The following is a 72,089-nucleotide window of genomic DNA, read 5'->3' as shown; positions in this document are numbered from 1 at the left end:
TGGTCTTCAGTACAGGGTGTTAGGTACTCATACACAGAAAAGAAGCTCTTCTGCTCAAACAGCAGACTTCAGTGTGGTAGAGAGTAAATAAAATCAACTGTTTGGATTACTACAAGGTTGAAGAAAACGTTGTTGCTTGCGTGTAATGATGTAATTGGAGCCCTAGTGCTCTTCAGTACAGGGTGTTAGGTACTCATACACAGTGGATGGTTATCTGCCATCTATTGTCTTCTATACACACAACAAGCTGCCAGTGAGGGGGAGAGAGAGCGGCCAGAGAGCAGCATCAGAGTGGTTGCTGTATAGATTATCATTAATTATTTTGCCCCCAAAACATACATTGAACCCCTTTGGTGGCTGTGCCGATTAACAATTAATTTAGGGTTAAATATTTGTATGTATTTATCATTATACTTATATCAACGAATCAACGGAAAAACATTCTAATTGATTTATTTTATAGTTGACAAAATGTATTAATTTGATTAAGCACTAAAGCCCTACTTCATACTTTGTCATATAAATGGTATATGGTAAATGGTGCATTTATATAGCGCTTTTATCCAAAGCGCTTTACATTGATTGTGCCATTAACCCATTTCACACCAACCTGCTCATCGGGAGCAATTAGGGGTTCAGTGTCTTGCTCAAGGACACTTCGACACTAACTCTAGGGGAGCACCCCAGCCCGGGATCGAACTGGGAACCATGCGGTTTTCCAGTTCACTCTACCCGGCCACTCTACCCCTGAGCCACTGCCGCCCCATGGTATAATGGTGTCGTGCAAAAATAACAAACATAGCAAATCTACAAGCTCACAACATGTCATGATGTGAGCTTGTAGATCTGCTCTTTTGGTTATATTTTTGTAAGAGAATACAGGGATGCCAGGTTCTCAGTTGTTAACTGTTGCAGCCCTGTTGGGCTTAATGATCCATTTATGCTACTGTAATTTAAAAATGAATGAAAAATAAAGAAATTTCAAAATGTCCTCCCAAGATCAATGATTTAGTTTAAACAATACATGTAATTGATTAGTTTGATAACTGTTAAACCCCTACAGTTATGTTAATTTAATTGGGAGCACAGCTGATTGGTTTAGAGGATTGACACAGTGCAGTGGCACTGGTACAGCTGGCACTAAACAGCAGGTCTGATATTTGTACAGCCTGCCGTGGTAAAAATCCTCACCTGTCCAATTAAAATGTTTCTCAAGTAGGATAAAAGTGTTGTAAAATGCATGGCGAAGACATTTTGGCAGTTTCTGGTTTCATGTGGTTGTGGAGGCGGAAAGCTCTATCAAGGAAGGTTGTGGGGATGTTTGCTTTTTACAGTGGAGATTAGTGATATAACTAAAATACCACTTCTACTTTCACAATACATCATTTTAAAGAGAAATGCACTTCACCTCCTCTATAAGTAATGAAACCCATTCACTGCTAACTAGAATGGCGTCCCTATTTAAAGTAAACCAACCCTGTATAATAAACACCTTAACCAAATGAACCTTAACGTCCCTATTCTGGACATCTCATAATAGGCAAACATTCAGTGGAAAGATCTACAAGCGATTTTGTGTAGAGGGAAAAACGTATTAAAGAAATGAATGACCCTGGGGGACCCCGGTCAATGAAGAATGTATATAGGGTATTAAGTGTTTAAAACAACACTGTATTGAGTATGTGACAAACACCTTGAAACTTGAACTTGACCTTGTTTCTGAACACACACCCATCTAGGGGCTTTTAGACTTAGTCATGCTAGAGTAGAATTGATAGAGTGATATTTTATTTTTTTTTACCTGAGAGAGTGTCACAGCTTGTCTTTCTGTGTAGTAATGTCAATGTTGACATATCAGCCTCCTCTTCCTGTTCCTCTTTAATCTGTGGAGGTTGTGGTTCCTCCTGGACCAGACTGGGGCTCATCTCCTCATGTTCAGGGGAAACCACTTTACACACAGACAGAAGGAGGAGGAGAGAAGAGGTAGCATCAAATTCAGCAGAACAACTCAAAGTGTTTTTCTCATTGGATGAGATTTATTCAAGATTTATTCGTACTTGTTCATTTGAAGTATTGAAAATACTGAAATGACCTGCAGATTCAAATAGTGATTTGTAGTTACCAGGATTTCCCAAACACAATCTATTATGGCAGCCTGCCCAAATAGATTATTCTACATCAAAATGGTAAATGGTGCATTTATAGTGCTTTTATCCAAAGCGCTTTACATAGATTGTGCATTACATTCACCCATTCATACACCGATGGCAGAGGAAACCATGCAAGGCACCAACCTGCTCATAGGGAGCAATTGTGCAGCGTCTTGCTCAAGGACACTTCGACACTAACTCTGGCCAATAACTCAAGACAATAATACTGCTTCAAAGAAACTAGGATACCAGGTAATCATCAACCTAGCAAGTTGTCTAAAGAACATGCTATTTACATTACATTTTTACCATTTATGGACAAAACGAATAAGAACACACACCAAAAGCGTCTTCCAAAGGGGATGGGAAGTAACTATCTACACTACAGATTACTTAGTAAAAGTATCTAGTTCAGGGGTCTTCAACCTTTTCAGGCCAGGGACCCCCAAACTGATGGGGAGATGGAGCAGGGACCCCCTACCTCGTAGGGTAGGGGGGGCTACCACATATATTGTATATTTATGTATACAATTGTGTTTTATATTGCCTGCTCCTATACGCACCTGCCCCAGTAGGTGTGCAAAATAAAAATTCTCTACAAAATATGTATAAACATACCATGGTATTGTGCATTGTGCCTCCATTTATCTGTTTGCTATGGATTCATGTTATGTTTAAAGACAATTTGACATTTTGGGGGGGATTTTTTATTTATTTTTTTCAAACAAAAATATTGTTTAATCAAACAACAATTTCGCGGACCCCCTGCAGTACCTCTGCGGACCCCCTAGGGGTCGTGGACCCCCTGTTGAAGACCTCTGATCTAGTTACTTTGAAGCTACTTACCTAATGTGGTTGGTATACTGTAGCTGAGGGCATGTTATGACATTGAGCGATTGAATAAAACACGACTACAAAAGAAACAAATGGATGGATGAATTATTCTCTCTTTGATGTGATGGACAAACTGCAAACAAAACTCATCTGTTAACTTAGCTATAAGTATCTTAGCTATGAGTATCAGTCCAACAGTGGTAAACATGTTAACTTAGCTATAAGTAGCTTAGCAATGAGTATAGTAAACATGTGGTATAAATGCAGCATCAACAAACCTGCTCTGTGTAGTTTGATGTGTGGCTGTAGCATCACGTGCAGCAGTTTGTTTTCTCTCTTCAGCAGAGTTTCTAGTGTCTCTATCTCTCTCTGGAAGAGGTTGCACATGAACTCTGCAGCCGCACTGAGGCGCTCCAACACAACCACTCTGACAAGCTTCACACAACAAACATCACCACGCTGTTTTTCCAAAACACACAATATCTCCTCTCCCACCGACGTCAGCTGTTCATTTATCGACAGCCGTACAGACTCTATTTGAGACATTTTACCTCGTTTATCACAATTGTTTCACTACCACGACAATGCGCCTACTTCTGGGTAATCTGAGTTCCCAGAAGTTTTCGCCTGCTAACTTCTGGGCGGATCAACGTGTTTCGCACATGCACTTTAAATGGTCGATGCAATAGAGCGTCGCAGTTCCCGCCCACTTCCTGTTTTTTTTGGTGCCGGAAGAAAAAACTCAATGCATTTTTCCATTGACATTTCCAAAAATATTTATATCTATTAATTTAAGCCTCGAATCAAGCCATCATGACATGACATGAATCATGACCATAAACGTTTGATTCTGTGATTTTTTTTTTGTTGAAAACGGCAAAACAAAGGGTATTTATTAAATATAGTATATCATATAATTAAATATAAAATTAAAAAAAATCACAGAAAAAAACGTTTTATGGTCATGATTCATGTCATCTCGTGATGGCTTGATTCGAGGCTTAAATTAATAGATATAAATATTTTTGGAAATGTCAATGGAAAAATGCATTGAGTTTTTTCTTCCGGCACCATAAAAACAGGAAGTGGGCGGGAACTGCGACGCTCTATGTTGCTTTCGCCCCCTGGTGGAGGAGGGGTATAACTGTCACTGAAGAAAAAAGAAAGAAAGAAAGAAATGCCTTTGCAGATGGATGGATGGATCATGGATATTGATCCCCTTGGGATCCCCTTGGGAAAGAGGGGGTTGTATCAGCAAATGCTGAAACTGTGAAGCACAGGATATGTACAGGTATTAGAAAATATACTTAATATACTTAAAGTCTGACACTAAACCTCACACAGTCTGAATGATTTAATATGTACTACATGAACATGTACTACATGAAAAAAGGAGAAAGATTAAAAAAGCAAGACTTGCATTGTAAAAAGAAAAAAACAACACTTTAGATTTTTCATTAATCTATGAACAATTTAGTATTCAGATGGATATTTATATAATGTGTTATTCACATTCTATAGGCTTCCCTTTAACTAAATGAAGAAAATATTGATGTACGTTTTTATGTCACAGTGCATTTTTGGTACAATTGCAAGGCAGACGAAACAAACGAACAGTAGCTGTACCAACACACCAGCTAACTAATGCATCGTGAGCACAGAACTCTTTCACAGATCCACTGGTAATTGCGAGTACAATATGCGTCGTTCCATCCTTTAGGACAGGAAACATGAGTCCCATTGTGACAGGGGGGAAAACGGGGTATTCTTATTATTTTTCTGTCATTTATTTATGCATGTTTTTCATCTCTTAACCCCTTTTAAAGCTTGTATTTTGATGTCTTAATGTATTCGTTTATTGTTGGACAATGTTTTCCCCGGTCCCCAAGCCACTTAGCAGCAATGACAGCTAACAGCTGAGACGCTGACAGACACTCGGGCGTGGTCCCCACTGCCCAATCCCCTAGTAGGCGACGTCACCGGCGGCCAATCGAGAGTGAGGAGGGCGCGGTGAGCAGGACATGAACTAGAGCCGCGCTCATTCAAAAAGGAGACAGCAAAGAGGAAGGTTGTGTGTAGGAGCTGGTGAGGAAGCCGAGTGTGAACCGAGAAAAAGACCAGTGCATTGGGGCGGTAAGAGGGACCAAGGGCGAGTACTCACACCGCTGAGACAGTGTGAGACGCCGTGTGGACGAGGAACTCTGCGAGAGACCAGAGCATGCAGAGGAGGAGAAAAAGCAGTGCACTGGAAAAGCAGTGAATTCAACAGTGACCAAGTGATCGAACGGGGAGAGGGACCTGGAGCGAGCCAAGGACGCCGGGGTGGCTACATGTGTTGCACGCGCAACCAACGCAGCGGCAGGTTAATACCTGCCGTCGTTGTAACTGTCTTATGCAACACTAGCTCCCACTGAGTTAGAGCCTCGCAGTATATTATCTGGGAACGGATGAACTGGCCCCTGCTTTTGTGATTTCAGATTGAAGATGAAGATGATGTGGAACTAGAAGATTACAGAAGATTACCTGCTTGGTCCTCTCCCCACCGAAAACCCCCCATTTGCACTCATGAGTTTGGTCTTGAAGTTATTATAGCACACAGCGCACTTTAACAGCATTTGGCACTTTACTTAAATTAAGTTATTGTTGCGCCCTGTTATTTTGCACTCTGCTATCATTTGCCATGTCCAGCCCCATTATCTTTTTGTATTGCATTTTAGTTAGTTAGTTGGCGCCATAGGAGTTTAGGATTATTTTAGGATTATATTGTGTTTCTTTCTTATTTGTATTTTAAAGGCACAGAGGCCTCTTGTATTAGGGAAATTCTTAATAAATGTATATTCACCTTTTTTAGCCATTTGTCAGTCTCCGTTTTCTCCTGGGTTTTAAAAAGTGTTGTTCTCAATTAAGTTTAAGTACTTACCTGGTTTAACTCGAACCTGTGTAGAGCCTGAAAAGAAAGGTGTTAGAGGAGGAGTTCTTAGGCTCCTATAACAAACCTGAGCGGCGTAGTCTGCAAGTGATTTGTTCCATTGGTATTCACGATATGTGCAACCTATATTTTATTATTGTGAATCCATTGTGAATTTAATTGAAAGGATTAAAAAGGGTGCCATTAAATTGGCAAGTCAAATGTGACACAGTTGGCCACCGTCACACCATTATCAAACATAACACAGTCTTGTGTATTAGGAGGTTGCTTTGCTTTGTTATTAGGCTGACCAGTGCACCAGAACCTGGAGAAGTGAACATTTAATTAATTACAATACCTTTACAAGGAAAGCATTTTCATCCTAAATATTTTGTTCCTTAATCATGACCTCAAATTATATTCTGGTTAAATTAGCTGGATAGTGAAGTAGACAATGGACACTGTCTTTGTGACAGTGTAGAAGGGTTGTATTTTAACATTTAATTCAATTTAGAAGAATGAAAGTAAAATGAAGATGATCAGTCTTACGTTGGTGTGGTCAATGGTGTTTCATCTACCCACTGGAAAGACCCTTCTCTGTCTTTGTCACTCAAACCCAGCCACACTCTCTTGTTGAAACTGACTTGTTGAAACTGACCTACTTGTTGTTAACTAGTTGTACGAACGCTTGTTTTCTATTGCTGTATTGTTTATTGGATTATTGGATTGTTTATTGGATCTTGTTTAGTCGATACACTTATTTGTTTTAGCTCATGCTCATTTGATTTAGCTATTTTGTCTCATCTGTTTAAGGAAATAGGTAGCTGATATATTGCACTTTTACCTTAGCGCTAGGTATACTCTTGGTTGCTTGTTTTTGCAGAAAATGCACTAAAGACTTCTGGTGATTAGTAGTTTTCGTTCCCTACCTATGTTGAATACACTTATTGTAAGTCGCTTTGGATAAAAGTGTCTGCTAAATGACTGTAATGTAATGTAATGAAACTGGCAACAACGTCCTGGACAGAAAAACTGCTGGTTACTGATGCACGCCGCACGCACGCACGCACGCACACACGCACACACACACACACACACACACACACACACACACACACACACACACACACACACACACACACACACACCTGTTTGTCTTTGCTCTTCATGACCATCAGGTCTGATTGTCTGTCTCTACACCACTGTCTGCTCTCCTCCCAGGTTTTCCTCTCAGTAGAGATGTAATAACAACCTCTGTCAAATTTCTGCCATCCAGGTGATTCTAACAACAGCAAATATAGTTAGCCACTTTTCTTTTTTCTCTCAAATAATGAATAGGAATAATATTCATTATTTGTCTCAAATAATGAATATTGTGAACAACATATAACAATGAAGAAACAGTGATGTCTCACTCACCACAGAGCATCATCTTCATGTCATCTCGCTCTTTAGTCAGTTGGCTGTGTCTGGTCTGTAGCTGGTCAAAACTAGTCTGTACCTGATCTCTCTGTTTAGTCAGTTGGCTATTTCTGGTCTGTAGCTGGTCATAACTATCTGTAGCTGATCTTTCTCTTTAGTCAGTTGGCTAGGTTTGGTCTGTAGCTGGTCAAAACTAGTCTGTAGCTGATTTTTCTCTTTAGTCAGTTGGCTATGTCTGGTCTGTATAGCTGGTCAAAACTAGTCTGTAGCTGATCTTTCTGTTTTGTCAGTTGGTCTCTCTCCACCATATTAGACTGATCTGTACGGAAAAAAACATTGTTTACAAAATGTGAGATCCACTATTTAAAAATAGTCAATTGATATCATTAAAGTATATATCATGATAGCATATGTATCAGTCATAAGAAGTAAATAATATCTATCTTGAAAAAGGTATTTCCAAAACACTTTGTGCCACGGTGGTCAGTGTTTAGCACTGTTGCCGCACACAGAAAGAAGGTCCTGGATTCAAACCAGACTGGAGTCTTTCTGTGTGGAGTTTGAATGTTCTCCCAGTGTTCACTTGGGTTTCCTCCCACACCAAATCACATGCATGTACAGTATTAGGGACAACCTCCTGTCAGTGCCCTTGAGCAAGGCACTGACATTAGAGCTGGAGCTGGTCCCTGGGTTCTGCTCAGTGGATGCTCACTGCTCCCAATAGTTACAATGGGTCAGATGCAGAGGATGCATTTTCATACAGGTATAGAATAAAGTATAACTTTATTGTAATAATTTGTATCCTACATATTAATCAGTGGATATCAATATCCTTGAAAATGCACTTTGTCTCTGGCCACACCCAAACTGTCAACCCTCCTCTCACCAACACCATGAGAGTGACCATGAGAGTTGAATACACTCTGGGCCCTATCTTGCCCTATCTTTTCCCTTATGCCTAATCTTATTGTATTATTTTGAAAAACATTTTAAAATAATGAAAATAGCCGATGTACAAGTGTCGAAGTAGATTAACATTTTAACATGTTTTTCAAAATAATAAAAACTGCCTAATAGGCTACGATTAGGCAGTGCAAGGCACCGTGCAAGATAGGGTCCTCTGTCTAATGCAGTTCACCAGTGGTAAAAGATCCTTTTCAAGTGGTGAAGTGAAGCTCTAAGGAATGAGTTTACATTAAGGACCACCGTATTCAAAATCTCATCAGGGTTGCTTTGAGTAATGCATGTGTCATTGTTTACAATGGTTCCTCTGGAGACCAGCTAGCTGAGGTCAGTGAGGTCACAACATGAGTTTAATACCACTTGAACTGAGTTGCAATAACATTTATATTTACTAATTGTCCAACTAGAAAGGTGTGCTCAGTAGAGTGCAAATCTCCACCAGGAGGTACTGTATGTCCTAATGATAATGGTGTATGTATGCAGTGGCATTTCTACCAACAACCATGACAGTGCACCATGTGATTACATCATTTCTACTCTCTCAAATTTATTACGATTACGATTAAGAATTACGATTGATCACCTATGAATCAACGCTTGTGGTTTTAAATATAAGTTTTAGGTTTTTGCTGCTGCACACAAGATCTGTAATGCCATTGCCATTAGGGCTAGGATGCGATGTACACAGACACAGTGTACATCTTTATTATCTCTGCCATGATCTCCTGGCAGAGATAATAACTACCAATGCTGCTACAACTACTGTATTGCTGCTGCTACTACAGCTACAACTATATACTAATATACTGATGTATTAGGGGGGGTCATAATGTTTGATCATCACAGATTTAAAACATTGTAAAGTACATTGTTATTATACTTGACTTACAGAGATAGAGTGGGACAGCAATGTTGAGGAGAGCTAGAACGGAACAAAGCAATCCAACACTGACTCCAACCCGCCTGCACCGTCTTATGTCTGGAGGACACACACATGCACGCACGCCACACACACACACACACACACACACACACACACACACACACACACACACACACACACACACACACACACACACACACACTCTTGAGTGAGATCTTTGGTTCTCATTTGACAGTAGGCTATTATATTCTCTAAGCGTTCAATTTATTGGTGTGCCAATAAAAAAAGTGGAAATGTGAGTAATTTGTCCTCCATCTAATTGATTTTTTTTTGGATGTGCTACCTTTTTGGATTTTTTTTAATTCCTTCTTTTATATGTATACTGAATTTGGGTCTAGCACTCCACTGAGAACCCATTGTTGATGCGCAACCTCTTTTTCTTATTCTATTCTATTCTCATTTTAGTAAAATCTCTTACCAGACTGTGATGTCATCTGTGGATCTTGGATCCTAACATCTTCATTCATTACATCGTCTAGCTCAAGGTTTTCATAATGTCCAAATGCAGCCATTTCTACATGTATGACTTTAATTCTTCTTGCAGGACATGGCCCACCTCTTCACAAAACACTGAACAAAAGAGATGTGTGGTCTTTCTTTTATTAATGTGCCTCTCTTCCTCTTATTTTTTGGTTTGTTCCACAGCTGATGGTGAACTAAGAAGGAACTGAAAGTGCTGCCCATCAGTATTTTTAAAGTAATTTTTGCATCCTTGTTTGATGTGCAAACACTTCCCCCCAAAGTTTATCTTGGCTTTATTATTCATATTATATTATTGAATTGTTCTATGTTAGTGTTGTTGTTGTTGTTGTTGTTGATACTGTTTTTAAATACACTTATTGACTTATTTAACCCATTAAAATCCGTGGCCTTTTAGATTTTAGCGTTGACCATTCAAAAATAGCAGATGTACAAGCTGTGTGGCACGAAGTGACTCGCTGCAGCTTGTACATCTGCTATTTTTGAACATTTTTTTAAATCTTGAAAGTGTGAAAACCACTGATTTAGAAGGCATTTGCAGAATCGGCCTCAGGTCTTAATGGGTTATTTAGCAGTCTATAATAATCAGTTGTAATGCTTTTCACTTTCTGGTGGTACTTTATAGAATAGAATACTTAGGCAACAATCAAAAGCACAGTATCAGCAACCAAAAGTGCCAAAATGAATAAAATACCAAAAAGCCGAAGCTTGTTTCCATTGTGGTCCATTATAAAACATACAACACCCAACAGGCTACAGTATTCAAACAACCAAACGGCTGGTGCTACTGTAGATCTCACCAGCCTTGGAAAACGGTTAAAGGAGCATTTCACCCCTGGAAGAACTTACAGTCACTCAATGTTAATGATATTTGTAGTAGATAACAGTAGCAAAATTTGAAATTTGCACCCTATGGCCAGAAAAATATAGAAGTGTGTGTGTTTGACTGGGGTTTGACTGGACTGTTGCATTACTACAATGACCATAATGCTTTGGGGCACTGCCCTTCCTTGTGGGGAGGAGAGGCTGCGTGGGGGCGTGGTCTACATTGTAACTTTCCCCTCCCAATTCTCACTACAACAACATCAACACATGTTCTCCTCAACATCTCTTCCCACCATGAAGACAGTTCGGTGCTGGTGATGTCCATCTACTCGAGGAGTCCGGACATCCATGGGGATGCAGCATAGTCAACTATAATAAAACAAAACAAAACGTTTCATACTTCATACTCTATGTCATATGTTACTCCTTATATCTGAGAACATAATGTTTCACTGTTATTTCCAGGTATATTCTTTGGACTAAACTTACAGAAAACATGATGTGCATTACTTTAGATGACATGCTAATGTTTAAATACTCTTGTTTTTTTGTTCAACTGAGACCATTTCATGCTTTTAATTGGTGTATATGGATAATATTAGGTTTTACAGTAGCCTATTGTATCTAAGACCAGTAAAGTTTAATCCAATGTGCTGGGGTCCCCAGCAAAAAATTATTACATGTAGAAGTAAATACCAAACATGACAGTCATGGCGGAGCTTCCACCTGGTGTTTGCACTTTCTGCACAGCAGCAGCCTCCTCCTCGTCAATGCGCTGCGGCTGTTCTTCGTGTACTCAAGTTCAAATAAGTAACCCTGCTGTGTTTCAGAATCAGCAATAACTTGAAAATAGTCATCTTCCTCCATGGAATGCTCTGACTCAGATGTGCGTGCTGACACCATGATACAAATCTGAACAGGGAACGCAGCTAAAGGGGTGGGGATTATTTACAACTCTCTGGGGTGGAGTCCAAGAAGGTTCAAGGTTGGACCAAATCTTGGGAACACCCCTTGGGGCTGTCTTTGGAGCTGGTCTGACTGAGACGCGTCGAGACAACATGTAGTGCGGAAAGGACTGAGACCATACCGTCGTGACGTCAATTACGTCACAACAAAGTCGAAGATTACTAGATATCTAAAAACACAGATTATACACAAAATAAAACCCAGTTTCTTGAATCCTAAACTTCATTAAAATAAGATCTGGTTGCAAAATCGGCGAAATGTCCTTTTAAGTAGATCTTGTTTCTGAATAGGTCATCCACCCCTGACCTAGAATGGAAGGATTATCCGCACTCTCCAGAGTAGTTTCTTATGTTCTTTTATTAATAGGTTTGCACAGCAGCAGCAGTCTATCTACAGAAACGGACGTGTTTCGGCACGTCGGCCTTCCTTAGTGTTTCAAAACATCAAACCTGACCTAGAACATCCACCGCCCCTGACCTATACAACATGACTTTTAAAACATTCTGGTCTTGGGACCCTAAAGCTAAATCTGGTGTCTTCCTGGATTCCAAACTCACAAAGATGATGAATTGTCATACCATCTCAAATAGTCAACATCAATTAAAGGAGAATACCGGACAAATTAAGTGTTGTCTTTGATGTCTCGCTACTCACCTACCGACGTGAAAAGTGGCGTTCTTTTTTTTTTTTTTTTAAAGAACGCCACTTTTCACGTCGGTAGGTGAGTAACGAGACATCAAAGACAACACTTAATTTGTCCGGTATTCTCCTTTAAGTCAAATAAGCCTGTCTGAAATGTGCATATGTATCGAAATGCACACACACACACACACACACACACACACACACACACACACACACACACACACACACACACACACACACACACACACAAAACAAACATTTGGAATATTTGAATCTGACAGTTCAGCAAGATTCTCTGGAAAGGATGCAAAGGATGAAAAGAATGCAGGTATCGCCTCAGAACACTGTGTTCACCTGTGTGTACACAGGATCGAACCTTTTGACATTATTCGGTCTGTCTGTCTGTCTGTCAAACTGTGCCTGTCTGTGTAGATCAAAGATTACATATATTCATGGCATTTTATATGACCGTCCGTCCCTTTCAGTTATGACAATTTATTTAATAATGTTTAAAACATGCTGCTGTTCTTTACAATGTGTGTTAATCCTTCTGTGAATATACATACAATTAACAGAATTGTATTATTTCTGTGAAGATACAATTCAAGCCCGTTTGGTAACATGGAATACAATGAAAAATCCACCTGTTCTCTATGTTTAAGAATCAAGGTGTCTCTATCTCCTCCTATAGGTGGAGTTCACTACTTCTATTACCTCATGTTTACACATATTACAATGTCTGGTATTTGATACTTTTGATCCTTATTCCTGATGCTCACTGATTCTAGTTTTTAATTGTCTACTGATTATTCCTTTGTAACAAAATGTCCACATGAGCATATACATCACATGCTTGGTGTTACATTGTCAGGAATCCTGTGTGTGTGTGTGTGTGTGTGTGTGTGTGTGTGTGTGTGTGCGTGTGTGTGTGCGTGCGTGCGTGCGTGCGTGCGTGCGTGCGTGCGTGCGTGCGTGCGTGCGTGCGTGCGTGCGTGCGTGCGTGCGTGCGTGTGTGCGTGTGTATCTTTCAGGAGGTGTGAGCGAGTGGTTGCACATGCAGTAGAGAAGAAAGGGAGTTCTACGTAGTGAAATAAAGCCCTTTGAATTGAAATTAAAAAAAATACGTTTTTCACACTTTTAGAGCATATCTGGGGGGGGTCCCCATATTATTTTTGGGGGGTCCCCAGATGATTTGCTTAATGTGCAACATTGTTTTCTCACTCAACAGTAAACAAACCAACATACAGTATAAGTGTATACAGGGTATGCACATTTCTGAAGTTACAATTTAATTACTTTTAAAATTGGCCAAATTGGCCAAATTGTCAAATATTACATAAGAAACAGGCAAACATTGTGAAAATGTGTCTGTGGAACCGAGTCAAAGTAAACGTAATGCCTACAATTCCAAGTGCTTGTCAGGGTGGGGGATCCCCAGTTCTAATAGGATTATTTTGGGGGGTCGCGGTCTGAAAAGGTTGAGAACCGCTGGGCTTACAGTACAACGATGCAAGTGAGAAACACTGATGAATCATTTGCATTAATTTCTATCAAGGTCTTAATGCCAATACCCATTGTGGATTTAATATTTCACGCTAAATATCTTTGCTGAACATATCAGATCTAAAGCCAGAGCTTATGTCAATGTGGGGGTTCGTTGGCATGGAAACGTGTGGGAACCACTGCAATGGCAGAGCATTATGACAGATCTCAGTTCATCTGTTCAGTGCAGTGATCTAGGGCAGTGGTTCCCAAACTTTTCAGACCATGACCCCCCAAAATAATCATGTTTGAACTGGGGACCCCCAGAATAATCATGTTTGAACTGGCCGGGGACCTCAAAGTCCTTAAATTGTCCCTTTACTGTCATCTGGGGACCCTGGGCTGAACCTATTGTCCACCTTGTGAGTCTTTAATGCTGATAATATGTCCCATCATTAGAATACTGACAGATACAGTGTGATGTTGTTATGATAGTCAGGGCATATTTAAAAAATCTGGGAATAAATTCCATACCAAGAAATATCTTCACCAATGTGTTTGTAAAGGTGTCTAGTAACACATCTCATAAAGATTGGAATTCAATTTCCCTAGGAGAATTTGTGACAGCTGCTGAAAGTTGGGGTACCCTTAACCTTATGCGGGAAATAAATAAATCATTAAATTATGCCTTAAGTAGCATGTGAGGGGTCATACTATGGTTTTTTATGATTCTGAATCCATTGCAAGCATTGTTTTCCCACCAAAACCACTCCTTGGGCTTAAAACGGCCATATCCGACCTATTCCAGGTAATTTTTTGTGTAAATCTCGTAAATCAAAGATGGCGGCCATTTATTTCAAGATGGCCACCAAAATTAGACATTTTGCATTTCAACATATCTTCAACATAACTTTTGTGAGGTCAATCACCAAATCACCAAATAGCACTCCCATTGTATGTTTTTTTGTTTTACATTTTCAAACAGGAGTTACCATTTATAACCATCAAAAGCACGCCATACAACTGTGCTCACAGGCAAACTCAGGGGTTGAAGCAAACAAAAATGATCATGTATTACATTTTTTCTGTGCCTTCCTCTGTGACTCCTGCAATAATGTGTCTCTCCGTTGGGATAAAAATGTTATCCAATAAGGAGACTAGAAAACTCATATACAAAATAAACAAGTGAAATGGAAGTGATGATATTTGTGGGGTTCTCCCTAATTCTCTCTCTCTCTCATAATATAAATAATGTATATGAATATGAATAGTGAAACAGAACATTTTGTTAAAATCTTTATTTTATTTGCTTAAAGATTACAATTTTCACCCACGTTTGGCCACCATGTCCCATTAATACAAAAGTGGATAGTAAGATGCAGGTATTGTATTAAACATATAAAATCTGAGCTGTTTTTGGCATGGCACCAAAGGAGCCTGCTGTCTCTAAAAGGTGTTCTTACGAAAGCAACCAATCACATTAAACTCCACAGCCCTCAGTTAACACTGCTACGCTAATGACAGCTCAGCAACATTAAGCACACAAAGCTCTTAGCATCTTAGCTCATCATTGGTGATGTGTAGGCCTAGTGCCATGCCATTGTTCCGACAGCCTGTTATTCCGGAACCCCAATAGTCAGCAAAAAAAAATCCCATCGGACCAAAATCCCATTAGACAAATTTCCAGTGTATAATAATGTGTATATCACAGCTGACGCTACACCAATCAGAGCTGAGCTGACCTCATACTAGCCTACTAAGTTCACATTAGCACAATAGCAACTAACTTGCTAAACAGTATACTGCACAGAGACGCCACAGTGTTATCAGACCCTTTCTTGTTTTCTGTTGTTTGATTTTGTGTATGGCATTGGGGATATTGTGCAATTAGAATTATTCACAGAGACCATATGGCCTCTGTCACTGTCAGGGTTGTGTGCCTCGCTAGTTTGTCTTTTAGTGTGTGGTATACAATGTGGAATATTTTAAAATCTGGTAAGGGGCTCCCTGGCACAAAACATTTTCAGAAAAGGGTTATCCATGACATGAAGATATTTGAGAACCACTGGTTTAAATAATAATACAAAAATGTGGAAGCCACACTTCCTCTTCCACCTGGGCCTCACCAGAGCATTTTGTTCTCTGTTTTGCTTTAGTAAATCTTTAGTTGGTGGCAGTTTTCCCTGCCAGATCTTTTGTTGAAGACTGTATTTGCTGTTCTATTCAATTCATTCTTCTATTTTTTTATAAACATTTTTGCATTGTATCCCTCACTGTTTCCCTTTTATTTGTTGTGGTCTGGGAGCTGGGCCATAACAAATCTGGAAAAGTCTTGCATTGCCAGATGGTCAGAGATAATAACAAACCTACACCCTCTGCTTTGAAAACCAATCCAATCCTGATACCATCCATATATGAAGAATCACCCAAAGGCATGTTATTGACTCTAGTTATTGATTTATTTTTAACTCTGAATTGTTTCCACCCAGTTTTAGCCCATTCATTGATTATTATTAATTTATATGCCACCAGACATATCAGCAGGCAGAGATCTCTGTCTGATCTACTAGTAACACCTGTAAAGGATATTACTATCCTACTATTCTGGTCAATATGGCTGCCCTTAAAGGTTTCATGACGTTCAGTTTTACCACACATTAAAAGTCTTTGTCATGGTCCTTCAAACGTGTATAGAAAGTTTTAACAAAAAATTCCACTCCATTGATCCATGGCAGGTGTTTTTCTCTCACATTTCTAAAGCCTTTTCAACTGCAATGAAAAAATAAATCTTTGCCTGCTGCGGGTGTCGCTGGTGAGGGATTTTGCCTGTCAATCATCGCCTCTGCTCCCCCCCCCCCAAAGGAAAGGATAGGGGAGGGGAGGGGCGAGGAGGAGAGTGGGCGGGATTAATCGGCTGTGACCTCACTGCCGAAGGGCCAAGCTCAGATTACTTTTCAGCCTAATTATTCAGAAAACCCAAGACCACAGAAAATCCACTGAATGTTCAAAGTTCCGATTTTTTTTGGGTGTAATTTTGGGTGTAAAACCCCCCAAAAAAACATAAAAAATAAAAAAAGTGAAAATGAATGTCATAGAGCCTTTAAAAAGGTGTATTGAAATAGTCTTATGAATGTGTGTGTGTGTGTGTGTGTGTGTGTGTGTGTGTGTGTGTGTGTGTGTGTGTGTACTTTGTATTTCTCTCCAAGCTCAATTGATGTATAAAATTAAAGGCAACACTAGAGGTCCACCAGAAGGGGATGCTGTAGCTGTAGTTATTTCTGTTGAACGTTTATCAGCTTTAGTATGATGTCTGTTGGCAGCCCACGTTGGACCAGTTCCTCTTTAAGCTGGAAGTGAAAGAACACAATGTTATGACGTTTTTTTGCATAGTTTGAAGTAAGTCATGCTGGATAAACAGTTTTACATATGTTTGAAATGATTGCATGTCTGTGTGTTTGTTTGTACATTGCTTGATTGCTTGATTTGCTTGGCTAATAAAATATGCTATCCCTTAACCACTTAAACCCCATTTGGGTAACCGGAGTCCCTCAGGGCTCTATACTAGTTCTGTTTTCTGTTATTGTGGGGAAAGCTTTTGCTGAAAATAGCCAATTGATATTGATAGTTGATATTGACTATTTTTTGCTAAAGCTTTCCCCACAATACAGATTCTGGGGTTTAGACCATCAACACAGGAGCCCCTCAGGGATGCGTGTTGAGCCCTCTCCTGTACTACTACCTGTACACAGTATGTCCCCCCCTCTCTGAGTCCTCACTGATGCTGATGTATTGACATGGTTACTTTGGTACGATGCATCCTAAATCACTCTTTATTAGATTCATGAGCATGTTTAGAGACTCATGTGCAGTTTCAGCCGTTTATATTTTTGATACTAGATGTGTAGTTGTGATGAAGACATGTCAGTAACTTCCAAAAGGAGTCTTGGGGTCGGTCAGTTCGAGCACTGTTCAACACACCAGAATCACAGAGCAACGTACCGCTTGTCAAAGTGTTCTCAGTAGGTCGTCCGACACAGCTACTGTATAACCCCCCCCCCCCACCCCTATAGTCACAGCGCCACCAGCTAGCAACATGAAGTTATAGTCCCTATACTTTTACAAACTACTCCTGTGGTAATGGCACATGGCCACGCATCCCACGATGTGTATAAAGGTGCAAGGGCCCGCTCACCTTGCAGCTTTTATTATTATCATTATCATTATCATTATCATTATCATTATCATTATTACCTTTGGTAGCACTTTTGTCCTGATGTCTTCTTTGGTCAAAGGAGTCTTGGAGGAGATTGTCACTCTTAGGCCAATGGTGCCAGCACCTACATGAAAAATATCCCAGCTTTAAAATACTGACACTAAACAGTGTGATGTTGAGTTTTTTTTTTTAAAGGTCAGAAGGAACTTCTTTGGACGACTGTCCGCTGTACAAGCTGCTCTGGTGCCACTCCTACCACATGTTAAAGCATGTCCATTCACATGGTCAGACACACACTAAAATCACTGCAAGAGGAGTGCACAACGCATGTCTCTGGTCTTGTCGGACCCCACATTTAATTCTGTGTTTGTTTTCTTCTCAAACACAGCCAGAAATAAGTCTGGCAGTGAATGACTTTTAAGGGCCATTCTCAGTGAGCACTATAACTATAACTATAACTATATCTATAACTATAACTATAACTATAACTATAACTATAACTATAACTATACAAATATTGTTTTAACACATCGGGTGCCGAACACGGTCTGAACCGTGTTTGGTGTCTTTTTGTTTTTTTTGTTTTTTTCCATACGGGAGGGGCTGGAGCAGCGCTGGGATCACCCGTGGTGATTCTGAGAAGGATAGGCCAGATGGATCATCGTGTCAAAAAACATGGCGCCCATCCGCTTCCGTTCTATTTCCTTCTCTAAAACCCCTATAACTCCGAAACTTTTTACGCTGGGGAAAACGACTCCTTTTGTATGCACGATCGCTCCGCCATTGTTACTCGCGTGAGAGATGTTATCGTTCCAGGCGTTAGCCAGGACCATCGGCCAAAATGGAGGCATGCTTTTTTTCACATGTAATGCACATCGTGGAGTCTACAGCTTAAACAGCGCTGCGCAGCTCAACGGTGAGATTTCGGCACCGAACGTAATCTGTTATTATAAAATGCTGGCACCCAATGTGTTAAGAATCGTTTTAACTCAAGTGGATGGTCTTCACACCAACTATACAAAAATACAATGGTGAACAATATAGTTATAGTTATCGTTATAGTTATAGTGCTCAGCGTGAATGGCGCTCTACTTAGATATCACAGCCAGTTACATACAGCATTGGTTCTCAAAGTTGGGGTCCGGGGACCCCAGTGGTACCAGGGGGTCCCCAGAACAATTTGTTTACATAGCGTCACAATCATTTTAAAGGTTCTATGACATTCATTTTCCCTTTTTTTATTTGTTATGTTTTTTGGGGGCGTTTATGATCTCAATTACACCCAAAAAAACTGAACCTTGAACATTCAGTGGATTTTCATGGTCTGGGGTTTTCTGAATAATTAGCCTGAAAAGTAATCTGAGATTGGCCCTTGTAGTGTGAAGTCATAGGCCATTAATCCCGCCCACTCTCCTCCTCGCCCCTCCCCTCCCCTATCCTTTCCTTTGGGGGGGGGGGGGGGAGCAGAGGTGATGATTGACAGGCAAAATCCCTCAACAGCGACACCCGCAGGCAAAGATTTCGTTTTTCATTGCAGTTGAAAAGGCTTTAGAAATGTGAGAGGGTGGCCATAGCTGAGTGGTTAGTGAGCCCGCCTAGGGAACCAGCTGGCCCTGGTTGCCCCAGGTTCGATTCCAGGCTTTCCCAGCATATGTGCCGATGATATGAAATTTGTCCCTGAGCAAGACTCTTAACCCCAATTGCTCACAGGTTCTCATTGGAAACAAGACCGCAAGGACTTTCATGAACGACCTGTTAAAAGGAATTATCCTATTTTAGGGCGGCCATAGCTGAGTGGTTAGTGAGCCCGCCTAGGGAACCAGCTGGCCCTGGTTGCCCCAGGTTCGATTCCAGGCTATCCCAGCATATGTGCCGATAATATGAAATTTGTCCCTGAGCAAGACTCTTAACCCCAATTGCTCACAGGTTCTCATTGGAAACAAGACCGCAAGGACTTTCATGAACGACATGTTAAAAGGAATTATCCTATTTTAGGGCGGCCATAGCTGAGTGGTTAGTGAGCCCGCCTAGGGAACCAGCTGGCCCTGGTTGCCCCAGGTTCGAATCCAGGCTATCCCAGCATATGTGCCGATGATATGAAATTTGTCCCTGAGCAAGACTCTTAACCCCAATTGCTCACAGGTTCTCATTGGAAACAAGACAGCAAGGACTTTCATGAACGACCTGTTAAAAGGAATTATCCTTATCCTTTAGAGAAAAACACCTGCAATGGATAACTGGTGTGGAATTTTCAGTTAAAACTTTTTATACACGTTTGAAGGACCATGACAAAGATGTTTAATGTGTTGTAAAACTGAATGTCATGAAACCTTTAAAACAGCAGATCTACAAGCTTATAGCGTGTCAGTCGGTGCTGCGCTGAGCTTGTAGATATTTTTTCCGAGCTAACGTTGTTAACTCAAATCTTTGTTTCTGGAGGTCCCTGGCACAACGTATTTTTTAGATGGGGGTCCGCAGCCAAATCATTTTGGGGGTCCTTGACATTAAAACGTTTGAGAACGACTGACCTACAGAATACAAGGTTCTACCAAAGTTCAACATCAGTTAAAACTGCCATTAGTTCTTCAGATATCCCTGGTTACACACAATGGACTCATTTAAAACTCATCAATGGATTCATTTAAAATGGTAGAGGTAACTTCCACATGAGACTGTAAGTTACATTTAAAATGGTAGAGGTAACTTCCACATGAGACTGTAAGTTACATTTAAAATGGTAGAGGTAACTTCCACATGAGACTGTAAGTTACATTTAAAATGGTAGTGGTAACTTCCACATGAGACTGTAAGTTACAACATATTAAAAAAAGAATAATCATAATTTCATCACACTTACGAGACCCAGGGGTGTAGCTAATTGAGACTGTTGCCTCGGGCAGTACGATTGTGACTGTAGGTGGTGTTGTAGTTTCAGCAGTAGGAGGTGGTGTGGTTGTAATAGTAGGTGGTGTTGTAGTTTCAGTAGTAGGAGGTGGTGTGGTTGTAATAGCAGGTGGTGTTGTAGTTTCAGCAGTAGGAGGTGGTGGTGTGGTTGTAATAGCAGGTGGTGTTGTAGTTTCAGCAGTAGGAGGTGGCATGGGTGCAGTAGCAGATGGTGTGGTGGTTGCAGGTGCTGCAGGTGGAGAACATAAAGTTGACATATTTAACTTGATCATGAAACCACATCATCACTGATGGAATGTGAAAAATGTTGCAGTAGGAAACAGGCGTAGTTTAACCCACCAGTTGAGACACTGACAATGACACAGCGAAGCTCCGACTGATATGTGGCCGCACTGAGAAAACAAACAAGTTTAATAAACAGGAGTTTTGTTTTATCTTAATGTTACTTATTGGATTATGTTTGAGGTTGCAGCAGTTGAGATAAAACAATATAAATGCAATGCTTTTGTATCGCAATCATAGATTAAAAAAATAATAAAATAAAGACGTTATTGACTTTCTGACACAGTAATATACTACTTTGATAAGATTCTCTAATACAGTACTCAAAAAGGTTATATGGACAGACAGACAGACAGACAGACAGACAGACAGACAGACAGACAGACAGACAGACAGACAGACAGACAGACAGACTGACTGACTGACTGACTGACTGACTGACTGACTGACTGACTGACAGACAGATCATTTAAAGGGATGCTGACCCGTTGGGCTGAGCAACAAAGCAGACTGGGTGATGTTCTCCATCCTCTGACTGTGATGGCGTCCATCTCAGGATGAACTGTCCCTGTGCTGATCCAGCCAGGATCATGTTGTGAGGTCCGCTGAACAACAGCTCAGAGACCCTACAAGACCACCAAAGAAGAGAACATGGTTCAAAAGTCTTAATTTACATCTCCAGACCTTCATACTAAATGACCTCATTTGGTGTGTCAGATGTGCATAAACCCTTTAGACATAGTACACCTAAGGACAACACGTTAGTACCCTGAATGGGCCCATTATCCATGTTCTACTTTTAAACCTAAAATGAAAATAAAGAAAAAATGAAAATCACACCAAATGAAAAGATATGACATATGATATACATTAAGAATGAATGAACTTCATGAACATTAAAAGACACCCCAGGGCAAAAACACACTCTTCAAATGTCTTCCTTTGGTCCATCCATTGGAAGGAATTCTGAGTTATGGCCAGTGGTGGGCAGTATCTAAGTACATTAATTGATTTCTAGAAAGGGATTCTTCCAAAATAGGAGATCTACACAAATTGCTACAGCAACCGATCCAGGGTTAGGATGACTAAATGAATTACCACGCCAAGCTATTCCTTGTTGTCTTTTACTCACGTGGAGTTTGTTGCCTCTGTGTTGATGGTGATTTCCAGTGTGTGACCAACAGGGCTGTAGAGCTGTGCTCTGTTAGCCGGGGTGGGAGGCAGGAACCTGGGTAGATACTGTCCCTCTGTACAGCTGGGTACTGCTCCATCCACTGAACACAAAGGAGAAATATAAACATTTTAAAGGCTTTACGTTTTATTATTGATTTAATTAGATTATCTATTTAATTTATTAGCACATTAACTGGTTGAGTTGCCAGGATCCCCTGATAAAATACACCTGCAAGGATCAATTTTTAGATGAACTAAGGGGTTTGCTGTGTACCTTTGACAACAAACTGTAGAGGTATACCGCTGAGCAAATCGCTGGTAGTGTAATTGTACTGAGATCCTCCTGTGTCTGTGACGGTGATATTCTGTTTGGGAAGGTCAGACATATAGAACTGGAAAACGTAGAGACCCTCATTACTGCTGTTGGTGGCAGCAAATGTCAAAGTGCAATTCTGAAAGAAGAGAGAAGGGACAGAGCAGGACAGGAAGAGTTAAAAAACAAACCAGGAGAAATAATGGGTCATATTTCTAAGAAGACGTAGCTATAGACAAACAGCACATACTAATCATAGCAGTAATCATGATTACAGTAGTACAAAATACATGCAATGTTAATTAAAATGTGTGTTAGCATTAATCAAATTAACATAAAATGTGTATTAGCATCAGTTTGATGTGATCTATGCTCTTATTTACAAAATAAAAGCCTTCAACTCACGTCTGACATGATGAAAACAGAAGGAAGAGTAGACCAAGGAAAGCATACAACTCGGTCTCCATCTGGGTCAAATGCTAACAGGGTGAAGTTTCTCACACAGTTAGAAGGAACTCTGAGAGACAAAGACAGACGGAAGGAAAAACAGAAAAAAAACAGAATGAGATTATAAACTTAGTTTATTTTCCACCTCTGTATTAGTATAAGTATGTAGTACTAGTAGTATTATAATAGTATTATAAATATAAAATTCCAGTTTAGTATACATGTTAAAGGAAATATTCACCCTAAAACAGAATTTGCATTGTGCTTTTCAAGTTATCTTGAATCTCTAGTACACATTGAGTTAGTGATTGACTTTGTGTTTGAGATATTATATCCAAATTAGTTTTATTTAAATGTAGGACTTACAGTACACCTCTGAACCATTAAATGTCCCCATGTCCCATAAAAACCATCATGTGTGATGTCATGTCCCATTAAAACCATCATGTGTGATGTGTTGTTGTGTAGCTTGTGAGCTTGTAGATCGGATATTTTCACAATGTTTGCTTCTTTCTCATGTCATATTTGACAATTTGACCAATTTGGTTTTAAAAAAGTCGTACAAATTGTAACTTTAGAAATGTGCAGATACCCTGTATACACTTAGACTGTATGTTGGTTTGTGTACTGTTGATTGAGAAATCAATGTTGCACATTAAAGGACGACTTCACCCATTTTCAACCTATCTTCATATAATTGGTCCTCACCATTGTTCATGATAAAATGGTAAAAAAAAAACGAATCTCAAAGGAGGGCTGTGGACACTTCAGAAACGCACCTACCAGTGACGTCATCGTTTGGCAGATGTTTTTTTTTCAAAAAGATTTATTGTTTTTTATTTAGATTTTTATTAACACGTCCATTATAGCATGCTAACTTTCCAGGAATAGAAAGCCTGCAGTGTCTATTAGCTTGGATTCCCCTTTGATGAAGTCACTGGTAGGCAGGTTTCAAGTGTCCACAGCCCTCCTCTGAGACACTGAGTGAATAGACACAAACGGTACCATGAAGATAGGTTGAAAATGGGTGAAGTGGTCCTTTAAGCTAATCATCTGGGGACCCCCAGTTTGGGAACCACTGTTCTGCCTGTCACTCTGCTGTTCAGCTTAATGAGAGATTAAAACTGAGATGTAAAATATAATAAAATTAACTAAATCAATAGTCATATTTAGGGTATAGTATTATCTTAATGTTAGTAATGAGCATAAGAACAGAAGAGAAGTGTATTATGTTACCGTAGTGAAGGTATGATGGTGGTCTGAGGAGACCTGTTGGCTTTCCCAGTGTCAGATCTGGTCATGAGGTTCACATACGTAAAAGCCCCCCAGTTCACAATGTTATTTGTGTTATGTATCCAGTTACCACCTCGTAACCTGTGGGAGATGAGATTATTATTATTTAAAAAAGTGACAGACACAACATAACACAGTTTATTTCTGTTACCATTTTTACACTGTGGCAGATGAAGCAATTGTGAAATAAAAATAGGGAAAAAAAGTAAATGTAAAACATGTAGGGGTGCAACAGTTAATTAAACTAATAAAATAAATCAATTAATAAACTATCTTTTGTCTATTGATTACAGACAAAAAGTGTTTTTTAATAGAAAAAATAGCCGATCTACAAGCTGACAACGTGTCGCATCACGACGCGTTATGAGCTTGTAGATCTACTAGTTTCACTCTTTTTTCACGACACACACACACACACACACACACACACACACACACACACACACACACACACACACACACACACACACACACACACACACACACAAACACACGCATACACGCATATGCACACACTCCTCATTGACTTACATTGTACAGTGAAACAGCTCTCAAAGTCACTCTTTTAGCACATAAATGAACACAACAAGAAAAAATATCACCAAACCCAGTACTGTTTGTTAAAAATAAAAAATGTTTTACATGTTTTACAATTGTTATTAGGAAGAAAACCTGGACTGGATCTGCGGATCCGGATTCGGATATTCAAATAGTAAAATCAACAGGAAGTTGACATTTTTATTTAAAAAACAAACAGAACTGGGTTCCATATTGTCTGAATCATCTTTGTTTGTGTTCGTCTATGTGCTAAAAGAGTTTATTTGAGAGCTGTTTCACCGCACAATGTAAGTCAATGAGAATCATGATTTGAATGATCAATGTCTAGTCAATGGAGCAATTATTTTTTTATTTTTTATACACCTTTGGAGTTACATTATGGCAAGGTAACTACATAACCCAAACTTCTACCAAAGTGGTCTTGCCCTTTAAGACGGTTAAATTAAAGTTAGGTGTGTGTGTGTGTGTGTGTGTGTGTGTGTGTGTGTGTGTGTGTGTGTGTGTGTGTGTGTGTGTGTGTGTGTGTGTGTGTGTGCGTGTGCGTGCGTGCGCGTGTGCACGTGCATAGGGTGTATTTTGATGTGCCTTTTTTGCAATAAATTCTGTATTAATGTTATCTAATCCCTTTGTCTGCTGAATTGCTTGTACTGTTGTTCCACAAACTGTTGGAGATATACTGTTTTTACACTTTCCATAGGCTACACAGTATTTCTTATTATTTCCTAATATATACATTATATATGAATTACGCAAAAAAAAAAAAAAAGAATAAACTAAGAGGGGAGTGCATTAAGCATTTAACAGATTAAAAACTACTAGTTTGTGGTTTGTCCCGATAAATCTAAAAAAGTTTCTATTTTCAAAATGTTTAAAATATGCACTTGTGGTTCTTCGTCTCAACTCTTCAATTATTAAAAAAAAATCAATAGAATACATGTTTAGAAAATCATCAGTTTCAGCCCTACATATATGACAGCTAAGCAGTCAATACATAAATGTCCTGCTATTTGTCACATGACACATCAATGGACAACCTGTTTGTTTCAGGGATTGAACCTGTGATCTTTCAAACTTGACCAGCTCCTCTTATTTAGCTGAGTCATGGCAGGCTGGAGATTTAAATACAGATTAAATGACCTACTGTGTAAAACATTAAAATGGTATTTAAAGTGTCATTGTTTTTGTTGTGTCATAGTGAATCCCTCTTCACTCACTGCAAATAGAAGTAATCGTTGCTGGGAACCAGTCGAGTCATGATTCCTTCTCGTTGACACCACTCTGTGGTGTTCTGCACCGTGTTCACCTCCAGTTGGGTCTCAATGCCACAGTCCCCATATTCACACTCCCATGTGTCTGAATCTGTGCATGATGTGAAGGCTGTCTTATAGCGCAAAACCACCTGTAATTATGAGATAATGATATACAAGTTATACATTACATGACTTTTATCCTGTCTCTGTTTACAATAGGTGGATACAGACACAGAGGTTTGTAAATGAAATTAACTATTTAACTAGAAAAAGTGCTCCTTGGAGCACAGGTCTCCGCCAGGTCAGGTAGGTTATTTTGGCCTCCTGGTGGCGCTATAATAGGCCAATGTGAAAAGGGTGCCATTTATTCCTAGGCCGTGCATGGCAATCGGACACTGCATGCATGATTTGATTCATTTTGTTCTAAAAATGTGTTTTGCCAAATTTGACTTGCTGGTGGTGCTATAACAGGCCAATGTTAAAAGGGTGGCATTTGTTCCTCAACGTAGTGCAAATGTGCATTCAAAGTTTCACCGCAATCGGACGCTGCGTTCATGATTTGCGGCATTTTGTTCAAAACGGGCCACTTCTGCAAACATGACATGTCAATGCTAGCCAATCAGGATGGAATATGAAAAATCAAACAGATCCGTCTTGATCACGTGACTATAGAGATCATTTGTACCGATTTGCGTGAAATTTGGATACATTTTGAAGGCTTAATATCAAAAAAAATAGTTTTACATAAGTCTGCCTCCTAGTGGCGTTTTACACCGATTGGTGCAGTTATAGGTAAAAACACGAATCGGCCTGTTACAGCGCCACCATGAGGTTGATTTGAACATTTTCAAATGGCATTTCTTCCTCGGCCTAATGGGAATGTGTGTGCAAAAGTACTCCTGCAAACTTTGAAAGACAATTTTGTAATGTGTAATGATGATGATGATGTTGATAATAAAAATATTAATGATGATAATAATAACAATAATAATAATTTTAATTATCGAGATTACATAACAATTAGATTCATTACAGAATATGGATTTAGTTTTGGGAATTGCTAATTACATTGATGTTAATCAATATAATTTGAAACAGACACCCTGTTCCAAGTTTATTATAGTTTTGCACTTTTTGTTTTTAAAGAGGGTTTGCTATTTAGAATAGTTGTTATTTTTAGAAAAGCAGTGGTGGAAAGTAACTAAGTACTTTTACTTTACTGGAGTATTTCCGGTTCGGGAGGGGTCCCTGACACGATTTTATTTTGGCTCAATAAAAGTAATTTTACACTAATGTGGTTCGCGCTTACGGCTCGCTTGTAAATGTTAGGGGTCCTTGACATGAAAATGCTCCTCAGAGTTGATACAGCTCTCGCTGGCCGGTCCGCGCTGGCTGGGGACAGACTGACGAAGGGGAGAAATAGAGAGAGAAACGCTTTGCTGGACTGTCACAGCTTGTTTCTAAACAAACTGTTCATTTTAGCCGATAAATACGTCACGTATAGTTGTTCAATATTAATTAATATTATACCTCAAACAAAGCCTCTTTGTTTTCAAGGGACACCCTTGGGAGACCCACAGCGCAAAAAGATAAAAGCTATTTTTATCATTTCAAAACATAAGTATAAACAAACTGCTTCACTTGAACAATGTTGGTGTAATATATGTTTTATATACACAGATTCCGCGGTGGTCGGATTGGCTCTCCACTCTCCTTTGTCCCCAGTGTGTGCGTGTGTGTGTGTGTGTGTGTGTGTGTGTGTGTGTGTGTGTGTGTGTGTGTGTGTGTGTGTGTGTGTGTGTCTGTGTGTGTGTGTGTGTGTGTGTGTGTGTGTGTGTGTGTGTGTGTGTGTGTGTGTGTGTGTGTGTGTGTGTGTGTTTTGTCCTAGCACAGGGGTTGGGGCTGGAGAAGTAGAGACGGCTCGCTCGTCCAGGGGCCTGTTCCTCAAAAGGTGAATTAGAGCTAAAGGCTGTACCACCTATCCTGGCTTAATTTAGCCAGGATTAGAGCTGAGTCGGTTCCTCAAAAGGTGAATTATCTTGAAGATTAGTTTAGCCAGTTCACCCTGGCTAAGTTTAGCCTTATCCGATTCCTCAAAAGAGAATTGAAGCAAGCCTAGCTTAGTTACCATGGAAATTTAGCTGTGAAGTTAGCCTGGTCAGGAGCAGGCTAACAGCCAAGCTTACTTAATCCAGTGTCTTTGTTCTTCAAGTTTTTCCCACCCACCACCCAAGACAGACAGAGGTTACTCCAATTATATAGTAGGATAGTTCATATTGTTGTTAGATGTTTGATAAAATATTACCAATTTTTTTTTTATATTATAAAAAATGTCTAACACATACATATATATACATATATATATATATATATATATATATATATATATATATATATATATATATATATATATATATATACATTATTAGTTACGGGTTTAAAGGAGCTTCTTTGTAAGTCAATAAGGAGCATATTTTAAATTATCAATTTCTAGTCAATGGAGAAATTATTTTTTATTTCTTGTCCACCTTTGGAGTTACATCATGATGGCAAGATAACTACACAACCCAAATTTCTACCAAAGTGGTCTTGCAAATGTGGGGTTATTGCGTGTCTCGTCCCGTCCCCCGCTCATCCCGTCGCGGTCAACCCCCCCGTCCGGCCCCCCCTCCCGTCCCGTCCCCGCTGTTGTTCCCGTTCCCCGCTGCCATGATTGGTCAAGTTCAAGGAATCTGCGCTCGAGTTCATGGTCTTTTATAGAAATACGTCGCCGGCGAATCGCCGCCCATTCAGCCTGGCTTCATTATCCTGGCTGGACACAGCCTGGCTTGACATAGCCTAGCTCGACAAAGTTGCTCCTTTTCAGCCTGGCTTGGCGTCTGAGGAACGGAATAAACGAGGCTTTTCGGACCCGACTTTGTCAAGCCTGGATTTGGCTTAAGGCCAGGCTTTTTTAATTCACCTTTTGAGGAACAGGCCCCCGGTCATTTGGCAGCTTATTTATAAACTTTAGTCTAAGCAGTGTGTAGGCAACAGTACAACCAGCAGCACTACTGGAAGTGGAACGGATGGTTAAATGAATGCCTGGATATCGCGGCGACCACTAAGGAGGTTTTCCCTTTCTAGTACGTTGTGTTTATGAATGGTCACTAGACAGAGATTAGGCTTCGTCCACACACTTTGTCCACACGTACACAGGTATTTTCATAAACGCAGATTTATCGTTTTCGTTTTTGTAAACCTCCGCGTCTACACGGCCCCGTTTACAAAAATCTCTCTGTCCACATGAAAACGCATTAAGACGGTAAAATCGCAGCTGTCATCGCGAGACTGTCTATTCACAGCGGTCAACAACTGTAGTCTCGCGATGACAGCCAAATATATCTTATTATTAAAGATTTATCTTTAAATGTCAATAAAAATATGTATTCTCTAAATATTAATATACTAATATTTCCTGAATGAATGAACTTGGTAAAGTGTCTCGTAGGGTCAGGATGACATGTTGCTATAGTCATTAATTACCCCAACCAACATCGAAGCACCTGTGTGCATTAATCCTTCATTAATCCTCCTTTTGTTAAATAAAATAAAAGTTTACATCTGTCTTGTAGGCCTAAACTTTCTCTCTAATCTCTGAAGTGTCTATGTTACTTCTGTGTATCAATTATGATTTGATTACCACTCAATAAAATGCTATGTTGAAATGTACATGTTGAAATGTAACTTTCGGATCAGCGTGCACGCGCACGTGTGTGTGTGTGTGTGTGTGTGTGTGTGTGTGTGTGTGTGTGTGTGTGTGTGCGGCCGTGCGCATGTATGTGGGGGGGGGTTGCGACCTTAGGTGTCAACGCACGTCGCCTGCCAGCTAGGTCGCCAGCTACGACGTGTGCCAGGCTCCCGACCGACGCACGGACCGCATCGGCCGTGTGCCCAACAAGAAAAAATTAATGTTATTAAAACACCTATATCTATATGGTATAATGAACGTCAATTAATGTATCCCTATCCCCTAGCTGCCAGATTCATATTTACGCACACGCCAAACGCACTGCCTAATAATCAGATACTATATACTATATTATATATGGGCTACTGTCAGCTGACATCATAGCTACACAGCATTATGGCTACGGACAGAGCAGTCAGCGGTCTTTAGATGATAGATGCGAGATAGATTTATAGATAGATAGATAGATAGATAGATAGATAGATAGATAGATAGATAGATAGATAGATAGATAGATATACATACATGTGTGTGTGTGTGTGTGTGTGTGTGTGTGTGTGTGTGTGTGTGTGTGTGTGTGTGTGTGTGTGTGTGTGTGGTCAGTGATGGAAGAAGTACTAAACATATTTACTTAGGTAAAAGTATCAATACCCTATTGTAGCAATACTCATGGGGATTAAAAATTTACTTGAGTAAAAGTACAAAAGTATTGGGATCAAAATATATAGTACCAAAAGTAGAAGTACTTGATATGCTGAGTGTAGCCTACCGTTTCACAAGTTATCATTATGTCTAAAATGTATAATAATCTTTTGAAAATAGCCGATCTTACAAGCTCACAACACCTCACATTGTGTGCTTGTAGATCTGCTATTTTCAAGTAACCAACGTTTAAATAGGGCAGAAGTGGTTGGGGATGTAATAATAATCTTAAATCTACAAAGTAACTAAAGTTTTCAGATAATTGTAGTGGAGTAAAAGTACAATATTTGCCTCTGAGATGTAGTGGAGTAGAAGTAAAAGTATAGAAAAATGGAAATACTCCAGTAATAATAATAATAAGGTCTATTATTGCAATAGTAAGGTCTATAATAATAATAATAATAATAATGATTATTATTACTATTATTATTCTTTTGGGCTGTGGGTGTGTTTAGATATGCCCAACAGCGCATTGGTTTATATTGTATTGGACCAGTGCGCAACGAATAATGATAATAATATTATAATAATAATCCTTGAATAGCATACATAGAATATGATGAATGCACATAGGCTATTATGTTGCATGATCCAAGTAAAAATGTCTCTAAAAACATGGCCTGAGTACATTTACTCAAGTACTGTACTTAAGTACAAGTTAAGTAAACTCGTCCTAACTATCTTGTGGCCTCAAATTAGTATTTTGTGGGCTCGAAATACAAATTCATCCGAGGCATGCATTAGTAATTTGAGGCTGTCAGTCACTCCAGCGCAAGGTGACCAGCTCCCCTTAAAGTTAATTAAACCATATAACATGACATGTTGTGGATATTCAGCCAAACTAGTGTGATTGAAAACGTAGGCCTGCATTCTTCATGTCCTCAACTCAAAGTAAACGGTGGATTATTTCTTCAAATAGACCGTTGGCGATCACAGAGGCAGCGAGGTTACGAGGTAACATGGGTGATTCACATCCAGTTGTTTTAGTTTATATTGGATGTGATTTCTCCATCGCAATGCTTTCCCATCAAACACAGTAGCCTATAGGTCTTGCCTACTGTATAGATGTTTTACAGACAAACCATAGATAGACTATCTACTTCAGAACGACGTCAGCATCACCGGCTGGCTCCTGCCCAATGCGCAGCTCTCCACCGGAGCACAAACTGTCCTGCAACTTTTACTACACTCACTATTAAATGGTGATTATTGAATTACAAGAAAAGGCACACATTAACAAAAATATGTTGTGGCTCTTTGGATGCAAAAAAATATTCTATTGTTTCTCAACGTCATTGCTGACAGCTCGCACCTGGCTGTAACTTTTGGTAAAGCCTTTTCTGTCAGAGCGCAAACCTTCCTACCTTATTGATTTTTTATTATAGTCTGTCCTACAGGGTTTGCCAGTGGGATTACCATATTCTGTGACGGTCACGGTATAAACTTTCTTTGTCAAGAATGATACCATCACATCGTACTGAATGGAATAGGTTTGTATTTTAATTTAACCCATTAATAGAGCAGTGTGCAATGTGCGCTCTGTGGAGACCTGACTGCTGCTGTTTTGCAAATAAAAAGCCCATGACACCATGCACTTTCATGAGGGATAGCCTGCCCTGGCCAAAATGTCACAATCTGAACGTTTATGGAGTGAGTGATTAATGAAAGCTTAAACATTAATGGATAATGGCTGGTGTTTGGTGGGACTCGTGGGAGTTACCCATCTCCAATCTCCTGCTGAAGTCCTGTGGTCAAAAACACACAACGTGAAGAAGAGCTCCTGCGCTTATGTTGGTTATATCCTTTTTTTTTTTTTTTTTTTTATCCCACGATTTTGTAACCCTATTTTTTACACCCAGTGCCAATTGTCTATGTAATCCTGGGGACTACCTTCCCTCTGCCAACCTAGGGAGGCCAGGGCCGAGCTCATGCCTCCTTCAATGCATGAGAGCCTACTGACCTTCTTGTCACCTGACAGGGGAGAGTTTCCCTGGTTGGACGTAGCGCGTGGAAGGAACACGTTATTCCAACCAGTTCCCTTCCCCTCCATCAGGCGCCCCGGCTGGCCAGGGGGAGGCAGTATAGTGACCAGGATTACTGCATGTTTTTGTGAGGGTATCTACCCGCAGGGCTTGAGTCTACAGAGGTGCAAGTGACTGGAGACAGTCTCCAGCCATGTCTCCAGTCGGTCTCCAGGCGTCGGGGGGGGCCCCCTTGTCTCCAGTCGCCCCCCTCATAGACCTCCATTCACTCTCCAGTCTCCAGAGGCCCCCACCTTCCTGAAAATCTCTCTCGTTTGCCTGTCCCCGCCCCCTTCACTGCTCTCTGAGTTTCTCTGGCAGCCATCTTTGTTTTCATTTAGATGGACAGGAACACTCTATGCTTTTTAATTCATTATAGACCCCCACAACCAAACAATGATGGTCCCTTGGTGCTGGTTGGGACCCAATAACATTTTGATTTTATGTTTTATATGTTTTTGATGACGTTAAGGCCTGGATTTGGACTTCTCTCTCCCAGCCTGCAGCAGCACAGTTGCCAGACTCTGTGAGAGAATCGAGCAACCTGGTCTATGAAAACAAAGCCCAAAAGAAGTGACTATATGGGCCACAGGAGCCCCCACGGATGGTCTCTTTGTGCTGGTTGGAACCCAATGACGTTTATATTTGATGTTTTATATGCTTTTGATGACATCCAGGCGTGGATTTTTACATCTATGTCACAGACTCCTGTCACAGCCAGCGTTGCCAGGTTCTGTGAGAGAAACGAGTGACTGGGTGTGAGCCCTTTTAAACCTACTGTATACATAGTCAATTTGAAAATAGCAGATCTACAAGCTCACAACGTGTCACATCGTGACGGATTGTGAGCTTGTAGATCTGCTATTTTCAAATAAATCTTGGGGGACATAATAAAGCAGACCTGGCTGCAAACATTGGTGAGAGCATGTCAGACAGCAGCAGCATCAGAAGACAGGTAAGGTGCCTTGTAAACAGATGTTTAATGGCTTTAATTGTGCTAATGGAACATAATCATTGATCATTATACCCCTTAGTCCCTAAGGAAGACCCGATTTTATATTGAATATGATTTTAAATGTGGGCTGAGAGCTGCTTAAAGCTAACAAACAGTCCATGCTAGACACATATCATTATTCATAGAACATCACTGATCAACATTGAAGCCTCGATTTTATATTTCATATTATTTAAAATATTTTTAGCTTTGTTTATTATATAGGAGTTTGAGGGAAAGAGCTCTAGCTCCGTTTTTGTACTGTTATTTAACATGACAGTTTAATGTTTTGTGGTCATGGGTCAAGGTGTGTTGGTCAAGACATGTTTACCTCCATCTGGGGTGTGTGGGTTTTGTAAACTGCTCAGTGTAACATGCATGATATTATACAACCCACATGCTAAATGAGGAGAAATCAAATTAGTGATTGACTGTTTCAGACAATGTAATGTATTGTAGATGTTGATTCTAATCACTGTATCTGATCTGTTTATTTATGTCAATTTTTTTTCTGGGGACCCCAGTACAGTTCATCAGTAGGCCTACAGTTATTTTAATAATATGATAGGGCAGTGGTTCTCAAAGAGAGGGTGTACAAATGGAACCAAATGGACCCATGAGGGTCCATATGGTTCCATTTATACACTCTTAAGAGTTAGGATTGTATAGTATAGATTGCGGTCCCAGAGGTAGAAAATGTTCAAATAGGGGTCTCTGTGATAGCGCATACTATGCGTTCATATTATTTGAGATATTTAATTATGTGTAGGCCTTTATGTATAGTCTACATGATTGTGGATGTTGTGTGTTCATTATGCTCCCAACTAGTGTAATAGAGTTGAGGCTTTGGACAGAGAGAGACTCAAAGCTGTTTATGTGAATAAAATGTTCATCCAATATGTGTGTGCTATTACAGTAGTTCTCAAACGTTTTCATGTGAAGGACCCCCAAATGAATATGCATTTGACTATAGGGTTTATTGATGATTTTGATGTTATATTAACACATTTTCCTGGAGACCCCCTGGAACCCCCTTAAAGTAAAAAAAAAGATGAGTGTTTTTTTCTTTTCATTTACTGCTTTCAATAGTTTTAGCAATTTTCGCGATATTTTTTACAGTGGGCGGGGGCATTCTGTCCGGTGGCTAAATATGCCTTTTTTACACAATAAAAAAGGTCCTGTGGTCTTGGATGGCCAGATGTGAGTTATTGGGGGCTAGAAGAGCTACTGTAAATAATAATAAAGAAAACACCGGGTTATTGTGTAAAAATATACATATTTAGCCACCGGATAGAATGCCCCCGCCAACTGTAAAAAAGATCGCGAAAATTGCTAAAACTACAGAAAGCAGTAAAAAAAAGTTTAACACTCATCTTTTATTTACTTTAATTACAAGCTAAAACATAAACCTTGGTTGTAAAAAAACAAAGTTGTCCTTTAAAGGACAGAAGTCGTTTTAGTCGTTCTAGGCAGGGAATGAGTTAAGAACCCCTGGGGGTCCCCTGACCACAGGTCTTTATAATATTTTCTGTATCACATGCAAGTAGGGACATGGTGGTGTCACAAAGCAAACAAGCACTGGTAGTTAGTACTTCTAGCTTATGTTGGTTTCAGGGTGCAAGTCCCTGCAGTGCTGTACCCTGCCGACTGTCTCACCTTTGTCCTGTATGTTTACATGAAATGTTATCACTCAATTAGTTGTCACGCTGTCCAGTTAACACATTTGGTTCCATTTGTACACTCTCAGAGTTAGGATTTTATAGTATAGATTGTGGTCCCAGAGATAAAAATCAAATGGGGGTCCGTGGTCTAATGCATATCAAACTGGGGGTCCTTGAAATTAAAAGGTTTGAGAACCACTGTGACAGGGGATACTGTGTGTTCATATTTGAGACAGTTATTTATGCAAATATTCCACATTCACTTTTCACTTCATTAATGTTTTTAAATAGCCGATCTACAAGCTTGTAGATTGGCTATTTTCAAATAGCTGATGTATATAGGGTATATAGTAGCTTGCTGATTTTGATGCTATAGATATTAACACATTTTTCTGGGGACCCCAGTACAGTTCATCAGTACAGTTATTTAACATGACAGTGTGGTGCTAAAGCTGCAGTCGAAATCCAGCTCTTAGAGAACATGTGATATCCCCTGGTGTGTGTTCATATTATTTTAGATATTAAATGATGTGCAGGCCTATTGGCTTTGGACTGACAGAGACAGGCAGAAAGCTGTTCAATACATGTTCATCCTGTGTGCTGTTGCAGTGGTTCTCAAACCTTTTCATGTCAAGGACTCAAAATGAATATATTTTTGGCCATTTTAAGATTTTTTGAAAATAGCCAATCTACAAGCTTGTAGATCGGCTATTTTCAACCAGGTGATGAAAGGTTTAAAGTGGCTAAAATGTGTAACATGGATTATAGGCCAAATGCTACAGCAGAGGAAATGGTGAGAAATCAAATGAGTGATTGACTGTTTTAGACAATATGCATTGCAGATATGTTGATTCTAACCAAATTACTGTATCTGAGATATTTATTTATGTCTAGGCTCCTATGCTCTTGTTTAGTGTACATGATAGGGCAGTGGTTCTCAAACAGAGGGTGTACAAATGGAACCAAATGGACCCTCACAGGTCCATTTGGTTCCATTTATACACTCTTAGAGTAAATGTATACAATTTAAAATTATTTTAAAGTATAGATTGCTGTCCCAGAGGTAGAAAATGCTCAAATAGGGGTCCTTGAAATGAAAAGGTTTGAGAACCACTGTGATAGGGGATAGTATGCGTTCATTATTGTCTCCGCCAGGCCGAAAGGCATGGCGAGAGAGTATGTTTTGCACCCTGTCTGACCAGCTAATCTCCAGGACTGTTGGCATGATCGCAGCGAAACTATGCACACACACTCCCTGGATGCCAATTCAGAACCTCTGCCCCAAATCTTTCACATGGGCCTGTTATAGCGCCACCAGGAGACCGCTTTTTGCAAAACCCATTTTTGACAGTACTCCTACAGATTCTGTCCAAACGTCACGTGAATCGGTACACAGTGGCCCTCATTTATCAACGGAGCTTATAAACCGGCTTATATTTTTCCATATATTCGGCCGTACACCAACGTCGAAGTCACATTTATCAACGAATCCTACACAGCCAATCCTAGCGTACATTGGGTCGGAGCCTTGATAAATGTCACGGCTGAAACCGAGCGCCATTTAAATAACACGCCCTTAAATATTCTCGAAACGCCCTGATTTTACGACATGGAGAACCAGAATACGACCAAATAAAGCATGGGAAGCCAAAAGAGTTTCGCCGCCTCGCCTCGCTGCCTGTCAAGTCACACACGCACATGCACACGCCTCTCTCTGTCTCACACACACATACACACACACGCCCAACTGTGTCTTTCATGCAATCCGTACTATCTTTGTCACGTAGGCTTGTAGCCTACATGAATTACATAATGATACCAATCACATCGCCATGAATGGGGTTTGTATATTAATTTATTTAACCCATACCGAGCAGTGCACAAGCAGTCATGTAGGATATTCCCCGTGAGACTCGGACGGGCGGCAGTGATCCCGTGCTGCCACGTTAATAAGAGATTCGATCGTCGGGTTGATATCCATAACCCAACCAGGGGCCTGTTCCTCAAAAGGTGAATTAAAAAAGCCTGGCCTTAAGCCAAATCCAGGCTTGACAAAGTCGGGTCCAAAAAGCCTCGTTTATTCCGTTCCTCAGACGCCAAGCCAGGCTGAAAAGGAGCAACTTTGTCGAGCTAGGCTATGTCAAGCCAGGCTGTGTCCAGCCAGGATAATGAAGCCAGGCTGAATGGGCGGCGATTCGCCGGCGACGTATTTCTATAAAAGACCATGAACTCGAGCGCAGATTCCTTGAACTTGACCAATCACGGAGTCCAAAACCAGAGCAGCGTTCTTCTCTGTGGCTGAATAGCAGCACTGCAGCAGCTCATGAAATAATACAAGGAAGTAAAATGTATTTAAACAAGAAAGGAAACGCGACCGCAATAAATAGATCCAGGGAGAAAGCATGGCAAAGTATTGCAAGCACACACAGTGTGTGTGTGTGTGTGTGTGTGTGTGTGTGTGTGTGTGTGTGTGTGTGTGTGTGTGTGTGTGTGTGTGTGTGTGTGTGTGTGTGTGTGTGTGTGTGTGTGTGTGTGTGTGTTTGAGACGGACGGGCAACGGGACGAACGGGACGGGACGGGGGGGGGGGGGGGTGGTGTACTGCGACGGGGGCCACAACGGGACAGGACGGGACGGGGGGGGGTTGACCGCGACAGGGGGCAGTTATTTATGGGACGAGACACGCAATAAATAACCCCACATTTGCAAGACCACTTTGGTAGAGGTTTGAGTTGTGTAGTTACCTTGCCATCATGATGTAACTCCAAAGGTGGACAAGAAATAAAAAATAATTTCTCCATTGACTAGAAATTGATAATTTAAAATATGCTCCTCATTGACTTACAAAGAGGCTCCTTTAAACCCATAACTAATAATTTATATATATATATATATATATATATATATATAAATAAATTATTAGTTACGGGTATATGTGTGTGTATGTATGTGTCAGACATTTTTTATAATATTACATTTTTGTTTTATATATTATCAAACATCTAACAACAATATGAACTATAGTGTTAACTATAACAGAGTGACAATTGCATATCACATGAGTCATTGTGAAACAATTATGATTATGATTCATGGTCACACACTATTTCAGTAATTAATTTGATTATATCTTATTGTATTTATTTCATTTTATTTGAATGCAGGGTCATTAAAATGAGTCCATATACAAACACATGTTTTGAATTAACTGTGGAAAAACTTGAAGAACAAGGCACTAGATTAAGTAAGCTTGGCTGTTAGCCTGCTCCTGACCAGGCTAACTTCACAGCTAAATTGCCATGGTAACTAAGCTAGGCTTGCTTCAATTCTCTTTTGAGGAATCGGATAAGGCTAAACTTAGCCAGGGTGAACTGGCTAAACTAATCTTCAAGATAATTCACCTTTTGAGGAACCGACTCAGCTCTAATCCTGGCTAAATTAAGCCAGGATAGGTGGAAAAGCCAGGCTTTAGCTCTAATTCACCTTTTGAGGAACAGGCCCCAGGTTGTGTAGCCTACATAACTCTCTATGACATAACTCCATGACATAGGACAAGCTACAGTAAGTTTGTAGACCTCACTGTCCATGAAAAGATGGTCGGGGCTCCCGAAAATGTTCTCGCAGCAGAAGCGCTCGTATATTTTGAAAATAGCAGATCTACAAGCTCACAACGCATCGGGATGGGACCTGTTGTGAGCTTGTAGATCTGCTATTTTCAAATAGCCAATGCAGCCAGTCAGATCTGCAAGCTTAACCGAATGACTGTTAAAGCATTTTGTTTAAATTACTTTATAAAATGTTATATTTTCACAGGGATTATTTGTTAGTGTAGATATACATTTAGGAGTGGATTATGTGTCCAGATGCCTGTCAGACAGTCAGACAATGCTTCTCCGCAGGTCTAGAATGGAATAAACGGGCGCAGCCAACGGCAACAACTGCTATCGACCAGACGTGAGATCTCAGCGTACGGTAGGATGAAGCCATCGTCAGGTTATATTGATACATGCCGAAAGTTGCGGTGATCTCGCCGTACGCCCATTATTTGGTCTGCGCCACGTTGATAAATGAGGGCCAGTATCTCTATAGTCATTAAACAAAACGGGTCTTTCAGATTGAACTTTTTCACTATCATCAGTGTTTCCTTAATTCATGTTTTTTTGTTTACACATGATTTTTTTCTATTGATATATTGCATTCATGTTCATGGGTATTTTCAGACATTTAACCACCTGTGAGGGGTTGTGAGCTTGTAGATCGGCTATTTTCAAATAGATGATGTATATAGGGTTTATAGTGGCTAGCTGATTTTTATACTATATCAAATCTGAGAATCACTGTGCTATTGTATAGTGTGATTACAGGTCAATCAGTAAACACTAAAGGAAAGCTGTGTTGGTAAAGCCAGGTTAATCATATCTTTTCATACATTTTCATGCAAGTAAGGGCATGGTGTGAACATGGCAAAAAAGCACTGGTAGTAGGTACTCCTGGTTTCTGCTGGGAACAGGGTTCGAGTCCCTGCAGCGCTGTGCTTACTGTTTCACCTTTGTCCTGTTGTATGTTTACATACAAAGTTAGCACTCAATTCATAGATTCATAATACCTGAATGCACTTTTAATTATAGTACATCAAGCAGATAGCCCTGTGATTACATCTTTATAGCACATGGTTGCATTACAGTGCAACCACAATGTGATTAAGTTCTTATTCACTATGCAAAGTTTTTGTACTCCTATGTTATGGTGTATTAGTCAGCACAGTGGATTAATATTTCTATCGATCTGGGATGTTAAGGTTGTGCAAAACTGTGGTCAATGAATTGCCTCTTCAGCTAGATTAAACGGCAGTCACTTATAACTGTTGAGACTCCTAGAACATTAAGACGTGTTGACATGGATAGCTTTGTGTCTAATAACATCTCTGTGTTAATGAATGGGGTATGAGCATTATGTCATACAGTGTAGATTGTAGATCGGACCATGTCGTACAGTACATGGTCTACAGACCATGTACTGTAGACCATGTCGGTCTACAGTACAACAAACTATTAAGATGTTTGTAATTACAACATGTACTGCTTGGTGTAATGTTTAAAGCAAAGTAGGCCTTGCACAAGCCCGGGATCGAACCCAGGACCTTTTGACCATGTCATGTGTAAATGACATGCAAATGGTCCAAACAGGGACACACCCTAATGCTAATCTGATCCCTCCCACATTGACTGGAGAAACCTCAGCCAATCGCTGGCCTCACAGAATGCACTACGGTACGGCTCATCCCCCTACCCTAGGGAACACGGGGAGAACATGCAAACTCCACACAGAAAGGCCCTTTCGCCAACCCCACCTAGGGTATGGGCACTGATGACGCGGAGGAGAGAACACGCCCCCAGCGCCCACAGCGTCCCCTGCGGGAATCGAACCCAGGACCTTCTAGCTGTGAGGCGACAGCGCTACCGACTGCGCCACCATGCCCCACTGTTGGTTATATCCTTACAATGTTGCATAGCCTATATCCTCAGAAGGACGTATAGCCTACTGGGACTGTAGGCTACCCAAGTTGAGAGACCGCTCTCTCCATGAAAATATTCCAGCTAAATCCTTTAGATCTGTATGACTGTTATGGCACTTTTTAAATGGGTGAATGATTAAGCATCTAACTTATAACATTGTAAATATGTTAGATTGTTTTTAAATCGCTTGATTTTAATTGCTTGTAGGCCTAATTATGTCACTTGGAAATATTTGATAAATGAGTGCCTGTGTCCCACAACCCAGTAGCCTATTAAATGGCGATTTTTTTATTATTATAAAAAATTAAGATTTGAATGCACATCACTTGTTGGGTGCTGGGTTAAAAAGGTCATTGTATGAAATGTACTGGAGCGACGAGTCTACACGTTTGATTTGATTGTTAATTATGATTGACAGAGTAACATTAATTTCGCAAAATGTTTCTTCGGTGCAAACTCAATTTTGTATATTCATAGGCCTACAGAATATAATTTGTTCCGTAGAACATAGCCCACTATTAATGCAAGACAAGTGTAGTATGTGCGGTCAACATGCAATGACAGTGAGGAAAGGAATATAAATAAATGATGTAGGCTATAGGCTAATTATTATATCATATTATATTATATTACAGTATTCTCAACTGCGCATGCTTATAATGTGAAAAACTCCGTTTACGCCGTCCACACGGCGACGCATAAACGCTGTTTTTAGAAATCTACACTGTGGCCGGAGTTTTCAAAAAGATGCGTTTACATGGACCAAAAACGCGTTTGCGTGTGGACGAACCCCCCAAATCGCATATAAAAAGCTACGTTTATGAAAATACCTGTGTACGTGTGGACGAAGGCTTAAAAGGTGTTCGTTCCTCCTGGAAGTCTCTTACAAACTAGGCTACTGCAGTTTTCCCTGACTTCACTGCTGACAGAATGAACTTGAAGCTTGAATGAGGAAACAATGCAGAACGCCAAACCGAGTTCCGGCTGTGACAACATCTCGGCTAACCCACCGAACAGACAAAATTAGGACGGCTACCGCACACCTGAACCTCTGAATGACATCATATTATAGTCTGGACCAAGCAGAGCCAAATTTATTTAGGCTTTAAAAGTGTAGCATGCATCAACCTTTAGTTTTAGTTTAGTTTTCATTTATTTTTGTATTTATTTTATTTTGTAAATTGTAATATGGGTTAATCAGGGGCGAGATTCAAAACGTTCAGAAAGATAGTGAAAATATTACATCTAATCTCCCGATGCATCTCGATGTTGTCGACGCGTTGTGAGAATGTAGATCGGTTATTTTCACTATTAGTGAAGCTTTGGCACAGGGCTTTAACAGGGCTTAAAACTGGCACAGCTAAATGACTTGAGTCTAAAACAGGACGTTTTTCATGATTTTAGTTAGTTTTAGTACATTTTTTCAACACAATACAGTTTCAGTTAGTTTGTTCTTAATAAAGCCTCGTTTTTATTTCAGTTACCTAAAATGTTTTTTTGTTTTTTATTCTAGTTTTCATTATTTCATTAGTTTAATTAACTATAATAATCTTGCCCTGTACCTACCGTCATAGATCCATTGGCGTACGTGTCCTTTGGCTCATAGGTTATGACAGTTCCATAAAAGTTGTTCTGTTGGGCTCCTCCATGCTGGGCTCCACAGAGCAACAGCAACACCACTGGTATTGAAAAGAGACTCATGTTTTACTGTGGGAATGTAAAATCTACCATCAGGTTTTATACATACACATGCACACACGCAGGCGCCACACACACACACACACACACACACACACACACACACACACACACACACACACACACACACACACACACACACACACACACACACACACACACACACACACACACACACATTTGGAATATTTGAATCTGACTGCAACAAGATACCTGAACCTGATATGAGGGAATGAAATGCTTCTCTGGAAAGGATAATGCAGGTAACGCCTCAGATTAGATTAGTGTACACAGGATCAAACCTTAACGTCTGTATTCATATTCTGTCTGTCTGTCTGTCTGTCTGTCTGTCTGTCTGTCTGTCTGTCTGTCTGTCTGTCAGTCAATCAAATTGTGCCTGCCTGGGTAGATCAAAGATGTCATATATTCATGCCATTTTATATGACCGTCGGTCCCTTTCAGTTATGGTCATTTATTTAATACAATTAAAAAATGCTGCTTTTCTTTACAATGTGTTAATCCTTCTGTGAATATATCTACAATTAACAGAATTGTATTATGTCTGAAGATACAATTCAAGCCTGTTTGGTAACATGGAATGTAATTCAAAATCCACCTGCTCTCTATTTTTAAGAATCAAGGTGTCTCTATCTCCTCCTAAAGGTGGAGTTCACTACTTCAATTACCTCATGTTTATACATATTACAATGTCTGGCATTTGATTACTTTTGATCCTTATTCCTGATGCTCACTGATTCTAGTTTTTAATTGTCTACTGATTATTCCTCTGTAACAAATGTCCACATGAGCATATAAATCACATGCTTGGTGTTGCATTGCCAGGAATCCTGTGTGTGTGTGCGTGTGCGTGTGCGTGTGCGTGTGCGTGTGTGTGTGTGTGTGTGTGTGTGTGTGTGCGTGTGCGTGTGCGTTGTGCGTGCGTGTGCGTGTGTGTGTGTGTGTGTGGTTGCACATGCAGTAGAGAAGAAAGGAATTCTACCTCAGCCAAGTTAAAGACGTAGTGAAATGAAAAATACGTTTTTATGACCACGGATAGAGCATATCCGTGGTCTTTTCAGGTTGTGCGTAGCCTACGCAGCTTGCATAAGAGCCTCCTGCACAGCTGGGACCCGGCAAAACCTACGCTCTACCCTCATTAGTAGCAGCTGGTTTGTCTTCAATTCTCCGTTAGATACTCACTATGGGATATCAGCGCCCCCTGGCGATGCACAGAGCTACATACAATAAACTCCCGGGCCATCTCATTGGCTGTGAAGGGTATGTCACGTGGACGGAAGTCCTAGGGGTATAAAACCCTCATGTGACTGTGGCTCTTCCTCTTTTAGCTTCTCTGCTGCAGATGCAGCACGGCTATTAACACTCGCATGACTGAGGTTTCATTATCCTCCACACTGCCTGAAAAACGATCATTTTGATCCCCAAATCAGGCTATCCTATTGGCCACTGTCTCCCCTCTGTGCTCCAGACTAGTTCACACTTTCTCCCCCAAACAGTGGGGGGTTCCATTGTCTTCTAAAAAGCTGAGAGTTGTGTGGTAAATAATCCGGGGAATACCGTGGGATAACCCTCGATGAAAGGGTATGAACACAGAGTCACAAGATCCGATGGGTATTTTAGTCTTCTAGTCTTTTATTGATCAACTTCAAGAGTATTCACGAAAATGGCGAACTGAGGCGGTCAAAATACAGCAGCCCTGAGATCACACAAGTACACACTTTTTATACAGTAAATTCAAGACACGCGCTAGCTTCGCAGTCCCTCCTCCTCCTCCTTCTCTCAGCCAATCGGGAGCTGATCCGCTCCGGCCGAGCGCACAGCGAGTCTTGCTAGGCTTATCCCCCACATTTGCATGAGGTTAACGGCTGAAAATACAGTTTATGTTCCTATGGCCAAACTATAACCTAAAATGGACTATTCTTTAATAATTCGTGTTCAATATGTCCTGAGCTTTAGAAAGAGTGTAAAAATGCATACCTTTACATATATATACAACAATTTATCAAACAAGGATTTTATGGCCCAACTTCTAAAGTGGTGAGAGGAGGATGGTTTCGTAGTGACTACACTTGGATTCAAAGAACCATTTGCTGGTTAAGTTCCCTTTTAATAAATCAAGATGTTACTAGTCCAATAAAACTGCTATGTAAAGCCTGTATACCATATGTAGAACTTTACCTTCACTTAAGACACTATATTTCTGGGATGTTCTGGCTTAATTTAAATATAGAGAACTTTGTAGACCCTCTTGGCTCTTGTTCCCCAGGGGGTGATGGTAAACCAGATCCCCCTTTTCCTGTCGTATTCGAGAACAAAGCATTACTTTTTGAAGGGTAAACACAAAACTCTTTTGTTAATCAAGTCAAGGGACGGCAATCTTTGTTTTCCCAGGCCCCTCTTCACACCCCAGGAATGTAGGACCAAATGTCCCTTTCATCCCTTTCCTGTTAACTTCACCTGGGACCACAGTGTTAGCATATGGCTTACGATAAATAGTATTCACTATTTAATCATAAATGATCGTCTGCGAGATACGTCATAAACCCCTCTCAAAAGACTCTTTACGTCTTTTGCAAATCAGCGCATGGGCTTGCAGAAATATCTCTCAGGACAGATCATAAAAACCTCGACTTAGAAAACAACCTGCAAATGGTTATTGTACATCGTCCCCTCTTGGCAGTAGAATGGTGGCCTATACAAAGCAATAAAACAAACAAAAATAAAAGAAACAACTTAATATCTCTCAAAATATGTACCTCATTTTAACCTGCATGCCGCCCGGCCTGAGGACAAGTATATAAAAAAACATCAGGAATACATTTATGACATGTGGCCTGCATCAAAGTTCACGCGCATACAGAGGTCTGTATTTTCTTTTTTCGCTTAGACTAACTGAACGCAATTTTCTTCTTGAAAGTCCTTGTGACATGAACAGTCTATACGGCTCGCAACTTGGACCGAGGAGAGAAAGAAAGGTGAAATAGAAAAATGTAGAACCTTAAGGTATGACTGAGATCTCAGAAGGAGGTGGATATGTCGTCTTCAAAAGACAAGTCCAGTACGGTATCTGGGGCCTCGTATTCCCTTCCTGCAAGGTGGTCTCCTACCATATTGCACAGCCTCACATCGGAGTACAGACATATCACTTCCTCTGTCTCCTCCTCATCAGGCTGCTGGGGTGCTGGGGTGAGAACGGCCATTTGTAGGGCTTGTCCATACATGGTTTTGGACAGGCCAACCATCACCAGGTTTCGGATTATTGGGAGACAACAGCATAGGATCAAAACTACCACAACCAAGATCACTAGAATCGTGGTCCCCACAGCCTCAATTATGTCCACTTTTCTATGCCACCCAAGCCGTGGCAGACACATTCTGGTTGTGTGGGGAACATCACTTGTATACTACACTACCCCTGAATTGGACTGGACGTTGTGCCAGGGTACAGGCTGTGCAGAGTCTACTGATTATTCCAGCCGGTGACCTACAGAGCAAGAAGAAGTCGGGTGGAGCCGGGAGGACGCGAAGGGACGACATGAAAGGGGACCAGGTATACTTTGATGCTTTTGGAATTCCTAGAAATATTCCGAAGGAGGCAAGGGCCCAAGATGAATTTGCACTCTACGCCCTGTCGCTTTTCATGCCAAGTGCTGGAATTAATGCAAACGTTGCCTGGATTAACTACATCTATTATAACCAACAGCGTTTCTTAAACTTCACGGTAGAGGCTTTAAGTGCCATCGGCAGACAACTGGCGGCAACCAGTGTAATGACCCTGCAAAACCGACATACAACGCCATAATGTGGTATCTGAAAACCACAGACTTAAAGGTTTCTATTGCTTTTGTAGTTGCCAACAACGCCATATTGCAGATAAGTTTGTTGTCCCAGAGATGAGAATGAATGGTTGTAGAATGAATTTGAGTCATCACTCCAGTAAGTGAGGTTCCTTGGCTTCCAGTTTATTACATAGTACAGAGTTCCACAGCCAGCTCCACAGCCTGTCGGCCGGGACTGGCACACACACACTAAGATGCATTTCGGTACAGTTTATATAACAGAGAGATCTAGAGAAGGTACATGTGGGTGTGTGAGCTTCAAAGGTGAGCCCCCCCACCCGGCACAAACAATAGATCACCCTTCGAGCCCCCTGATTCAATTTGCACCTGTATGAAGCAGGAAAGGGGATGGAGACAGATGCATAGACCTCTGTCTCCCAGCTAAACAACAAAGAGAATGTTAATTGTAACCCCCAACCAGCTCAGACCAAAAGGCACCTCTGAATACACTCTTGTGTCTGACTGTAGGCTACCTGTAGACTTGTGAAGTTAAATAATACTAGCAAATATGTATGTTATGTTATCAAATATACTACATTAGAGGGGTTTATGAAGTATCTCGCAGACGATCATTTATGATTAAATAGTGAATACTATTTATCGTAAGCCATATGCTAACACTGTGGTCCCAGGTGAAGTTAACAGGAAAGGGATGAAAGGGACATTTGGTCCTACATTCCTGGGGTGTGAAGAGGGGCCTGGGAAAACAAAGATTGCCGTCCCTTGACTTGATTAACAAAAGAGTTTTGTGTTTACCCTTCAAAAAGTAATGCTTTGTTCTCGAATACGACAGGAAAAGGGGGATCTGGTTTACCATCACCCCCTGGGGAACAAGAGCCAAGAGGGTCTACAAAGTTCTCTATATTTAAATTAAGCCAGAACATCCCAGAAATATAGTGTCTTAAGTGAAGGTAAAGTTCTACATATGGTATACAGGCTTTACATAGCAGTTTTATTGGACTAGTAACATCTTGATTTATTAAAAGGGAACTTAACCAGCAAATGGTTCTTTGAATCCAAGTGTAGTCACTACGAAACCATCCTCCTCTCACCACTTTAGAAGTTGGGCCATAAAATCCTTGTTTGATAAATTGTTGTATATATATGTAAAGGTATGCATTTTTACACTCTTTCTAAAGCTCAGGACATATTGAACACGAATTATTAAAGAATAGTCCATTTTAGGTTATAGTTTGGCCATAGGAACATAAACTGTATTTTCAGCCGTTAACCTCATGCAAATGTGGGGGATAAGCCTAGCAAGACTCGCTGTGCGCTCGGCCGGAGCGGATCAGCTCCCGATTGGCTGAGAGAAGGAGGAGGAGGAGGGACTGCGAAGCTAGCGCGTGTCTTGAATTTACTGTATAAAAAGTGTGTACTTGTGTGATCTCAGGGCTGCTGTGTTTTGACCGCCTCAGTTCGCCATTTTCGTGAATACTCTTGAAGTTGATCAATAAAAGACTTGAAGACTAAAATACCCATCGGATCTTGTGACTCTGTGTTCATACCCTTTCATCGAGGGTTATCCCACGGTATTCCCCGGATTATTTACCACAGTTGAAAATGGGTTGCCAAATTTTGAGAGAGAAATAAGCAGGCAGGTCTATGAAAGTGTTACTGCATGCGTTGTGCCCTGAGAAAACAGTGAGACATGAAGCAGTAGGCTAGTGTGTATTTCTATCTGTCTCCGATATGTCATCATGATTTGTGATTTGTGTATGTGGGGATCTCATTTTTACTTCCATGCAGTGTTGATTTCGTTAACGAAAACGAAACGAAATATGTTCGTCAACGCACATTTTTCAAAGGACGAAGACGAGACGAGACCACCACCCATATGAATAAACAATAACTGGGACTAAATCATTATGCAATTTGCACACACACACAGAGTCACACCACCGTCAAATGAATGGCAGGAGGATTCAGATTTCAGAGCGAAACAAAATAAAACGGTAAAATGCTTTGCACGGGGCTCGGGAGAAAGAGAAGAGGTGATATGGACACATTTTCGCTACATCGATGTGGAGAACAAAACACAATGCTTGATTTTATCCGAAGGCAAGCAATGTGGGAAAAACACAACAACTTGAAGAGACACAAGCGTTCACCACAAAGAGATCGAGTTATAAGTTAACAAAAGGTTTGGTGGTGGTTGTTTACAATGTAACATTAAACGTGGTGTTGCGTGTTGGCTTAATGTTCCAACAAAAACACTAATCCGACCCCAAAGTGCCCAAACTAATGCTGACGAACTTACGTTAGCTTCTTAGCATGTAGCGATAAACTTACACCTGGTGTTTGCACTTTCTCCATTTACAGCCCGTACATCTACACAAACGTTCAGATTTCAAATATAAAGTGCTTACCTCATGGCCAGGGATGTTACAATTCTATTCGGGTAACCCATAAGTACCCATATTTTCCGTATTGTCCAATAAAAAACATTTGAATCCGATCGGTGGCCATTTTCTCCGTATTTTCTCCATGCTTTCAACTACGTGACCCTATCGGTTGGGAGGTGTAATTGATACACTATAACTCTATGAGAAAATGACCGCCAATCGGATTAAAATGCTTTTTATTGAACAATACAGAAGTTACGGGTACTTATACCCACCCGAAGTAAATTGTAACATCCGTGGCCACGGAATAAAAACTTTATATTTGAAATCAGAATGTTTATGTAGATGTACGGGCTGTAAATGGAGAAAGTGCAAAAAACAGGTTGAAGTTTCGTCATGACTGTCATAATATGACCGTCATGTAATGCTGCTTTAAATTTAGTAGCAGCAAGCGAACTATAGTAACTTGTAAACAACCCAGTGTGCAAACTGTGCACAAAACACGTGGGCAGCTATATTATTATTACCATTATAATGTAATTATATATATATAATTATAATAATAATAATAGAAAGACGTGAAAAACAAGCCCAAAGTCGCTTATAATAAGCAGACATGGCAACATAGACTCGCATAGACTCGCTGCGTATGCTCGTCTACGGGCCGCTCTGCGGGGGGTCTGGAGGTGTCAACTGCTCTTGCCTGAGGGAGAGAGGGGGAGAACAATTTAGCCGAAATATAACGGGATGGTATATATGGTATATATTTCATATTTATAATACGTTTCAGAAGGAAAAAAAAACGGAGATGATTTGAAACAAATATTTAGGAAAAGTCATGAAAGGGGAACTTTCTCAGAGCTTCATGAGAGAAGATAATCCACTTTAAATTCTCAAAATCGGTCATATTGATGGCTTAGTCATGCAAGTGTTAATACGTACTACAGTGGATTAGATTTATTTTGATCAGAAAACCAGCTTTAACCCAAAGCGGAGATACCTGTATCCCCCACGGGCTTTTCTTTTCGTTAATTCTTCTATTAGCACGCTCCCGCGGTTATTCTTCAATCTTTCTATCATCTTAGTTTTCCTCCTCGTTGTTCCAAGCTAGCCCGAACAGGCTAAGTTAGCTGCTAAGCTAGTTAGCTTAGCCCTTTGTTCGGACCGGTGTTAGCCTAGCTTAGCTTAACACAAGATGCTAGCTGTACCACGTTGGAGGCTCGCCTGGCCGCCTGGCTAAAGCGAGACTCTCGCTGGATGGGGCGGTGTACAACTGAGTGGTGAGGCCTCGTATGCAGCCGGCCGAGCGGCCCTTCCCGAGACGCACCATGCAGACGAAACTGGCACGAACAACAACAAGCCAAGATGGTGGCAGACCAGGGCAAACTGGATGTTGACGTCGCGGAATGCTCTCGTGTCCAGTCACGTGACTTTTCTGACTCTCCCGACCAGGCCTTTGGTATCTCAGGCTACTGTTGTTTCACTTAGCGGCTGCCTAGCCTCACTGACAACAACACATAGCAGTGTTGTTTTTAGTGCAGCGCACGGCCAGCCCCGCTAAAAGCAACACTGCGGTGGCCACTACCACCGCTATCCTTCCACGGTCGCCGCGCGTGCGGGTCCGCTGGAAACGTGACGACATCACCGGTCTCTATGGAAACGGATTTCAACGTTTCTTGGCTCGTGGTGAGTTAGCCTTGACTAGCTATGATAGCTGCTATGATAGCATAGCCTCCAGTCAGGCTACTGTTGCTTCACTTCACTCTCAGGGCTGGCCGCCCTCCCTCGCACCTCCTCAAGTCCGGCAGCATCCAGAAAAGGAGGCTCCAGGATGAGGAGAACAACCGCGGACAGGTTCATCGGGCGCCATTGGGACACTTGATGGTTTTTCATAAGACTATGTTAAAACATTTCATGCTGTTTACTGTTTCTGTGCCTACTTTTGTTTCATTTCACATGTTCCAAAGTACATAAGCACATTAGCAGCCCTGTCAGAAGGCTCTATTGAGACACATGGTGGTTTTTCATAAGGTATGTGACAGCATTTCATGCTGTTACACTGTATTCTGTGCCTCCTTTTTGTTTCATTTCACATGTTTCAAAATACATAAGCACATGTTATAAGCCCCTGTTATAAGCCCAAAAGTGCCTATCATGCCTGGTTCACAGCATGGTAGACACTGTTGGGATACCTTCTCTACCTGTCTCAACCCCTGTCAAGGCCAGGGGGGTGTGGGGTCCCAGTCTACAGACGGCCCACATCAACTTCCTGGAGCTGATGACGGTCTTTTCTGACGGTTAGACTTTGCAATGCTCGGTTTCGAGGTTGTCATGTCCTGATCAGAACCAACAACACCACGACCATGTGCTATGTCAACAAGCAGGGAGGCCTGGCCTCTCCAGTGTTGGAAAAGCTAGCTGGCGATCTGACGCTGTGGTGCGACGCGCCACAGCGTCAGATCTTCCACCCCCGCCATCAGGACCTAGACCTGTGGGTCTGGTCCATGAGAGGGCGACTTTGGGCTCGTGTGGCCTTTCCCCCGTCAGTGGTGGCTTTCCAGGCTCAGTTGCGCAGCATCCTCTTTTTCCTGCAAAGCAGGTTAAATCAGGCTGACCTTCTCGACGGTTGAGATGTACCTGGGGGCCTTTTCCACTTGTCACGAGGGTTTTGATGGCAAGACGGTTGGCCAGCATCTGGTGTGTCGTTTCATGGGCGGCGCCAGGCGAGCCAGGCCGGTTAACAGGCCTCTGTTCCCGGCATTGGGTCCTGGCGGTGGTGCTAGATGCACCCTGCCGCCCTCCGTTTGAACTGTGTTGAGACTGTGGATCTGAAGTTCTTTAGTCTCAAAACGGTCCTCTTGGTGGCCCTGTCTACAGCTAAACCGGTCAGTGACATGCACGCGCTCTCAGTAAGTTCGGAGTGCATGAGGTTCTCGGACGGCGACAGGAAGGTTCTGTTTGAACCTAACATGGCGTTCGTTCCCGAGAACGGGGCGGTGACCCATGCCCAAGTCAAGCTGGTAGCTTTCCATCCGCCTCCTTTCGCTTCAGCGAAGGATAGACGGTTGCACTGTCTCTGTCCAGTGAGAGCTTTAAAGTTCTACTGTCAGAGAACAGCGGCCGGCCGATTGACGACTTACAAACTGGGGTTACGTAGGTAACCCCAGTTTGTTTAAATTCAGAGCTAGATACTCACCTAATAAATTAAGTTGATTTCAGAGGCGAGCGTTTAATGTGAAGGCACCTAACTTTGATCAGAGGTGAGCTAACTTTTAGGTTGGAGAAGGACGCAGGCTGTGGATGGATGGTGTCCATGGATTATGATTGTTGAGTGTTATTAAGGTTTCGAGGCCTATCAGGCTCGAAGCCTTATTGCATCTCTTGCCTTTCACTATTCTTCTTCGTTTTTGGCAGTTCTGGCCTAACCGCGTGGTCACTTTTTACGAAACTCGGCAATATGGTAGAGGGCTATGCCAAACGGCGAAGAAGCGAAACTCACAACTATCGGCCAAAGGGTGGCGCTATTTTACTCAATTGACTTTGAACAGGTACAACTCATGCCCTGTTTGACCCACGTCCATGACACTTCGATACACACATGCGTCTCCTCATGCCTAACAACTTTCACACTCTGACTTTTGACCTCTGACCTTTAGATCTCCCACCATTTCCAATTATATGAAAAACAGTAAAAATCTATAGCTTTCTGGGATCTTTGAGCAATCTGCACGAAACATTTTACACATGAACTTTGGACCTATGCCGACAAACGTGAGCAAGCGGATTTTCCATAAGTGAAAACATTAAGCTTTTATGAGCCAATTAATATTGCAGTTTTAAGACAATTATTCGTCTGCCCCTAACACGTTCATGCAGACTCACATTTGTTTGAAACTTTGCAATAATGTAGAGGGTCATTCCAAGTATCACTGAAACCAATCTTACTCCAATTGGTCAAGGGGGGCGCTATAGCAATTTTTTGAAAATGCAAACTTTAAACAGGCAAAAGTCATGCCTCGTTTGGCCGACAGCCATTAAACATGCTTACACATGTGCCTTGACTCATGAGGAACACATCTATCACTTTGTCCAGTAAGCTCCGCCCTTAGATTGTCTGCAATTTTGAGCAGTTTGAAAAACATTTAAACCCAGGATTTCTGAGCAATTTGCGTGAAAGTGTGTCATCTGTGTGAACTCCCTTTTCACCATTTCAGGTCTGTTAGTCCAATGGCTTAATCATCTGCCTTGAAACCATAGGGTCGCCGGTTCGAATCCCACCTCATGCAGACTTCGTCTCAATTGCATTGCACTCAACATGACTGTATCAATGAATAAACGTGCAATTGTTAAATAAAACGCTTATTTGAGAGTAGTTATTTTCAATGTATTACGTACTTCATTCGCCCTTTTGTTTTGTTTTGTTGGATTCTCCTTTCTCACTGTCTGAGGCTGTGGATTGAATAGCTTGATCAGTAGAGTGTGAGCCTCATGTGCCGAAGGTCCCCGGTTTAAACACCACTCATTACAGTTTACATTTAAATTGCATTGTACAAAACATGACCCTGTTAATTCAGACATGTGCAATGTTTAAACAATAACGTGTAATGCTTTTTTGAGAGTAGTTGTTTTTTATGTATGACATACTTTCTTGTGAAAATAGCCGATCTACAATCTCACAACTTTTCAGATAGCAACGTGTTGTGAGCTTGTAGATCAACTATTTTCACTAGTTTCCATTCCGAGGAGACATAAAAAAAACTTTATTGGTAAATGTTTTGTGAACCAGTGATCTACAGTAGTTAGCGAAACAGAGGCTTGGTTCATAACGGACGGAAAAACCTATAGATATCAACAGACACCATCAGGGAGGCCATATCTCTAGCTCAATGAGAAGAGAGGCAGCCTGTGAATCCATAGGTCGCTGGTTCCATTCCTGTCCCCAACAATGTGTTGAAGTGATCATCATTTGGAATTCTTCATTTTACAAATAGTGTTTCTTGAGGTTAGGTCGTTGTTTTACTGAGGTTAAGGTTAGTGAGGGTTGGTATAGAAAAGAGTCATCTAGTCAGCAACCTTCCCCCTATTTAGGGGCGGCCATAGCTGAGTGGTTAGTGAGCCCGCCTAAGGAGCCAGAGGCCCTAGTGGCCGCAAGACCGTAAGGACTTTTGTTGGACCTGTTAACACTTGCATGACTAAGCTATCAATATGACCGATTTTGAGAATTTAAAGTGGATTATCTTCTCTCATGAAGCTCTGAGAAAGTTCCCCTTTCATGACTTTTCCTAAATATTTGTTTCAAATCATCTCCGTTTTTTTTTTCTTCTGAAACGTATTATAAATATGAAATATATACCATATATACCATCCCAACCGTTATATTTCGGCTAAATTGACCGCTCTCCCCCTCTCTCCCCCAGGCAAGAGCAGTTGACACCTCTAGACCCCCCGCAGAGCGGCCCGTAGACGAGCAGACTCCCTACGCAGCAGCGAGTCAATGTTGCCATGTCTGCTTATTATAAGCGACTTTGGGCTTGTTTTTCGCGTCTTTCTATTATTATTAATATTATAATTATATATATAATTACATTATAATGGTAATACTTTTCTACTCCACTACATTTCAGAGGCAAATCTTGTACTTTTACTTCACTACAATTATTTGAAAACTTTAGTTACTAGTTACTTTGCAGATATAAATATATTTTCATACTTGTTTAGATTAGAGCTTCATGCATTTTTATTAGGTATATATTTATATAGAAAGGTCTAACCAGGGACTGGTGTTGCAAATTAGCCTCGGCTATTACCCCATTCATGCCTGTTTTCTCAGGGCGCAACGACGCATGCAGTAACATTTTCATAGACCTGACTTATTTCTCTCGCAAAATTTGGCGACCCATTTTCCACTTTCCCTTTCACTGCAAAGCGGTGGAAAAAGATAGGATCTACAAGCATACAGCTTGTCACGCAGCAACTGTTTTATGCTTGAAGATCAGATATTTTGCGCAGGATTGAGCACATTTGTGGAACATAGCATTGTGTTCACTTGTTGCACTGAGGGAGGAGGAGGATCGAGACGTGTTTGTCAGCGACATGGACAGCTGATAGAATGAGAGCTTTACGCTCAGACAATAATGTGAATATTATTATTATGAATAATAATAATAATATAGATTTGTCACTGGGTTGTTTACAAGTTACTATAGTTCGCTTGCTGCTACTAAATTTAAAGCAGCATTACATCACGGTCATATTATGACAGTCATGATGAAACTTCAACCTGTTTTTTGCACTTTCTCCATTTTCAAATATAAAGTTTTTATTCCGTGGCCACGGATGTTACAATTTACTTCGGGTGGGTATAAGTACCCGTAACTTCTGTATTGTTCAATGAAAAGCATTTTAATCCGATTGGCGGTCATTTTCTCATAGAGTTATAGTGTATCAGAGTGCAATTACACCTCCCAACCGATAGGGTCACGTAGTTGAAAGCATGGAGAAAATACGGAGAAAATGGCCACCGATCGGATTAAAATGTTTTTTATTGGACAATACGGAGAATATGGGTACTTATGGGTTACCCGAATAGAATTGTAACATCCCTGGCCATGAGGTAAGCACTTTATATTTGAAATCTGAACGTTTGTGTAGATGTATGGGGTGTAAATGGAGAAAGTGCAAACCTTTTGTTAACTTATAACTCGATCTCTTTGTGGTGAACGCTTGTGTCTCTTCAAGTTGTTGCGTTTTTCCCACATTGCTTGCCTTCGGATAAAATCAAGCATTGTGTTTTGTTCTCCACATCGATGTAGCGAAAATGTGTCCATATCACCTCTTCTCTTTCTCCCGTGCCCCGTGCAAAGCATTTTACCGTTTTATTTTGTAAAGTTTCGCTCTGAAATCTGAATCCTCCTGCCATTCATTTGACGGTGTGTGGTGTGACTCTGTGTGTGTGTGTGTGTGTGTGTGTGTGTGTGCGTGCGCGGCGTTAACGAAATCAACACTGCATGGAAGTAAAAATGAGATCCCCACATACACAAATCACAAATCATGATGACATATAGGAGACAGATAGAAATACACACTAGCCTACTGCCTACACTTTCATAGACCTGCCTGCTTATTTCTCTCTCAAAATTTGGCAACCCATTTTCAACTCTCAGCTATTTAGAAGACAATGGAACCCCCCACTGTTTGGGGGAGAAAGTGTGAACTAGTCTGGAGAACAGAGGGAGACAGTGGCCAATAGGATAGCCTGATTTGGGGATCAAAATGATCATTTTTCAGGCTTGGTGGAGGAGTATGAAACCTCAGTCATGCGAGTGTTAAAGGAATTATCCTTATCCTTTACACTGTCTACCCGCAAGTCTGTAGGTCCCTGGTTCAAACCCCAATTTAACCAGTCCAAATATAGTTTACTGAACAAAAATCATGACTTTGTTAATTAAAGGTAGGGTAAGTGATTTGCAATTATTCAAATAATTGCAAAATGGGTCTATGTTCTGATAGTGCTCGTTACTATAGAGTGTCCTGTCCATATAAGGAGTCTCCATGTCTCTCCAGCTCTTCATAAAACAGAAAATGCATTTTCGTTTCAGTTTCAGTTTCATTTCCAATTTTATCCAATCAGGATAGAGAACTCAATCAGGATATAGATTAAACAAGTGAAATTGGAAGTGATGACACTAAGAAATGAGCAGGCAAAATTAGAACTGGAACACTATAAAAATGAAGCTTAAAAATGGGTACTTTCTCCTGATTGGATGAGATTTTGACACCTACCGAAAAATGTATTTTCTGTTTATTAAAGAGCTGGAGAGAAGGGGAGACTCCTGTTACTGAACAAACACTCTATAGCAATTACTATCAGAATATAGTGCTTTAACCTTTAAAAAAAAATACTTTTTGTTTTAACCCAAAAATATCACTTACCCTACCTTTAATGCATATTCACTTCTTCTCTATTCTAATGGATTGGATCCACCCCTCTCACCTGCTCTCACTCATCACCAATCACACCTGTCTTCACTCACAACTCATTAGTGGCCTGGTGGCTTTTTCTTTGAAATGATGTTTAGTTTTTCAAATATTTAACTTTAAGCGCCCAATGCCACATTATTGGCCATGGCCATTTAAAGGGTAGCAACATTAACAAACAAATGAGTCTATACCTGTAACAATGCTTTATACACCAGGGAACCAGATTACTCATATGCTGTGTTGCTTTTGCCAGGATTTGATCCCATGACCTTGCGGTTCAGAGTCAAGAGCTCTTCCAATTGAGCTACCAAGACACAAGAAACTTTATACATTGACATTGGATGAACCTGCAACTTTTACACTACAGGCCAGGCCAGCAAATGTGTCGATGAAATGAAATTTGTCCATGAGCAAGACTTAACCCCTAATTGCTCACAGGCCCTCATTGGAAACAAGACTGCAAGGACTTTCATGAACCGACCTGTTTAAGGAATTATCCTTATCCTTTACACTGTCTACCCGCAAGTCTATAGGTCAAGTCTATACATCAAGTGCCCAGGTGCAGTACACCACTGCCGAGCAAGCACAGTCAGGACCTGGACGAATCAGTGACGTCTCGATTGGGGCTAGATCCAGTCAAACCAAGACTAGTCAGATCTGGCCCAGAATATCACCTGATTTCAACCAAAATAATTCCTGACCACGAAAATGATCGTCCTGGATGAATCAGAGAGAGTCCGATCGAGGCCAGATCAAGTCAGATCTGGCCCAGAATATAGCCTTATTTCAACTAACATAAATCCCACAGACAGAATACTTTGCCACTGAAAACTACTCATAATGAAATAGTTGTAATTGGTCAAATCACATATTTTTCAGTCTGTTATTATTGAAAATCTGATAATTTGACAGTCTTACTAGCCTTACTATCAACTAATTGTGTTGATTTACAAGTTGTTGTCATAGGCATAAAACAACATTCTGAAATCGTGAGGACAACACTGCATCTGGTGTCTGCATAGGTGCAGTGGCATAGCCTACCTTCACTTTTCCAGTGGGTTATTTTCGTATCAAAAGGGGCCCGTTTATTATTACAATATTTAATGTATCTGAATGTGTAACTACCCTAACCAGGGGTCATCAACATAAATTATAGTCTATATATTATTTTTTCATGACAATGTAAAAACATACTAAATATTCACAATCTAATCTTTGAATTCAAATTGGTTTGAATAATGATGACATGCTCATTAATATGTTGCAGGAGATTTGTGGTATTGTACAAGGTACTGTACATGATTGCATCAGGTGAGGACAAGACAGTCTAGCTGTCTTACTGTCTTGTCAGTAATGTTTGATAATAGCTAATAGCAACCTGAAAATAGCAAAATGTGTGTTTAATCCTTTTAAGACAATGGATTAATTCATATGTGGTGTGGTCAGACAATTAAACTATGAAAAGATCAAAAATAGATCTGTTCAGAAGGATCCATTTGCACAAAAGCAAAGGAGGGCAGAACTGGACAAGTAAAGCTTGTTGAAAAATATTTTCACCATTGAGAGAAAGTGTTTCAAAGTGTCCAAAAATAACAATATTTAACTATAATAACACTCCACAATCATAAGCAGTGGAAACCCTTGATCCACAGCCTGCGGTCCACAATCACCATCAGACCTCCAGCTTATACATTTGCTCACCTCTGATCAAAGTTAGGAGCCCTTGCATGAACCTAGTTGTGACACTGCATTCTTTAAATCCTGTCATGCCCTTTATCCTTATCTAATCACTCATCATGTACGTACAGTATGATGGTTTTGACTCTGACCTTTCTTTTTCCATTGTTCCACATATCTTACATCACAACTATGCACGGTCTAAGACTTCCTCATCATGATACAAGATTTCTCATCAAGATATCACCGTAATGGAAAGAAACCAGAACTATCGAAGCTACCATTGTTATAGAACTGGTAGAACTTGATCTGCAGCTGACCTCAAGTAACACTGTCCTCCGATAATAACCATAATGACCCGCACCCAAATGGCCCTTTGCTCATGTAATGTGTGATGGAAGCACTAACTGTACTGATGAGAACCAATTATTGAAATCCCAAATACGGAATAGACCACACTCATTGAGTGCCAGAATTATGTTATCCCAGTGCCAGAGATTTTTCAATTTATCTTAGATTTTCAAGTAGTCACAGAATTTTTATCTCCAGTATAATCGATCCACTGATGGGTGCTAATCACTGAGGGTTGCACTGTGTGGTTTCACAAATGTCAACGAGGTCATTGCGACCTTGTTGACATTAATTGTCTGATGTTGAAAATAGCATGTCTGGGCCAAAAATTCATAGTAAAAAAAAAGTGCTTAGGAGCCGAGATACAGCCTTTTTCAGTAATAAGTTAAAGAAGGAGTGAATGGAGCAGCAAATCTTCAGATAATGATATCTTGGGTTCTGAACATAAAAAAAAAAGAATATATATATATATATATATATATATATATATATATTTATAAAAAAAAATTAAACACGTCATTGGCACTTTGCGCCATTGCGGTAAAACATGTGAAACACGTCAATGGCACTCAATGAGTTAATACTTGTCTTAGCCTCTTTGGCAGTCTTAAGGTTTTCTTCAGAATAGGTAACCTCTTTAACGCTGGCATCCACATTTTGGGCATGTCATTATAGGTTAAGTAAATAAATAAATAATTAAAGTAAATTAAGTAAATAAATAAATTAAGTAAATAAATAAATAATTAGAAACATTTCTGAAATATTTTGAAAATACCAGATCTACAATCTCTCAACATGTCATGATGTATTGTGTTGTGAGCTTGTCGATTGGCTTTTAATGGCTTATATTTATTTGTTATTATTCAGTGGTTAATGCAGATATACTATCATTGTAAAATGTCTAGCACATTGGCATAGACAACATGGCACATTAGGAGTTCATTATGTATTTCTGGTAAAAAACAAACAATATTGATCACTTATTTTGTATGTCTGTGGCAAAAATAGAATATCGATGAAAATGTCCATCACAAGCTTGCATGGTGATGACCCCTGACCCTAACATATTGCTGGCTGGCTTACTAACAACATACATGCATGCACACTGATCAACGTGTTTGTGTACTGCACACGTGTGTTGTGTTGCCTAGCCTAGGGTTCTCAAAATTTGGATGACAGTCATAGCCAATTGGAATGAAATCTGCTAACTGAGTGATACATTTTCCTCACATGACTGCGATCCATAGATACTATGTACCAATTTGTGTGACTTTTGAACAATATTTGAAAGGAGGACTAGCAAAAAGTGTATTTGGAAGACAACGTGAAATGGGGAAAATCTAGCCTGGCACAAATATATATTTGGAGTTGCATCATGATCCAAGGCATCCAGAGATTTTGATTGTATGACCTACGGTTCAAGAGTTATTGATGCCTTTGTGTGTTTTTAAACTTAAAACGTATTAGTTGTGTCCTGGGGGAGGGGGGGGGGGTCTCTTAGCATTTCTTTGAATTTGATCATTGTTACCTTTTTCTTGACTTTTTATGCCATGTAGCTCAAGATTTGAAAGAACTGGTGCAGAGTTTCTTCCTTGGCCTACTGAGAGTGTGCATATAGTTTCATGCCGATCAGTCCAACGGTGCCGGAGATTAGCTGTTTACAGACAGACATAACAATGTGTCCTTGCATAGATTGAATTTTCAAAGTTAAGGGGGCAAAATGGAATGAGTCTTTCCCAACAAAACATAGACGAACCTGGACCAGTGAGCCAATGAATGGGGTTTGATCAAGTCCTATCATGTCTAGTTAGATCTGGTCCAGAATATCACCTTATTTCAACTAACATACGTAAATCTTATAGAGAAAATATATGTTTCCACTGAAATCTCCTAGACAGAGAACTAAATCGTTGTAATGGTCAAATCACGTATTTTAAAATCCTGGCCTGTTTTTATTCAAAGTCGGATTATGTGTGACATGTGTGACACAATAAAATAATTTGCACAGATGTAGGCAACAAGCTGATTTCATTGGAAGATTTTGTGGACATTCAGGACTAAGATATCACATCAGATATGGATATGGGGATGATCTTTGATCTACATTTACATCATTTACAGGACGTCGTCACCATGACAATCAATGTATGACGCCTTTTTACGGCAGTTTGGGCGATCAAAATGTTGTTTACAATGTCTTTCAGTGATGTTCAGAACTAGGCCAAATCATGGCCGATATGGGGATGATCTTGACGTCATCACTAGGACATAGTATGGACGGCTTTTTAGTGACCTAAAACAGCCTGATATACGGCCAGTTTGGGTGATTATAAAGTTGTTTAGATGACGTCTTGGAAATGACGTAAAAATCAAGACGTCATGATGACGCCATGATGACTCAATGATGACTCAATGATGACGTCCTCCGGTGACGTTCAGTACTAGGCCAGATCACAGCCGATATGGGGATGATCTTGAAGTCATCACCAGGACATCATATGGACGGCTTGTCAGTGACCTATAATGGTGGCTAGAGGAAGTCCATTTCCCAGCATGCACTGGGGCACCAAGGACTGTATTGTTCTTATTTGTGTAATTATTTGAATATGGGAATGAGTATTTGGGTTATGTTATGGGTCATTGCGTTTAGTGTTTTGTTGTGGTTTTATTTGGTGATTTATGTTTTTATATGTAAATTTGTTAGTAAAACCATGAGTTTAAATGTCTGTTCGTTTAGTCAGTGCCTCTCCCCTTTTCGCATTAATGTATAGCATGTGTTGATATGGGAATGTTGAAGTTGGTTGATCCAATAGAGAGTTGTCATGGCTCCTATTAGTAGGGGGTACTAAGCACAAAAAATGGCCAAATCGTTACGCGGCGGATAAAAGCATGAAATTTGATACAGATGTCCCTTGGGTCATCCTAAAACATCCTAGAAGGGGTGCCCAAAAAAATCTTAAACAGGAAGTGACTTATGGACATAATTCAAAATGGCCACCTAAACTGTTGACCGTTGACTCAAAAGACACCAAAAGAATCTCCAAAAAGCATAAAATTTGGCACATATGTCCCTTGGGTCATCCTAAGACATCCTAGAAGGGGTGCCCAAAGGAATCTGAAACAGGAAGTGAGTTATTGACTAAATTGAAAATGGCCGCCTAGTGTTGTCGATTGACTCAAAAGACAACTAAAGAATCTCATAAAAGCATACAATTTGGCACACATGTCTTTTTGGTCATCCTAAGACATCCTAGAAGGGGTGCCCAAATAAATCTTAAGCAGGAACTGAGTTATTGACAAAATTGAAAATGGCCGCCTACAGTGTTATCTATTGACTCAAAAGACAACTAAAGAATCTCATAAAAGCATACAATTTGGCATACATGTCCCTTGGGTCATCCCAAGACATCCCAGAAGGGGTGCCCAAAAAAATCTTAAACAGGAAGTGAGTCATTGACAAAATTGAAAATGACCGCCTACAGTGTTGTCGATTGACTCAAAAGACAACTAAAGAATCTCATAATGGCATACATGTCCCTTGGGTCATCCTAAGACATCCTAGAAGGGGTGCCTGAAATTATCTGAAACAGGAAGTGAGTTATTGACTAAATTGAAAATGGCTGTGTACAGTCTTGACAGATGATGCAAAAGACACTCATAAAAAATAATCTCATAAAAGCATGAAATTTGGTACAAATGTCCCTTGGGTGATCTGAATGCATCCTAAGGGGTGCCAAAAAAAGTTTGAATAGTCTCTCAATGGAAAACACTCCTCCCACACGGGCTGCACTGCTACAATATTCAAATCGAGCAGCCAATCTAGCATTTGGTCCAGAAGCCTGAAAGCTATGCAATCTCTACCATCTCCTGACAAATAAATTAAAGTCGCTGATTCGTGGACACCTTTATGGACACTCTTGCCAGAGGCTGCTTAAGTTTGTAGAGAACTCAAGTGTGGCTGCAAAGCTGAGCCCTTCTGTTCGAGAAAGTGTAGATGCCGGGATGCTGGGTTACCTTGCAGAGCATTATGCCAATGTGCTGGTAATTGCGAAATGGCACACATGAATACATGTAGTTACTAAACACTAATCACAAAAAAACAGTAATGATCAAGAAGAAAATACATGAGAAGATAGAGTGTAAAACAAGCAAGAAGATGTAGAGTGCAAAATAAATAAGATGCAGAGAGTAAAATAAGAATATGCAGAGTAAGATAAGATGCAGAGTAAAATAAATGAGAATATGCAGAGAGTTAGATAAATAAAGAAGATTCAAAGAGTACAATAAAAAAATTATGCAGAAAGTAAAATAAATAAGTGATGTAGAAATGAAAACAGAAGGTAGACTACAAAATACGGCAAGTTATGCACTGCATAACCTGTCGTATTGAGTCTGCATAATATGCAGACTGCCATGGTCAACTGTTTAAACAGCCATTTAGAATTTCTTCAACATGGTCCCTTCCTAAAAAGTTTAATAAACAAGCAAACAAATAAATAACCCCTTCTAGGATATATTAAGAAGCACTCAATGTACGTACCAAATTATACACTTTTATGACGTCCCCTTATGTTTTCTTTTGTGTCAACTGCTTTTAGGTGGTCACTTCCTGTTTAAAACCTTTTTGGGCACCCCTTGTAGGATGCGTTCAGATCACCCAAGGGACATTTGTACCACATTTCATGCTTTTATGAGATTCTGTAGGTATCTTGCATCATCTTTCAACACTGTAGGCGGCCATTTTCAATTTAGTCAATAACTCACTTCCTGTTTCAGATTATTTTTGGCACCCCTTCTATGATGTGTTAGGATGACCCAAGAGACATATGTGCCAAATTGTATACTTTTTGGAGATTCTATAGGCTTTTTGAGTCAATCGCCAACACTGTAGGCGGCCATTTTCAATTTAGTCAATAACTCACTTCCTGTTGAAGACTTTTTTGGGCACCCCTTCTAGGATGTCTTAGGATGACCCAAGGGACATGTGTGACACATTTTATACTTTTTGGAGATTCTTTAGTTGTCTTTTGAGTCAATCGACAACACTAGGCGGCCATTTTCAATTTGGTCAATAACTCACTTCCTGTTTCAGATTTTTTTGGGCTCCCCTTCTAGGATGTCTTAGGATGACCCAAAGGACATGTGTGCCACATTTTATGCTTTTTGGAGATTATTTTGGTGTCTTTTGAGTCAACGGTCAACAGTTTAGGTGGCCATTTTGGATTTTGTCCATAACTCACTTCCTGTTTAAGATTTTTTTGGGCACCCCTTCTAGGATGTTTTAGGATGACCCAAGGGACATCTGTATCAAATTTCATGCTTTTATCCGCCGCGTAACGATTTTTCACTTAGTACCCCCTACTATATAGGGAACCCTACTTCAGGCCTAAACAATACATTGCTCTTCGACACTATGCTGCATGCAATCAAATCAATATCAGCCAGTGTCTTGTATAAATGAACATGACGACTTGACACAAAGTCAGGTAACGTTGTGGTGACGTTCAGAAATAGGCCAGTCACAACCGAAAGTGTTGCTTAAATGACGTAATGTACAGGAAGTAATTTAAGCGACTTTTTAATCACCCAAACTGGATGTCTGTTTTAGGTCACTAAAAAGCTGTCCATACGATGTCCTGATGATAACGTTCAAATCATTCCCATATCGGTCATGATCTGGCCTTGTCCTGAACGTCACCGAACAACGTCATCATGACGTTCAGGACAAGGCCAGATCACAGCCGATATCGGATGATTTTGACGTAATTTCTAGGACGTCATCTAAGTGGCTTTTTCATCACCCACACGGGCCGTAATAGCGGCTGTTTGAGGTCACAACAAAGCCGTAAGATGTCCTGGTGATGACGTCCAAATCATCCCTACATGGGACGTGATCTGGCCTAGTTGTGAACGTCACTGAAAGACGTCATGATTACGTGTTGAGCGGGACGTCATCTAAGCGGCTTTTTCATCACCCACACTGGCCGTAGGCTAATAAGCGGCTGTTTGAGGTCACAACAAAGCCGTCCATAAGATGTCCTGGTGATGACGTCCAAATCATCCCTACATGGGACGTGATCTGGCCTAGTTGTGAATGTTCACTTTTATAGCAAATCGCATCTTTCTGCTTTGTGCAGAGTTAAGCTACGGTTACTAAACCCAAATGAAAGGGTAGAGAGAGGAGTGAGTCTAAGGCATTACTCGAACCAAATGTCTTTTAAGGTGGTTTATTTACTAATCACACATACAACACATTTAAAAGGGTTAGGTAATAAACCTGGTAAGAGAGAAAATAAGCACAGAACATTCACAGTATTAAGATATGACTTCATCCCATTATGAACACATCAGACATACAATCATTTACAATGTTTTACTCACTATTGACTTCCCACTCTCTTCCAGATGATCAATGGGTCACTCAAGAACCCATATTCGAGGGACAACCCATGGCATAGTTACTTATTAGAATCTGAAAGTCTGTTCCAAGACCTTCCTAATTTATAAACTTCTCACACAAGGCCCGCCTTTAGCAACAGGAAGTTCTGATTACCCACAAAGCCTTGTGTTTTAGTACTGTTTCCTGTTACCAGAGCAGCAGACAAGCTCCTCTGCCATCTGTTCAGTCACCTATTTTCCCAGTCTTCCACACAAAGGCCTTTTGTCTTATCTAGAACCCCACCCCCGCCGGTATGCAAGCTCTCCTTTGAGGCTAGTAGCACAGCAGGGGTCTGCTTTGGTATGCAAACGTCCCCCTAGACCCAACTTAACCCTCCAAGACCCGCAGTTGTAATATTACAACATTTGTATTTTATCAAAAACATGGTATAAATCATTTGTTTTCCTGTTATTCTTTCACCTAAACATCATCATTGGATCCTATTGTTTAGTCTTGCAATGTCATTGGCCGGGATATTTGCATATAAATACCCCCCACAGAGGCAGGAAAAGTCACAACTTGAAAATCCTTGAAGGAAGAACAATCTCTTTTTCACTGGACAGGATTTCGCACAAAAAAGTAAGTAAAATGTCTGCAATAATTTTTTTGGTGATCATTAGAATGTCTAGAACATGTACATATGATATTATTGGGAAAGATATCCCCCAAATGTAAATTAGAGCATGCTTTATACTTGTTGTTTTTTTACAACTCTGGGTCATAGTGGTAGCAAATAGCAATGCCACCTGTTCACCTGGCTAAGTGGAGTCTTATAGTTTTCACAATACATTTATACAATTATGTGTATTTTCCCCACATTGCATTACTATATATATATATATATACCACAAATAACCACAAACATTACCAAAATGTTTTGCTAAAACATTATAGGCAATGAAATGTTATAACTTATAAGCTAAAGCAGTATATTTGTCTTCGAGTACAATTGGTTAAAACATACAAATTGGTATGTGTGTGTGTGTGTGTGTGTGTGTGTGTGTGTGTGTGTGTGTGTGTGTGTGTGTGTATGTATGTATGTATGTATGTATGTATGTATGTATGTATGTATATATATATATATATATATATATATATATATATATATATACCAATTTGTATATTGTAACCAATTGTACTCGAAGACAAATATACTGCATCATTAGCTTATAACATGTCATTGCCTATAATGTTTTAGCAAAACATTTTGGTAATGTTTGTGGTTAGCAATCAGTGTATGGTAATTGTTCATATGGGAGTCGCCCAGTTAAGAATCTCTCATCATTGTTCATGTGATGGGTGTTGGGATTGCCCACTTACAGTCATCCCCAATCCCTTTGTTAGGCTAAGCATCATCATTCATCACTGATGGTGCTAAGTACCATCATCACTGATGCCACTTGTGAGGATAAGCAAAGTACAATAGGTTGGCCAGACAGTATTGTGTGACTTGTGAAATATGTACCTGCAGTGAGATGTGCTAGTACTAATGTACTAATGGTATTTCTTTATTTTCATTTCAGAATGCCACAAGCAAGGAGAGAGCCTCGCTTCACTGCAAGGGATGTGTTGGATATTGTAATGAATGGAGAGAGTGATGTGGACATCGACTTTACTGAAACTGATGAAGAGTCGGATGAAGAGGCCTGTGGAGAGGAGTCCAAAGAAAACCATCCACCCAGTGAACCCAGTGAACCCACTGACCCACTGCCCCCCCCCCAACCGGCCAAACACGCCAAACCCAGTGAAAGATATCAGTGGCAGAAGAAGACCTTCATCAGCCCTAATACAGACTTTTCTGGTCCACCTTTGACTGAAGATGTGAGTTCACTCCACACGCAAGTGATTGTAAATGGTGTTCAAATAGATGGATGAGAGGGGGTGCCCGTTTCATTTTGAGCAGGTGTGAATTGGTCTTCGGTGGAGGGCTGTTTGCATCACATTGTGACCAGTGTATATTGTAATTAGGTTTCTTTAGTACATTCATTGTACTGTTTTTCATTTTGTTCTTTTAATAAAATCAAAATTCTTAAAAATATGGCTTATTGATGTTATTATTCATAATGTACTGTTCTGAGGCCCAATATTATTCATAATGTATACTGTTCTGAGGCCAAATGATAAACCATAACCATATAAATGAACCCTTAAGTTGTTTTAGTGAAGTATATAGACATTTGCCATGCTATTCTGACAGTGAGTAAAATGGCCTATAGGAAATTCTGCTACCCGTTAGACCCACTGTTGTAATATTACAACATTTCAATAAAACCTTACGAAAACTATTTTTTTTTAAAAACATTATATTTTCCTCTCCAAAGTACTCCTAAAACACCATCTGAAAGGTTGACAATTTTTTTTTGTAAGTAGAAATATATCCGGGTCTTGCAGGGTTAAGCAGCATATCTTGTAGGAACAGTAGGAATGATTAAAAGCACATTACTGTAGCACCAATAATAATACACAGTTATCTTTCATAATCATGGATTATTCCACAGTGAACGTCACTGAAAGACGTCATGATTACGTGTTGAGCGGGACGTCATCTAAACGGCTTTTTCATCACCCACACTAGCCGTAGGCTAATAAGCGGCTGTTTGAGGTCACAACAAAGCCGTCCATAAGATGTCCTGGTGATGACGTCCAAATCATCCCTGCATGGGCCGTGATCTAGTCGTGAACGTCACTGAAAGACGTCATGATGAAGTCCTTTGGTGACGTTCTGGACTAGGCCAGATCACAGCCCATATGGGGATGATTTTGACGTGTTGAGCGGGACGACATCTAAACGGCTTTTTCATCACCCACACTGGCCGCAAAAGATGAAAGTCGTCAGTGAAAGACGTCATGATGGCGTGTTGAGCGGAACGTCATCTAAACGGCTTTCTCATCACCCAAAATGACTGTCAAACAAAAAAAGGCCATATGATGTCCTGGTGATGACGTCCTGGAAATGACGTAAAGATCATCCCTATGGGCTGTGATCTGGCCTAGTCCTGAACGTCACCGGGGGACGTCATCATAACGTCATTATGACGTCATTGTGCTTGCTGGGTGGGTTTAGGCATAGTTTTACTGAGGTTACGTTTAGGAATACCAGGTGAATACCATCGGATTTGCCCCGGGGCGACTGTGTTTTGAGGCGAGCGTTTTGGTATTCCCCAGAAGTAGTCGAATCAGTTTGTTTTGGGAGGTCTGAAGCTTAGTTTTTAGTGACATTGGCCCCGATTCATAATGAGGGTCGTAAATATGGGGTAAATAAAGTTCGTAAAGGCCGGTCGTATTTTGGTAGTCACAAACGGACGTGCAATTCCCAAAGGGGTTCGTATATCACAGAGACGTGCGTACAACCAGTGCGTATGACCAGGTGTGATGATTTACTCTGGAAGGCTGCGTCCAACAGCATCCAACTGTAACGTCACCGTGCTGAACCGTGCTAAACAGCGTTGCCATGTCCGCTTATTATAAGCGAATTTGGGCTTATTTTTCTGTAAAGTTGCTTGTAAATATTGGTAGCTGTGGGGTGCGGTTTTTTGGGCTTGTTTCTAAAGTGTAGTTGGTTATTTGGGCTTGCTTCACAATTGTTCAATTGTTTTAACAGGTGGTTCTCAAATATTTTTATGTCATGGACCCCCAAGTTAATATGTATGCTAATTTATCCCTATAAGCCCCATCTGAACATGTTTTGTGCCAGCTGGAGGCAGATTTGTGTTGTTAGAATGTTTAAAAAATCTTCCAAATATTCCACATTTTATTACAAGATTTTTTTTTTAAATAGCAGATCTACAAGCTCACAACGGTTTAATTACAGTGCTTATAATGGCCTAAGTGCCAGTTGCTTCTTTTGGGCTTGTTTTCCTAGACCTGGTTGCTTATTTCTCTCACAACATCTGGCAACGCTGATGAAAGTTTGAAGTTCAACTCCGCCTCGTCCAAAGCTAACAGATGCGGTGTCGCATCGCCTTGACAACGTACTGTTCTGTCTGGAAGCGGATCACATAATAAATGCTTTCATGTGTAATGAGAATAAAGAAGTTTACAAGGTTTAACCCCATTACCAAATAAAAGGCTAATAAAACGTGGAAAGGATATTATATAAGCGAGCCTTTTCTAATCGCACCTTTACCGAGGTACAAAGATGATGTTGAAAATAAATCCAGGGCATACGTGAACGCTTCTATCCGATTATGGACCGGAGCTTATTGATTAAATTAGTTAATTTTGGATATCACTGTCCTATGTCGGAATGGGGAATGGATCATCTTCTGGACACAGCTTTCATCCACTTTAGTTTCCTCATCAGATGGTAATATTTATTAGGCTGTTGTGTGTGGCGTTCATGTGATCAATATACAGTAGCCTACAGTCGGCTTTACAAATTAATACCGCGGCACGGACACTGATGCAAGTCAGTCCCTCCGCAGTTTCATTAAGGCATCATAGCCTATTTTCATTATTACGTGACACACGCTGAGATGACCCGCTGGCAAACACAGCTCTAAATGCAACTCATAGCCTAGAAAATAAATAAAAAGCGGTGGAATCTACATCATGTCTATATTATGCATAGGCTACAAGCAATACATCGTTTGACATTTATTTTTTATTTTTTATATATATGTGTTGACAAATGTTGGGCACATATATATTTTATTTGAAGTTTGCCACTGTTGTAATTGATTTTGGCATGAAGAATAAAGCATTCTAAAGACATACGCACATTTCAGCCCTGGTAAGACAGCCTCGGGGCTGACCTGAGAACGTACGCACCTGACGCACAAAACACAGAACAAAAAACTTTTATGAATCCGACTGCAGGTGTAGGATTTGTCCTAAATGCCGGTACGTACAAAATATGGTCGTAAATCCCTTTATGAATCCGGGCCAATGAGATGTTGGAGAACCAAGAGGTGCAAACATAGTAAAAGTGGCATTGAATGAGGGCTCCGATAAGAGCACTTTTGTTGACAAAAGAGAAATTCTGCCCAAAAATTGTGTTATTTGATTGACTTTTTTGATCACTTTTATGCAATTATTAATTACGGGGCCAGAGCTCTCAGCTCTGGACCTGTTTTAATGTTCCCCTCTTTTTTCTTCTCCCACTTTTGGCATACGCTTTTTACGAAACTTGGCCATATGGTAGATGGTCATGAAAAACTATCAAGAAATAATTCTCACAATCTTTCGTCAAAAGGTGGCGCTATAGCACTCAATTGAAAATGCCAACTTTGAACAGGTACAACTCATGCCCTGTTTGACCTACAGCCATAAAACTTCAATACACACATGCGTCTACTCATGATGAACAACTTTAACCCTCTGACTTTTGACCTCTGACCTTTAGATCTCCCACCATTTTGAATTATATGAAAAACAGTTAAAACCTATCTCCTCCTGGGATTTTTGAGTAATCTGCACGAAACGTTTTACACATGAACTTTGGACCTATGCCGACAAACTGATGCAAAAGATTTTCCATAAGTGAAAAAATTAAGCTTTAATGAGCCAATGAATATTGCAGTTTTATGACAATTATTCATCTGCCCCTAACACATACATGCAGACTCACATTTCTTTGAAACTTTGCGTTAATGTTGAGGGTCATTCCAAATATTACTGAAACCAATCTTACTCCAATTGGTCAAAGGGGGGCGCTATAGCGATTTTTTGAAAGTGCAAACTTTAAACAGGCAAAAGTCATGCCTCGTTTGGCCGACAGCCATTAAACCTGCTTACACATGTGCCTTGACTCATGAGGAACACATGTATCACGTTGACCAGTAAGCTCCCCCCTTAGATTGTCCGCAATTTTGAGCAGTTTGAAAAACACTTAAACCCAGGATTTTCCAGCTATTTGCGTGAAACTGTATCATCTGAGCGATCTCCTTTTTCACAGGTTTTTGTCTGTTGGTCCAATGGCTTCTCCCTTAAACGCGTGCCTCACAACCTGAAGGTTGCCAGTTCAAGCCTCACATGATGCAGACTCATTTAAGTTAAATTGCAAAAAACATGACTGTATCAATGAATACATATGCAAACGGTAAAGATAACATGAAATGCTTATTTGAGAGTATGTTTTTTCAATGTATGACGTACTTCATTGTGAAAATAGCCGATCTACAATCTCACAACTTTTCAGATAGCAACGTTTTGTGAGCTTGTAGATCGGCTGCTTTCACTGGTTTCGGTTTCGAGGAGACATACAATTTCTCTATTGGTAAATGGTTTGTGAACGAGTGATCTTAGTGTTAGTGAAACAGGGGCTTGGTTCATGACAGAAGGCAAAAGTGTATGATCTTCAACAGACAACTTCAGCCTGGATGAAGCTATAGCACTACTTGTAGTGTCTCATTCTGTGAGTCCGAAGGTTGAGAGTTTGATTCCTGTCAATGGCAATAGGTTTAGCTGTCTGTTTCTCTCACTCTGTCTGTCTATCTGGCTCTGTCTGTAGGTGGGTCATTCCACTTTTCAATTGCATCGCACAAAACATGACTGCATCAAATAATGCATGTGCATTTTTTTAAGACATTACAATCTAATATTTAATTCAGACACTGTGAAACCACATGTTGCTTTTCACTTGGCAGGATGTAAAATGTCATCTCTCTCTCTCTCTCTCTCTCTCTCTCTCTCTCTCTCTCTCTCTCTCTCTCTCTCTCTCTCTCTCTCTCTCTCTCTCTCTCTCTCTCTCTCTCTCTCTCTCTCTCTCTCTCTCTCTCTCTCTCTCTCTCTCTCTCTCTCTCTCTCTCTCTCTCTCTCTCTCTCTCTCTCTCTCTCTCTCTCTCTCTCTCATTCACCAGGTCAGGTCTGTTGGTCCAATGGCTTCTCGCTTATGTGTGTGCCTTAGAACCTCAAGGTTGCCAGTTCAAGCCCCACTTGATGCAGACTTCATTTAAGTTGCATTGCACACAACATGATTGTGTCAATTAATGCAAGTGCAATTGTTAAAGATAACCTGAAATGCTTATTTGAGAGTATGTCTTTTCAATGTTGACATAGTTCATTCTGAAAATAGCCGATCTACAATCTCAAAACTTTTCAGATAGCAACGTGTTTCTGAGCTTGTAGA

General features: G+C 40.4%; 1 protein-coding gene across 1 annotated transcript; it reads right to left on the bottom strand.

Moving 5' to 3' along the window:
- Window positions 1–14,954: 14,954 nt before the first annotated feature.
- LOC308101348 (uncharacterized protein) lies at window positions 14,955–42,374 on the bottom strand (the record flags this gene model as incomplete). The annotated part of the gene is made up of 11 exons (XM_080450772.1): window positions 14,955–16,965; window positions 17,870–17,955; window positions 20,689–20,964; window positions 21,075–21,127; window positions 21,503–21,643; window positions 22,150–22,291; window positions 22,465–22,642; window positions 22,909–23,020; window positions 24,187–24,324; window positions 26,016–26,200; window positions 42,240–42,374. The coding sequence occupies 11 exons, from the start codon at window positions 42,372–42,374 to the stop codon at window positions 16,891–16,893; spliced, it is 1,521 nt and encodes a 506-aa protein (XP_080306898.1). The 3' UTR covers window positions 14,955–16,890.
- Between the last annotated feature and the right edge of the window lie 29,715 nt (window positions 42,375–72,089).

This window comes from Gymnoscopelus braueri (genome assembly GCF_963280865.1).
Source record: "Gymnoscopelus braueri genome assembly, chromosome: 15".
NCBI lineage: Eukaryota > Metazoa > Chordata > Actinopteri > Myctophiformes > Myctophidae > Gymnoscopelus > Gymnoscopelus braueri.
Note: the sequence above shows the minus strand (reverse complement) of the source record. Positions and strands in the feature narration are given on the sequence as shown.